We start from the raw sequence: 52,214 nt of genomic DNA on the forward strand, positions 1-52,214 counted from the left end.
AAGTAGTGAGAATAGTTGGAAAAGTGGGAATGGTTTTAATTAGTACAAAGTTCATTGAAATCTTGAAAAATACCAACAATGTATTAAACAAAAGTGGAATATTTTAAGGTTTATTTAATTTATCGTTTATAGAAAAGTCATAGTATAGCATGTCGAAAAGTCATAGAATAGGTATGTCCAAAAAACGGCCAGCCCCGACTGGGAATTGAACCTGGGTCAGAGTCTGCAGTGACAACTTGCTAGTTGCCTGTTGGAGCAGTGCTAACCAACAACAAAATCATTCTATAGAATGTCAAAAAAAGTGATAAAAGTGATGTGTTGAAACAGTGATTAAAAAAAGCCATAGTATAGTATGTCGAAAACAGTAATAAAAAAGCCATAGTATAATTCGTCGCAAAAAGTGATGAAAAAGCCATAGTACAGTAAGTCGAAAAAAAAAGATAAAAAAGTCATAATATAGTATGTTGAAAAAAGCCACAGTATAATATGTCGAAAAAAGTGATTAAAAAAAAGTCACAGTATAGTAGGTTGAAAATGTGATAGAAAAGGATAGTATGTCAAAAAAGTTAAATTATTAGAGCCATAGTATAAAATGTCGAAAAAGTCATAGTATAGCATGCCGAAAAAAAAGTGATGATGAATAAGCCATAGTATAGTATTTTAAAAAAAAGTTATGAAAAAGCCATAGTATTGTATGTAGAAAAAGCTATAGTATAGTATGTCGAAAAAAGTGATAAAAAAAGCCATAATATAGTGTGTCGAAAAAGTCATAGTATAGTATGTTGAAAAAGTCACAGTATAGTATGTCGAAAGAAAGTGATAAAAAGTCATTGTATAGTATGTCGAAAGAAAGTGATAAAAAGCAATATATAGTATAGCATGTCAACACATTATTAAGGGGCTGAGAAGCAATAAAATAGTATGTTGAAAACAGTGAAAAAAGCCATATTAAAATATGTCCAAAAAGTGAAAAAAAAAAAGCCATAGTATAGTATGTCAAAAAAAAGTGATAAAAATGCCACAGTATGGTATGTGGAAAAAATCACAGTATAGTATGTCGAAAAAAGTGAAAAAAAAAAGCCATAGTATAGTATGTCAAAAAAAAGTGATAAAAATGCCACAGTATGGTATGTGGAAAAAATCACAGTATAGTATGTCGAAAAAAGTGAGGATGAAAAAGCCATAGTATAGTATGTCGAAAAAGCCATAGTATAGTATTTCAAAAAAAGTGATAAAAAAGCCATAGCATAGTATGTCGAAAAAAAGTGATAAAAAAGCCACAGTATAGTATGTCGAAATAGTCATAGTATAGTATGTTGAAAAAGTCGAAAGAAAGTGATAGAAAAAGCCATAGTATAGCATGTCGAAAAAAGTGATAAAAAAGCCATAGTATAGTATGTCGAAAGAGTCATGGTATAGTATGTGGAAAAAAAGAGATAGAAAGTCATAGTAAAGTTTTTTGAAAAAAATTATTAAAAATCCATAGTATAGTATGTCAAAAAAAATGATTAAAAAGCCATAGTATAGTATGTCGAAACAGCCATAGTATAGTATTTCAAAAAAAGAGATGAAAAAGTCACAGTATAGTATGTCTAAAGAAAGTGATAAAAAGCCATAGTAAAGTATGTTGAAGAAAGTGATATAAAAATCCATAGTATAGTATGTCGGAAAAGCCATAGTATAGTATGTCGAAGAAAAGTGATAAAAAGCAATAGTATAGTATGTCGAAAAAGTCATATTATAGTATGTCGAAAAAGTCACTGTATAATATGTCAAAAAAAGTCATAGTGTAGTATGTCGAAAAAGTCATAGTATAGTATTTCAAAAAAAGTGATAAGAAAACCATAGTTTCGTATGTCAAAAAAAGTTATAAAAAAGCCATAGTATAATATGTTGAAAAAGTCATAGCATAGTATGTCGAAAAAAGTGATGAAAAAGCCATTGCATAGTATGTCGAAAAAATGCATAAAAAAGTCATAGCATAGTATGTCGAAAGAAGTGATTAAAAAGCCATAGTATAGTATGTCGAAAAAGTCATAGTATAGTATGTTGAAAAAGTTGAAAGAAAGTGATAGAAAAAGCCATTTTATAGCATGTCGAAAAAGCCAGAGTATAGTATGTCGATAAAATTGATTTTAAAAAAAGCCACAGTATAGTATGTCGACAAAAGTGATAAAACAGCCTTAGTACAGTATGTCAAAAAACAGTGTTAAAAAAGCCATAGTATAGTATGTCGGAAAAAGTGATAGAAAAAGCCGTAGTATAGTATGTCGAAAATGCCATAGTATAGTATTTCAAAAAAAGTGATAAGAAAACCATAGTTTCGTATGTCAAAAAAAGTTATAAAAAAGCCATAGTATAATATGTTGAAAAAGCCATTGCATAGTATGTCGAAAAAATGCATAAAAAAGCCATAGTATAGTATGTCGAAAGGAGTGATTAAAAAGCCATAGTACAGTATGTCAAAAAAGTCTATAGAAAGTGATAGAAAAAGCCATATTATAGTATGTCGAAAAAGCCATAGTATAGCATGTCGAAAAAGTCATGGTATAGTATGTCAAAAGAAAGTGATAAAAAGCCATAGTATAGTATGTTACAAAAAGAGATTAAAAAGTCATAGTAAAGTATGTCGAAAAAAGTTATAAAAAAGCCATAGTATAGTATGTCGAAAAAGCCATAGTATAGTATTTCAAAAAAAGTGATGAAAAAGCCATTGTTTAGTATGTCGAAAAAATGCATGAAAAGCCATAGTATAGTATGTCGAAAAAATGCATAAAAAGCCATAGTATAGTATGTCGAAAATACCATAGTATAGTATGTTGAAAAAAGCCATAGTATTGTATGTCGATAAAATTTATTTAAAAAAAAGCCACAGTATAGTATATCGACAAAAGTGATACAACAGCCTTAGTACAGTATGTCAAAAAACGGTGTTAAAAAAGCCATAGTATAGTATGTCGGAAAAAGTGATAGAAAAAGCCACTGTATAATATGTTGAAAAAGTCATAGTATAGTATGTGGAAAAAAGCGATGAAAAAGCCATTGCATAGTATGCCGAAAAAATGCATAAAAAAGCCATAGTATAGTATGTCGAAAGAAGTGATTAAAAAGCCATAGTATAGTATGTAAAAAAAAAAACATAGTATAGTATGTAAAAAAAGTAATAAAAAAGCCAGTTTAGTATGTCAAAAAAATGATGAAAGCCATAGTATTGCATGTCGAAAAAGTCATAGTATAGTATGTCGAAAAAGTTGAAAGAAAGTGATAGAAAAAGCCATAGCATTGCATGTCGAAAAAAGTAATAAAAAAGCCATAGTATAGTATGTCGAAAAAGTCATGGTATAGTATGTCGAAAGAAAGAGATAAAAAGTCATAGTAAAGTATGTTGAAAAAAATGATTCAAAAGCCATATTATAGTATGTCGAAAAAGCCATAGTATAGTATTTCAAAAAAAGTGATGAAAAAGCCATTGTTTAGTATGTCGAAAAAATGCATAAAAAGCCATAGTATAGTATGTCGAAAAAAGCCATAGTATAGTATGTCGACAAAAGTGATAAAACAGCCTTAGTACAGTATGTCAAAAAACGGTGTTAAAAAAGCCATAGTATAGTATGTCGGAAAAAGTGATAGAAAAAGCCATAGTATAGTATGTCAAAAATGCCATAGTATAGTATGTCAAAAAAAGTGATAAAAAAGCCATAGTATAGTATGTCAAAAATGCCATAGTATAGTATGTCAAAAAAAGTGATAGAAAAAGCCATAGTATAGTATGTCAAAAAAAGTTATAAAAAAGCCATAGTATAATATGTCGAAAAAGTCATAGGATAGTATTTCAAAAGAAGTGATAAAAAAAACGCCATATTATAGTATGTCGAAAAAAAGTGATAAAAAACCATATTATAGTATGTCGAAAAAGTCATAGCATAGTATGTCGAGAAAAGTGATGAAAAAGCCATTGCATAGTATGTCGAAAAAATGCATAAAAAAGCCATAGTATAGTATGTCGAAAGAAGTGATTAAAAAGCCATAGTATAGTATGTCGAAAGAAGTGATTAAAAAGCCATAGTATAGTGTGTCAAAAAAATTGATTAAAAAAAAAGCCACAGTATAGTATGTCGACAAAAGTGATAAAACAGCCTTAGTACAGTATGTCAAAAACCAGTGTTAAAAAAGCCATAGTATAGTATGTCGAAAAAAGTGATAAAAAGCCATAGTACAGTATGTCGAAAAAGCCATAGTATAGTATTTCAAAAAAAGTGATAAAAAAGCCATAGTATAGTATGTCGAAAAAGTCACAGTATAGTATGTCGAAAAAGTCGAAAGAAAGTGATAGAAAAAGCCATATTATAGTATGTTGAAAAAGCCATAGTATAGCATGTCGAAAAAGTCATGGTATAGTATGTCGAAAGAAAGTGATAAAAAGCCATAGTATAGTATGTTAAAAAAAAAGAGATTAAAAAGCCATAGTATAGTATGTCGAAAAAGCCATAGTATAGTATTTCAAAAAAAGTGAGGAAAAAGACATTGTTTAGTATGTCGAAAAAATGCATAAAAAGCCATAGTATAGTATGTCGAAAAAATGCATAAAAAGCCATAGTATAGTATGTCGAAAATACCATAGTATAGTATGTTGAAAAAAGCCATAGAATTGTATGTCGATAAAATTTATTTAAATAAAAGCCATAGTACAGTATGTCGACAAAAGTGATAAAACAGCCTTAGTACAGTATGTCAAAAAACGGTGTTAAAAAAGCCATAGTATAGTATGTCGGAAAAAGTGATAAAAAGCCATAGTATAGTATTTCAATAAAGTGATAAAAAGCCATAGTATAGTATGTCGAAAAAAGTGATAAAAAGCCATAGTATAGTGTGTCGAAAAAAGTGATAAAAATGCCACAGTATGGTATGTGGAAAAAATCACAGTATAGTATGTCGAAAAAAAGTGATAAAAAAAGCCATAGTATAGTATGTCGAAAAAAGTGATAAAAAAGCATAGCATAGTATGTCGAAAAAGTCACAGTATAGTATGTTGGAAGAAAGTGATAAAAAGCCATAGTATAGTATGTCGATAAAAAGTGATAGTAAAGTATGTCGAAAAAAGTGATAAAAAAAAAGCCATATTATAGTATGTCAAAAAAAAGGGATAAAAAGCCATAGTATAGTATGTCAAAAAAGCCATAGTATAGTATTTTTTTAAAAAAAGTGATAAGAAAGCCATAGTTTAGTATGTCAAAAAAAGTTATAAAAAAGCCATAGTATAGTATGTCGAAAAAGTCATATTATTGTATGTTGAAAAAGCCATAGTATAGTATGTCGAAAACAGTGATAAAAAGCCATTGCATAGTATTTCGACACTTCAATGTGAGGTTGAGCAGCCAAGGATTGAACAACTAATCTAGTGGTTATGAGACAACAATTTTACTTCGCAGCCACAAGCAACCAATATAATATAAAACAAAAAAAAATCATAGTATACTAGTATGTCGAAGAAAAATGATAAAAAAGTCTATAAAAGTATAGTGTGTCAAAAAACGTGATAAAAAGACATAGTATAGTATGTTGAAAAAAGTAATGTTATAATATGTTGAAAAAAGTGAAAAAAACAATAGTATAGTATGTCGAAAAAAAGTGATAAAAAAGCCATAATATAGTATGTCGAAAAAAGTCATAGTATAGTATGTCGAAAAAGTCACAGTATAGTATGTCGAAGGAAAGTGATAAAAAGCCATAATATAGTATTTTGAAAAAAAGTGATAAAAAAGCCATAGTATAGTATGTCGAAAAAAGTGATAAAAAAGCCATAGTATAGTATGTCGAAAAAAGTCATGTTATAGTATGTCAAAAAAGTGATATAAAAGCCATTGTATATGTTAGAATAATTACATTATCAAAGGATAGACAGAACCACTGAAGTTATAATAAAGTTTAGTTTACTTGCAAGTAGAATCAGTTTACAGGACTCACAGGACAAGTACAGAAAGTGACTAACATAAGCCTCAAATAGTAGCTTATTTATGTGTGAAATACAATCATAACATAATTTGATGTCGTCAATTGTTTATCTTGTCAGTTTAGATGTTGTCTCCTCTATCTGGTCAGACTCGATGGTGTCCCCTTTATCTGGTTAGAGAGAAGCATGTTCTGTCCTCGAGCCCCAGTCAAGAGAGCCAATGACTCCATGTTATCTTGTGGGAACAAGTAGTGTTATGTTTTCTTACTATGCAAATAGTTTTATTTAACAGACAGAGAAGAATGGTAATCACTATAATATTATTCTATGCGAACAGTTTAATAAATAACAAGAGAGAAAATATGTATCATAATTTCCCTAACAGTATAGTATGTCAAAAAAAGTCATTGTATATTATGTCGAAAAAAGTGATAAAAAAGCCATAGTATAGTAGGTCGAAAAAAGTGATAAAAAAGCCATACTATAGTATGTCAAAAAAGTCATATTATATAGTATGTTGAAAAAGTGATAAAAAGCCATAGTATAGTATGTCATAAAAAAAGTCATAGTATAGTATGTCATACAAGTCATAGTATAGTATGTCATAAAAAAGTCATAGTGTAGTATGTCATAAAAAGTCATAGTATATAGTATGTAAAAAAAAAAGTCATATTATATAGTATGTTGAAAAAGTGATAAAAAGTCATAGTATAGTATGTCATAAAATGTCATAGTATATTATGTCATATTAAAAGTCATAGTATAGTATAGGATAAAAAATTCATAGTATAGTATGTCATAAAAAGTCATATGTCATATAAAGTCATAGCATAGCATGTGATAAAAAAAAGGTATAGTATGTCATATAAAAAGTTATAGTATAGTATGTCTTAAAAAAGTCATAGTATAGTATTTCTATAAGTCATGGTATAGTATCATACAAAGTCAGGGTATAGTATGTCATAAAAAGGCATAGTATAGCATGCCATATAAAAAAAATCATAATATACCATTAAAAAGTCATACAAAGTCAAATTATAAAATGTCATTAAAAGTCATAGTATAGTATGTCATAAAAAGTTGTATGTCATATAAAAAGTCATAGCATAGTATGTGATAAAAAAGGTATAGTATGTCATATAAAAAGTCATAGTATAGTATTTCTATAAGTCATGGTATAGTATCATACAAAGTCAGGGTATAGTATGTCATAAAAAGCCATAGTATAGCATGCCATATAAAAAATCCTAAATATACCATTAAAAAGTCATACAAAGTCAAATTATAAAATGTCATTAAAAGTCATAGTACAGTATGTCATAAAAAGTCATAGTATAGTATGTCACATAAAAAGTCATCGTATACCATTAAAAGTCATAGTATAGTACGTCATATAAAAATGCATAGTATAGTATGTCATAAAAAGTCATAGTATAGTATGTCATAAAAGGTTATAGTATAGCATGTCACAAAAAATTGTATGTCATATAAAAAGTCATAGTATAGTATGTCTTAAAACAGTCATTGTATAGTATCTATATATAGTATATTTCTATATGTCATGGTATAGTGTCATACAAAGTCAGGGTATAGTATGTCATAAAAAGTCATAGTATATAGTATGTCATAGTACAGTATATACATAGTATAGTATGTCATAAAAAGTCAGTGTATAGTATGTCATATGTAGTCATAGTATACCATTAATAGTCATAGTATAGTATGTCATAAAAATATCATAGTATAGTATTTCATATGAAGTCATAGTATACCATTAAAAATCATAGTATAGTATGTCATAAAATGTCATAGTATGTCATGTTAAAAGTCATAGTATTGAATAGGATAACAAATTCCTAGTATAGTATGTCATAAAAAGTCATAGTATAGCATGTCATAAAAAGTTGTATGTCATATAAAAAGTCATAGTATAGTATGTCTTAAAGACATAGTATAGCATGTCATAAAAAGTCATAGTATAGCATGCCATATAAAAAGTCATAATATACCATTAAAAAGTCAAACAAAGTCAAATTATAAAATGTCATAAAAAGTCATAGTATGTCATAAAAAAGTCATAGTATAGTATGTCACATAAAAAGTCATAGTATACCATTAAAAGTCATAGTATAGTATGTGATAAAAAGTAATGGTATAGTTTGTCATATAAAAATGTATAATATAGTATGTCATAAAAAGTCATAGTGTAGTATGTCATAAAAATGTCATAGTATAGTATGTCATAAAGTCATAGTATAGTATGTCATAAAGTCATAGTATAGTATGTCAGTCATAGTATAGCATGTCATAAAAAAGTCATAGTATAGTATGTCATAAAGTCATAGTATAGTATGTCACATAAAAAGTCATAGTATACCATTAAGTCATAGTATAGTATGTGATAAAAAGTAATAGTATGTCATATAAAAATTCATATAGTATGTCATGAAGTCATAGTATACCATTAAGTCATATTATAGTATGTCATAAAAAGTCATAGTATAGTATGTCATATGAAGTCATAGTATACCATTAAAAGTCATAGCATAGCATGTCATAAAAACTCATAGTATGTCATAAAAGGTCATAGTATAGTATGTCATATGAAGATTCATAGTATAGTATGTCATATAAAAATTCATAGTTTAGTGTGTCATTAAAAGTCATAGTATAGTATGCCATAAAGTAAAATAAGTCATCACAAATTCATCACGTCATAATATAGTTAGGTAGTAGGGACCTTCGCATAACATTCAAGCTTCAGTCGGTCAGTGAGCGTAGAAACAGTTGTCCTTTTCAGAGGATGTCAAAAACAAGGATTTCATAAATAAACGACACAGAATCCTATGACGTGCCTATATGATTAAAGGATAACATACTTTAGCATACAACCTCTTTGAACACATATACATATTTAAAACAAGCTACAAACATTTATATCTCAGAAAACATGTTAATTGGCCTTGTCACTATATTGATTTATTAACTTGTAATACTTTTTAATACCCAGAAGACACCTTGAATGCATTGTCACTCTGCCACAGCCATTAATATAAACATACACTTGCAATAGAAAAAAAATTAAGAAACTGCATTTATTGTCACAGCATACATAGAATTTATTAGATGATAATAGAAGTACTAATTCAGGATCTCATACTTAAAACATACAGAATTGAAGATAATGATAAATAGGATTGGAAAATCTGGCCATCTTGATAAAATGGCCATTAATACATTTAGCTAGAGATAATGAGCAGGAATGCAAGAGAGAGTAAAGTCACAAAAATAACATCTAAAACTGATCAAAGTTGTTCTTCATCACATAAAGAAATACAACTTTGAGAGTAAAAAACAAAATTATCACTTGTCAAAACTAAGAAACCACATTAAAACTGACAATGCCAGCCAACACTCAACAAGGTAGCTTCCTTCAGCGACATCCAACAAATGACTCATTGTATTTCTCAAATGGCAGCTGGCTGCTAATGGAATTCCTTGATTTCTGCACAGACCTCCTGCCAGACTTCTGCTTGAAAATAGGAGAGCGGAGGAACTGCAAGTCTGTGAATTTGTCTCCACGCCGAAGTTTCCTGTCAAGATGGCAATGTAGTTGTTAAGCATTCATACAGTTAAATGTGAACATATCTTAAACTATTTACAGTAAGGGCAGCATCAATATGTGAACTTACGCATTAAGCGTGGGTTCTGTGTAGTCTACCGCCATAGTGCACCGCCGCTTGCGAGCAGGAACAGGGGTGGAGCATCGGGCATCAGAGGGCCGTAAGCCACCACAGGAGAACTTGCGACAGGCTGCAGGGGACAGATTGGTCACATCACAAAGACTCAAGCCCCGCCCTGCTGTCCTTACACCACGCCTACCTGTAGAAACGTGAAGGAAGATGTGATCCAAAAGCGAGAAAAAGAAACTGTGAAACTGAATGTGCGCACACCAGTGAGCAGATAAAAGACAGAGTGCAAGGAAGCCAACGCAATGAAAATGTGATCTGGCCAAGCCTCCCAAGTGCCTACTAATATTGTGACGAAGCTCTTGTCTTTTAGCAGTCAAACTGTGAGATTTTACACAATCGACAATCAGGTTTGAGCAATGACAATTAAACGTACGTTTTTTGCACGTCTTGACCCTCTGGGTTGTTTGCTGGGGTAAAAGAGGAGGAGCTTCTCCAGAGGAATCCAAATTGGACAGGACGTTGTCTATTCTCATCATCTCCACTTCAACCAGAGGGCTGACAGCCAGCAAACAATTCTTCTCAATAACCCCTCTGTGAGGCTCTGAAAAACCAGGGCAAAAACAAACAAACACGTAACCATCTTAAATTCACAAATTACCATCAGCAAAAACAGACATTCAAGTGCAAAAATGAGCCGTGCAACAATCCACCCTGACATCTTTGCTATAGGTCACAGAATTAGACAGTAAGGTCATCGGGAGACAAGAGGATAACACCAAGCCAGATGTCTATTAAGTATAGTCTATTGTGATTACATGGCTTGGTTGAATAAATGATTCTGTTAAATGATCCTACTGCTGATCAGCAGATCCCAAAGGGAGAGAGAGAGGGTAGAGCGCTAACAACTCTAATAACAACAGTGCAAACAGAGCATTAGTTAGCTGGTTAGCTTACACTCACCAGGGTGACCTGGCTTTCGTCGGAGAGCGGAGGGGTCTTGAATCAGCCCGAAGGCTCGCGGTATATTATCCCTTACATATCACACTGCCTGAAGGCAAGCACTTCATTTTATCACCTCATGTCATATCATCTTTAGAATAATGGTTAGTAATTAATATTTTCATGATGTATTATTGAGCATTCATCCAGTGTTCAAGGAAGGACACTGCTTAATGGACAATGATTTATAAAAGCAATGAACCAAGTTCTTAATAAAGGGAAACGTGTTGTTGTTTATTACTACTGCCTAAATATGCAGACATGATGCAAACACCCTATGAGTGCAAATCAGAACTATGTTTTTTCAGTCTCCCCACTGGCATTAGAATCTGAGCACTATCACACTGCTAGGACAATCCCGGCGCAAAATGAACCTAGGGGTTAATAACTTATGTGTACCGAGTTGATCGTTCTCTGGGATATGTTTTCATGCTAATCGAATGTGTCTCTAGCTTGAAACAAGCTACTGCAAACCGGTGATTAGCTGCTGAAAACATATCCCAGAGAACGATCGACTCGGTACACATGTTATTAACCCCTAGGTTCATTTTGCGCCGGAATTGTCCTTTAAGAGACACAAAGTTGACGTGTTCCTAACTATTTACTCACCTGCCGGGTCAGGACTGTTAGAGAAGCTTGTGTCAGGGGAGTGATAAGCTTCTTCCTTTTCAGGCTCTACAGCCATAGGACTTGACTCCTCATCTCTAAAGACTACAAAAAAACACAAAACAAGGATTACATTGTTTAATTATAACCATCTTAACTCCAATAAACCACAAATTAAACATGAAGTTGAAGTTGTGAACAACAAACCTAAAAGCTTACCGGAAATCTCCTGTTCTGGAGGGATGTTTTCTTTCTGTTTGATGACTTTAGGAGGCTGGCCTCTACGAGTGGTGACCACTTTTGTCTTGTCAGGGGAAGTCTGTCTCCGTCTGCCCTTCTGAGGGACATAAAGGCTGTCCTCCGATTCAGAAGATGGTGATGACGAGCTGGATTCATTCTCTTTGGAAACCACAGGTGAAGCTCTAGTTTGGGGAGTCTCTTTGCTGATGGGCGTGGATGGCTGATTGTCCTCTGCCTTTGCCCTGAACGGTGTGACGTGAACCGCCCCTTCACAGTCAAAGTCAAACGTATCATTAAATCCCAGTGAGGTGTTGAGCTTATTCCCCTGTGACGGAGGTGCCGTTTTGGCCCGTGTGGCTGACCGGTCCCGACTCTTGGAGCGAGCTCTGGGTTTTGGATTTTCCCAAGGTTTCTTTAATGGGGCACGGTCAGGTTTGCGGCCTCTCTCCGCTTTGCGTGCAGCAGGTTCTGGTTTGGTGCGGGGCTGCTGCTGGGTTTTTTTCCTGCTGGGCCGCTGTTGGTTGTTGTTGTTGGTGGTGGTTTTGGGTGGGACAGGTTCAGGAGTAGAATGCTGAAACTCCTCAATGTCAACGGGGTCCGCTAAATCTGGTTCTGCTCCTTGCTGTGGCTGATTCATATTTTCACCGTTACTGCGGATAGGACTTGCTATCAAAGTACCCAAGCCTGCGATCTGGTCCCCCTCACTCGACGACCTCTTTTCTTGCACACGCTCAGACCTCCTCCTGCTTCTTCTATCTGCATGGCGACGCCTCACACCCACTGTAGAGGGCAGGGCAATCTGCCTGCCAGGTTGTGCATTTTTTTCAGAGGGCTGAGGGTCTGTGAAGAAAAGCACAAAATCTAAATTATCATTACAACAGTTTAGTTGTTTGGATACATACAATAGTTTATTAAAACAGTCACCTAGGGGAGCTGAAGAACAGCCTGTATTTAAATTGTTTCTGCGGATCTACAAATAACACTCTTGGCAGAATGTTTAACAATTACTTCAATTAAAAATCACTCAGCTGTCAATGAGTTAACTATTATAGCTAATCCTTAATATTAGTAGTATGTATGTATGTATGTATGTATGTATGTATGTATGTATGTATGTATGTATGTGTGTGTGTGTGTGTGTGTGTGTGTGTGTGTGTGTGTGTGTGTGTGTGTGTGTGTGTGTGTGTGTGTGTGTGTGTGTGTGTGTGTGTGTGTGTGTGTGTGTGTGTGTGTACCTGTACAATTTGGTGAGGCTTTGTACACAATGGGCTTATCAAGGTCCTGGCTGGTCCGCTTTCCCCTGTAAATTGAAAGGTAATAGATCTTGATAATCCTGATCCTCAGATAAAAATGTAAAAGTTCATGCAATGAGTTATGACATTTTGGTTTTTTTTTACCTGGCTGAATCCACACAGGGTTTGGGTTCAACAAGGATGTTCGCAGGTTTATTCTAAATCAACACAGAGAGAAAAGAAAAAAATCTGTACAATGGCACGCAGTACTTAAAAATAATGCACGTTAGCCAGGATTGGTAATCAACAAACAAAGGACAGACCACAGACCTCTGAAGCACTCACTGCCAGAGCTTCCTGCTCTTTGAGCTTCCTCTTGAGCAGAAGTAGGTGAAGAAACAGGGCCTGTTGCTCCCTTTTCAGCTGCAGGATCACTGCATTGGACTGTCTCACTTTTTCCTTTTCAGCTTGCAGGGCTACAGCCAGCACCTTGTTGTTCAGCTGGACACCCTTCAAGATGGTTTGATGGCTAGAGTTAGCCACTGGGAGAAAATACGGGATAGAGCTGTTTTTAAGGCAAAATTTCATCTGCATCTATTCATGTCACGGTTATGGCAATTACAAGCACTTACGTTAGTAGTCTACATAATTGTGGGAAAAGTCCTAAACGTACATTAAAACTGTGATTGTTGACGTACAAGATAAGCCTTCATTTCCTTACCGCTGCTTTTGTTTATCATTCTGGACCGTCCTCTGCTGGGAGCTGAAGCGCTAGCCAGCCGTTTGTTCCTCTTTTCCTTCATCCTCTCCTTGATGTCCTCCAGACTCTGCTGGAAGGACTTCTTCTGAGCCCGTTCTTTCACCATGGCTCGGGATCTATGATTAGTTTAAAGTTTCTTTTTACATTATCCAACTTATCAACAACGTAGCCTACTGATGAATCATAGCAAAACAAATGACTAAGCTAACGTGCTAACTAGGTTAGCATGCTATTTAAGTCAATCCAACAAGCTAACTTCAGTTGCTGCAGTCTGACGTCATATTTGAAAACAACGTAAACTTTAACTTACTTGCACGTGTATATCGCTAAGCTATTTGGTGGGTAAATTATCGCTTCAACAAAATACTTTAAAGTTAGGCTGCAATACAATCAATTTATCACATCATGTCCGAATCCGACTATCCGCAAGTTGACGTTCGAATTTTGAGCCACGACTGTTGATTGGTAGGAGTCTGATACGTCACTTCCTTCAAGTGAAATTACCGTTCGCTAGATGGCGCTAATGTATAGCAAAACATAAAGTGCATTTCCTTGCTGAGGAGATGTAACTGATTTGGTATTGATTATTCGTCTGCATAGTCTGACGCTTTGAGACTTAACAGACCACACAACGCACCAAATATATTATTATAATTCTTGTCATTTCAATCAGCATCTTTTCACCTTTTTCCGTCTGTTTGTCTGTGGGAGGCAAACAAAGCAAAGTGGAGAACATGTAGTACCACTGGAAAAATTGAGGTTTAGTAAATTTCTTTAAAAATGGAAATTAGATTAGATTACTACTCATCAAGGGTCAGGCTCATTCAGCACATAAAAAAATATTAATTTGGTATTTATAATTGACTGCTGAAGATAAGAGCTTTAGCCGTGCCCTGTTAAGTGTTCTGCTGCATGTGGATAGAGCTGATAATTGTGCTAATCTAAAAGCAGTGACATGCAGTGTTTGAATTATAGCCATAGCCTTTTCCTTGGGGTTTTTCTGAAACCCTTGTGGCTCTTTCAAAATAAGATTACACAGTAGTTCAGAGAGCAAGTCAATTATTAGATGAATGCAAATTTTAACACTATGATCCAGTGGTTTTTTTTAGGGCCTACATACACACATGCCTTCATGCATACACACAACTTGCTTCAAGCCACCCTGATTCCATTACTCCCCCATCTCAGGTTTTGCTCAATGAATGTTCTGTAAATATTGGATTACACTGAATACCTCGTCATGATCTCACTTACTTTTCCAACTTAAAGTCAAACAGGCGTGTCTTACTTGGCAGGGTGCAGGGCACTGCAGTTAATGTAACATCCATTTGGACCTTCTGTCAGTGAGGATCCAAGAAAGTGTCCATGACAGCCAACTGAATGGCATATTGAGGCTACAGGAGGGGTTTGGTAAAGTGTGGGTGTTGTCAGTGTCACCCACTGAAAACAAATGACTTCAGCAGGGCGCCTCAGCTGTGAAACAGGCCTGTACTTTCAGGCGATTCAAGGATACAGACAGTTCTTGATATAGCTGATTTTCCTCACAAATATTTGACCCTTTGTATGTTCTCAATATAATTTCCCCCCCATATTGCATATGTAAGGTTATGTAGCAGTTAAGCTTTATTATAAACTAAATGAATACAATTTATTACAGTTAAAAATCCCTAAACTGCAGCTAACATCATACATTTTTTAGTAACACTTTTAGGATGGTTTAGGGGCTTGAGTAAGTGTTAGGTATGAGTGCTTTGTTTTCTTAGTGGGCCATACAGACCTGTAATGACTCACTGTTTTAATAAAAAGATCACTTCTGTTTACCTAAAAGGTGTATTATTCTTGCTAAAAGCAAGTACATGTTACAGCTGTTGCCTCACAGAAGGGACATAATAAGTGGTGTGTGTTTTGTGTGTGAGGGTGTATTTGTGAGTCTTTCTGTATTAAAAAGATAAAAGAGAGAGACGGAGAAGTAGGTAGAGGAAAATATAAAGACAGACAGATAGACAGCCAGAGGGACTCCACAGGTTTTAGCTCAGCATGCTTTAAAGGACAAATCCATCACACAGTCATTTAATGCCGCTCCATGACTATCCACGTGTCAGCCGCTGGAGAGAAACATTTTATCACAGGTACAGCAAGAGGACAGAATAAGAGGGACTGATTAAAATTAAAACGGAGAGAGCGATGTGGCTGCCAGAGAAATTAGGGCGCACGTAGATACAAAGAACAGATGAGCATCAACACAGATGAATACATTGCCTTTTTTAGTAGTAACAGTAGCTAGTACAAGTCTATTTATCTACTGATGTGATGCACTCATATCATTATTAAGAGATAACAAACTCATCTCTGTCCAGTCTCATCTCTAGCTCACCCATCACTGTCCACACGGTCTGACTGGCCAATGAAAAGATCATCTGCTTTTCTACCAGATGAAAAGTATTAGCTCTAATCTGTGCACTCGCCTCAGCTGCGGCCAAGAATACACAGCCCTACTTTTTAATATGGAAAATGTGAGTATGGTGCCATACTCACAATTTATGGTAATATAAGCATAACACAGGTTGTGTAATCAACCCCAAAAGCAACCTGTAACACAGAAACAACTCAGGAAATCAGATTATGACTTGTTTTTTGGATCTTACGTTTTTTTTTGTTTATAGAAGTTACATACTTTAAAATGTGCGACATTATACTACTAACAAACCAACACAATTAATACATAAATCATTATCAATAAAAATTATAATAATATATATATATATATATGAAATATATTTATTATATATATATATATATATATATATATATATATAATAAATATATTTCATAAATGTACCATTTTAACCAGTATGGTGAGCTTATTCTTCCATATATCCTGTAAGCTTTAATTGAAACTTATATTTTAAATTGTGGTGGTTACTTATGATTTTAATCTAGCTCCATAGAAACATGTTTGTATTACCTGTATAACCTCGGCAAGCACAATACTAGTTCTAGTCTGGTTGACAATCAGTATTAGATTAAAGAGTCTGTTGTCCAAAAAATAAATGTCCTCTCAAACACTATTACACAATTAATAATCTAATTAACAATATTTATTTTTTTATATCTGGTCCACTGGTGCATTTATCACTAGGGGTGTTGAAATTAATCATTGCATGCGATGCATCGCGATGCGGACCTAGACGATTCTGCATCGATGCAGGGACAGACCATAATCCATTATTGCCTACTGATGTTACTTGTTGATGTTCCGGTCGCTGCTTTGTTTGTTTATGCCTTTTGTCTGATGTCAGACTCCATTCAGACGCTACATTCAGGAAGTGTCTTTTTTAATAATTATTTTAATTTATTTACAATAAAATATATCTGACTGCTTGAATTTGTTGATGAAAACCATGTGTAGCAATATATAATAATATTGAGGAGGTGACGCATCGTTATATCGAATCGTTGACAGGATAATCATAATCGAATCGTGAGAATTTGAATTTGTTTATTTTGCACAATAAAATCCAGACAACAGTAACACAAGAAAATAAAATAATATACATAAAGATTGTGCAGGTGAGCTTAAAAACACCTAGGGGCTTATAGAAGGAATCTCACCTAAGGAAGAGAAGAAAAACTATATAATGAGTAATTACAATTACAAGAGTCCTAAACAAACAACAACAAATTGAACACAAGTAAGCACTGGATTTAAGTGAAGATTTACACCCATAGTAATCACTATGACTGGAACATCCCACAATGTATTTCAGTATTGCAGAGGAACTCTAACATGACAATTTTCCCCTCTAAGTGTGTGAGCAATGTCAGACTGCATCACTAACAAACTAAACTGGAGAAGCACTCCTTTACCACCACATCCTTTTGAAAGCAGCATCACTGAACCCCAGACACAATCAACTCCCTGTGGGGTGCAGCTTGGTCATTATGCCTTACAGCCTGCTCTTAAACACCCTGCTGAGCCATTTACTACACAGCCTACATCCCCTCCATTTACTGATCTGTTGCTCCATGCCATACCACTGTACTGCCTCCGTAGGACCAGAAAGCCTCACAGGGACTAAACAAATCCTGCGTGATGCTGCAAGAGCAACGGTTGATATTTAGGAGAGAACTTGAATTGACAGCCGTGATTGTGTCTAAAATTGCTCTGGACAACTGTTGAAGCGTGTTGACCCCACACAGATGGTGCTTGTGCCACAGCTCCCCTCTGCCCACTCATGTTTTGTCTACCCACTAGAGCCGGAGAATCACGGCTCCCAAGGGCAGCTTTTACAGGTTTTTTGGTGTAGGAGTGCCAACCTAAGCTGTTTCTCTCATTTCCAGTCTTGCTTGTGACGACCTAAGCTAAGCTAAGCTAAGCTAACCAGCTGCTGGCTCCAGTTTACCATACAGACAGACGTGAGAGTGGGCTCCCAGATAGCTCAGTTGGTAGAGCAGGGGCCCATATATAGAGGTTAACTCCTTGACGCGGCGGGCCTGGGTTCGACTCCGACCTGCGGTCCTTTGCTGCGTGTCATTCCCCCTCTCTCTCCCCTTTCATGTTTTCATCTGTCCTGTCAAAAATAAAGGCCAAAAATGCCCAACAAATAATCTTAAAAAAAGAAAGAAAAGACACACGTGAGAGTGGCATCAATCTTCTCATCTAACTCTCGGCAAGAAAGCGAAAAGGTGTATTTCCCAAAATGTTGAACTATTCTTTTAATAATTTCCTATAATTTGCGCAGTTGATTTAATAAACTACACAACAGTCATTTTAATGCAGACTTTACTTTGTAAAGAAAGTATTGGGTTGAGAATACAGATTGCAGTTGTGTTTTCAGCTTTATTTTCCAGTTGTTTCATAAACCTTTGTTTTTCCAACCCTCATTTCTGTTGGTCGTAGTCTCATTGCACTTATCCATGACCACCTCTGTTTTATTACATTATTGTTAGACAAAATGCTGTAACCTCGCGCCAAGAGTTTATTATAGATTTATTTCTATGTGAACTGCCCTCACATGGCATGCAAAGGTCTGCTTTGTACCTTTGTACTCTCTCCAGGTAGAAGAAAATGAAAAAATTCTCTGGATGCCAAGTCAGGCTTCTGTGTTGCTGACATATGTTTTTGTGTGCATGTGCGTGTGTTTGCCACGAATTCGCTAGAGGGTTTGAGAGATAGAAAGGCGGCGGATAGAGTAGCCGTGAACGTATTGTGAGATAACGAAAGAAAGATGACAAAAAGTGAAGGAGTGAAAGCTGGCGAGAGAATGAGCCAGGGAGTTAAGGGGCCAGAGTAGGTCTGGATTCTGACAGCCTGTGGAAAACTGAGCATCCTACACACAGATGTTCACAATCATCACCCCAGACAATTAATAATAATGATAATGACTGCTGTGACAACTGGGAGAATCAAGAGGCCCTGATTGATTGGAAGATAATTTTCTGAATTGGCTTGTAGAATCATTTACTTTGGAGCAGCTGTGGGAGGCAGAAGCAAAAAATATCTACAGTAAGTAATTAATCCAGTTTGGTGTCAGTTGGCTGATGAAAGACAACAAAAGACAAGAAGATAGTCTGAGAGGTCACAGAAAGTTGAAAAAGCAGGGATCACACAGCCCTCTGACCTGATGGAGTTAAGACTTCAACCTCTGAGAAAGGTTAAAATAACCATCTTTCACAGAACATCAGCATGGAATCTCAGCTGTGATCACACAAATGTAGTCAGTTAAAATTGTTTTCAGTTGTTTCATTTTCACATACGTCAAAAAACAAGACAATAGTATCTATATCTACAGTAAACCATCACAGTACACACTCTCTCTATACCTCTAGGCTTCCGAAATTAACTTCCTTTAACATAAGCTTACCAATAAGAGCAGCACATTGCTTGAGGCTGCAGGGTAGTAAACATCAGAAAGACAGACAATAAAGTCAGACAGAACATTCCTGTCTTGATTTATCTCAGAGAATGAAGTAGGAGGTGATGCAGATGGGGGGCAAGGTTTATCTGTACTCTTAAGTAATTCATTGTTGGAAAAAAGTATTTTTCATTTTGTTTTTTAGGGAAGTACCTGAGTACAGACCAAGACAAGATTGTTTTTGCTTGCTGGTAAGTAGCAAAGGAGGGTAAAATGGGCTTAGGTCTGTGTCTGAATGCAGAGTTATGGGTTTGGCCAGAGGTGATGCATGTCTACAGTTCTGGCAGTGTCTGGGTGAACACGTACGCAAAGAGCTGAAAAGACTAGCATTGATTGTTTGTTACAGCATATAAGTCTCATCTAATAGGCTACGTCTGTTGGAACAAAGATGTATCACTATATGAACACCATATAACATGAACTATAACAACTTATTAATTGAATAAAATGCATGATGTGGAGCATTGGATTGATATAAAGAATTTTCTGGAATCAAACATGAGTATCCACAGCTATTGTTTATTAGAAAATAATAAACATCCTTCATCAAGCATGCTCTGATTGGCATCCATACTCATATGCATATCTGCACACACAAACACACACAGTTATAGTCATCATAGAAGTTTACCATCATGCATCTTTCTTATGTCTATGAATTAAACTGTCCATTGTAAGAGAGATTTTCTTGATTGTAATATAGATTATCAGCATCTATAAAACTTGTTTGAAGGGGGGAATGAAGCAGTAGTGCAGCAAAAGTCTAGTAGTCCAAAAAAAGTTGGACCTCTATGATGGCTATATCTGCGCATGCACTCGCACACATTCACACACACACACACACACACACACACACACACACACACACACACACACACACACACACACACACACACGCTCTTGTTTTAGCTCATTTGCTGCTTTGTGCTTCCTCCATCCCATTCTACTTTATGGTTTTGGCCACAGCAAATAATCTTCAGTCCTGGTCCATGACACCCCAAGAGCACTGTAAGCCCTGTCTTATATCACATCTTGTTCAGGTCTCAGGTCTGCCTTTAGCTGCAGTTCACAGCTGATTGAGACCTCGACGGGGTGAGTAAGGGGAAAATAGAACCGATGTGTGTGTTGAACAGATGGGTCCAGGGGCCGGATGCAGTAGCGCCTGGGGGATGGGCTGACTCTGAAACAGGGCAGGGCTCGAGGCAGGGCGGAGAGGGAAGGGGGGCATTGTTGCCATGGCAGCAGCAGCGGCAGCAACGGAAAGTTGACGCTGTAGAAGACAGGAGGCCATAGGTTTGGTCAGCTCTTGGTTTTTCCGTAGAGCAAGACCAATCTGAGGAGGAAAAAGCCAGACAAACAAACTGCAATCAAGATAATTCTTTTTCTCTCAAAAGGACATTGAGCAGTTTAAGTAGGAAACCAGAGAAGGACAAGGAGATAACGTCTCAGCTACTTGGCAAATAAGAGTACAAGCTGCCTAATTTACTGCCAAACAATCTTATCATGAATCTGTCTCCTTTTAACGTAATCTGCCTTTTTGTCCCTCTCACAATTTTTTAGGATTACATCATTTTCATTTCAGACATAAGATTTTTCAACCCATATCTCTGATGATTTGTCTCATTGGAAGGGAGTGGAGCTTCCTGGAAGAGGCAACTCACGTAGACGCGTACACAAACACAATGATAAGGGATGAAAGTAAATTAAGCAACAGCAGAGTACTCACTGCTTGGAAACTCTGATGGCGCTGGGTGGGAGTGTAAGGGCTGAACTTAGGCTTGGCTGGTTTACCTGCTGCTCTATCCTTGTGTCTCCTACTGCTGATGTGCTGGAGTGGAGGAGAGAAACAGACAGATAAACACCAGAGAGACGCAGGCAGCAGCATAAAGATGGAGCAGACAAAGCAAGAAGGCATCAGTCGCCTTTGTTTGGAAATTTGGATAATCAGAGAAGAGGAAATCAAAGTTCCTATTTCGACGATTCAGGCAACATGTCGATATTTTGTTGGCTCTGACTTTGAGATTTAAAATATTCATGAGGGGGCAGGTTTGGAAATTTTTTTGATGTGATTGACAAGAACAAACAGATGGCTACGGCCACACAATCAGCAGTGAACTGCTAAATATTCATGAGCACCTGGCCAAAGTTAACTTTTAAACAGTCAGACCAAGACTGTGCATTCATATCACGAACAAAGATGCCAACATCATATTCAGATGCTGGCTCAAACATAATAGGCTCAGTAGCTTTGTTTTCTTTTTGTTTATTTAGCCTTTATTTAATTGGATGTCCCTTGAGATCAAAATCTCTTTCCCGAGGGAGACCTGCATGCCGATACAGGAGTTTTTTTTTTTTATCATAGATAGATAGATAGAAATGAAACACAACAAACAGGAAATACAATCATCAAATACACAAGGTAGAGACTAAATCCAGCTCAAATAAAGCAGTTGCCTTTCTTAGTTACATGGACTTCTAGCATGGCTTTAATTCTTTCCCAGGGGACTAGATCATTTAGATCATTAGATCCTTTAGTGCTATGCAGACTATTCCAAGTCCAGGAGCAAAGTAGGAGAAGGCTTTATCCACAGCTCAGTGCCTTGGAACCTGGTCAGGAAGTCAAGCCACCTGGTTTGTCCTCATTATCTTCAGTGAACTCACCTGCAGCGACAGGTGTGAAATGTTCACACTGTGATTTGGAATAAAATATGCACAGTCCTGAAATTGACTTTCTGTAATGCATGACGGATAAAGTGATGATGAATCTGTTGGTGCCTTTGAGCGGCTCAACTGAGTGAGTGGCGAATCTGTGTGACAGCTGACCTTTTCATAGCTTTCATTCAGAAGAGAAACTAACCAGTAAGAAGTGTGATTAGCCAGTTTCTTGTGTCACGTACACGGTGTTCACTCTGCTCGAGCGACATAGCAACTATGGTCAGTTAGTGTTCTTTATTGTGTCATGCACATTTGCACTACACACAAAAAGATGAAAAGAAACTAAGTACATTTACTCAAGTATTGTTCTTACTGTAAGTACAATTTTGAGGCACTTGTATATTTATTTTAGTACTTCCATGTTATGCTACTTTATATTTCTACTCCTCTACAATTCAGATAAGAGGCAAATCTTGTACTTTTTTGTACTCCATTATTTATCTGACAGTTACAGTTGCTAGTCACTGTTTAGATTTTGCATTAAAAGACATGTCCATGGCTTGCACACCTGGTAGCACACGTGCCCATATACAGAGGCTCAGTCCTCGACGCAGTGGCCGTGGGTTCGATTCCGACCTGCAGCTCTCTCCCCTTTCATGTCTAAGCTGTCCTGTCACAAATAAAGGCCTAAAATACTTAATGCTGAATTATTAAATTTTAATTATTTTTTTAATTTAAAGATTAAACCAGTGGTTCCCAATCTTTTGGGCTTCTGACCTCTTACAAAAAGCAGTGTGTACTTGGGGCCTTTTGTCATGTTTCAGATGTCTATGTGGAATTTTCAGTTCCACCAAAGAGTGAGTTCCCCTCTAAACTTTTCAGATGGTTTCATTTAAATAACTGTTCGAAGCCCAAAGAGATAAAATGATCCAGTCAGCAAAGGTTAGAGGAAAGTCCCAAAAAATAAATACAAATTTGTGTAGCAGAACTTTGTTTTTTCTTCTTTCCTCTCCAATTAATCATTTCCTAACCTCTCAGATTTATCTTGTGACCCTTTGGACAGGGCCGGACCCACAGGTCAAAAACCACTGGACAAATGACAGTAAAGTAGTTAAAGTAGCTCCACCTCAACCAGCTTCATCAGTAAAATGCTACTTACACAAACAAGTAATTTCATATATATATATCAGTCAAAGTGGACAATTTTCTACAGAGTGAGCACTTTTTGCTGATTATAATGAGTTAAGTATGATTGACCTTTGCTTATAATGAAGTATTTAAAACTATTTGATTGGTACTTTTACTTAGTGAAGGATTTGAGTACTTTTTCCACCACTAAAAAATAATGTTGCAGTGAAACGATTTTCAGACAAGAACACAACATTGCAATGCCAACAAATATTTGTGTCTTCTGTCCTAAACTCAACCAATACAATCTGCCATGAATAAGATGCCCTGCCTATAACACAGAATAACAAAAATGATGGGCATTTTTATTAATAAATGTGGCCCTTAAATCATATAATGAGCTTTAAAACATGAAATGGACTTTGTATTCAATTTCACTTAAATTACATGACAAACAAAGCCTTTTCTCTTCAGAAAGACCATTAAAGTCACAAGTCTGTTCAAAGCGGGATCATCTCCATGATCCCATAGCTCCACTGCTGCCTAAACTTAGCTCTGTAATGCCTCTAAGTGTTAATCAGTATAACAACAACCACCATTCTGAACTTTGTTACCGACCAGACATTTCCAGCAACTGACCTGTTTGAGCTGGGTCTCAGAGTTGACGTGCACATCACAGATCTCACAGTGGAAAGTTTTGTTCTGGAGTCCAGTTGACGACTCAGGTGCCGCGACCAACTTGGCCTTGATCCCCGTCCTTGGGAAGGACTTGATGGCTCCACCACCACTCCTTGCCTCCAGCATTGTCTTGTGCTTAGTGCCTGAGCAGATATAAAGTCAAGTCAATCGAGCCTCAAACATATAGCACAAGCGGGCTATGCTTGACTTCAGCAGCGCCTACAGTCTCTCACCAATGTTGTGGGCCTGCAGCTGGGAGGCAGAGTTCACAGCGACCTTACAGAGGGAGCAGTAGAGAAGACGTATAGCTTTCTCTTCTTCTGTTTCCTCTTCTGGAGCCACGTCCACCTCTTCGTCTCTTTGTGTCTCTTTCTCTGGTGTCTTCAGGCCAGGCGACAGGGAGGGGTCAGAGGGTGCATTCACAGTTTTAGTGGGGCCGCTGCTCGATGGTGCCGCCTCTAAGGTAAGGTTTGGGGCTGAGGGATCTGAAATAAATGCAGAAAGAAACAGAAAGATATTAATATGACAGAAAAAAAACAGAAAGAGAATAGAAAGCAAGCAAGAGAGAGGGAGACAGAGAAAGTCAGATGAGACTAACGTAAACATTTTCCCACAAATTACTGCTTAAAATAAGAAGCACCAATTTCATGACATGCTCAGAGATAAAAACAATTTAAAAAAAAAAAAAAAAAACTCACCAGGCTGCAGGTGATTAGGAGCTCTATCAACCTCTCTAATCGCACTAAAAATCAATGATTTCCCCAAGGATCTGCCTCCCAGCACTTCAACCCATAGTTTTGTATCGAGATGATTTGGCTCTATTATCTTTTGTAAGACCGACTTGTAGAGGTTCCCTGGAGGAGCGCGTGCTGATATAAGGATTCACTCTTTGCTAATAACAGTGATTAGCTCTGCCTGGCTGAGTGGGTTTCTGTTTGTTACCATTGACTCCCCACTCTTAGAGTAGGCATAGGCTGTTTGCTGAAGTAATCTTCAGAGAGCTCTCCCGACTAAGTCCAAACTGGAAATGATCACTCATTCTCTCACTCTTCAAACACACTCTCACATTGGCGATGTCAAGTACAATTCTTCAATCTTTTTTTTTGCTTTTTTAGCTTGCAGCCAAATGTATTATTTTCATTCCCTAAAGCCCACACATGCAAAAGTAGCACATCAGGACTGGCACACACATATACAGACGTGGGAAAAACAGTTGATGCTTTGACACACCACCGCACTTATATTGACACATTTCTAAACACACACACACACACACACACACACACACACTGTATAATTACCCACCAATGGATCATGTTCAAAGCATTTTTAATGTGTTTTTGATCTCAGGAGGCCACTTAAGAGGTCAGTAAATGTAGATATGAAGGAGTAGTGAAGGATAATGCTCAACCTTTAATCTCTTCACTGTGAAACCCAAAGCAGCAGGGGGTTTATCACATCAAAGAGTTAAAGTCGTTACTGGGAAAAGAAGGTCTGAGCCGTACATTCATATATCTAAGGCTGTCATACATTTGATGTCTACACGCACATACGCACACACACACACACACACACACACACACACACACACACACACACACACACACAGGGGAAGCATGCGTGCCTGCAGAGACACACACCTCCTGATGTTGTGTTAGAGCTGGAGGGCTGTGAGCAGGGTGACGGGAGGATTTGCGATGTGGTTTCCTTGGCGACCAGTTCAGAGGTCCTGATCTGTGAATCAGGGGCGTCCATTGCTTTCAGCCTTTTCGCGTGTTTGGTGCCACTGTAGTGGGAAGAAGCCTGCACCTGTGTACACAACAACAAACAAGGTATGGTCCAAGGTATGGTAAAAATAAGGTATAAACTAATTACACAATTATTTAGTTATGTGAACCTGACAATGTTTTTTTTTGTTTTTTTTTTTCATTTTAAGCAACAACACATGACTTTAGTGAATGTAGCTCCAAAACAAAGTTTGACAAATGTTTTACTCTAGAGTAACAACGGTCCATCACGTTTGTAATGTAATAGGAGTGGTGACATTGCATTGCAGTTCAGCACAAAATAGTGCTTGTTTATGAATCATTTTGTAATAAGCACAATAAATAATGAATGCTTTACAAAGGTCAAATATTAAGAGGTGTGCACATTTCACCCAGTTATGAAACGGGGCAGGTCTAACCTAAGTGCAGGCCTCCAACAACGTTCAACTGTCATGTAAGGGTGTGTGTGAGAAATAAAATTACCCTGAAAGAAAAACAATTCAAAGTGTGCATTTCCCACATGACAACGCCCACCTCAGAGTTGAACCTCAGTCGACAGACTCCGCAGGAACTTTGCTTCCTCTTCAGCGGCGAGGTTAGCCCGATGCCTGGGCCAATCAGAGCTTTATGGATGTGATCCATCTGCAACAAAGGAGAGGCATAACTTTAAGGCAATGACTGGTTAGGGTTGTGAAAGGCAAGACTAGGTAGTGAAAGTGAACACCTTAGGTGTTAATGACACGTCCTCTGCAAGCTAATGTTCCCCTTTCCAGATAACAGATTCATAATATCTCAGGTTAGAGTTGGGGGTTGTAAGAAGGAGCTGAATGGGGGAGTAGCTTGTCTGGCACCCAGTCATGCATGAACACAACAGAGTGTAAATAACGTGCCCTACACTGACTAACCCCAACAGGATTAAAGTGACTTAAAAACATGCAATCCGTGGCCGGGTTGGTTCAGTGGTAGAGCAGGCGCACATGTACTGAGAGGTTTATGCCTCGACGCAGAGGTCCAGGGTTCGAATCCAACCTGTGACGATTTCCTGCATGTCTTCCCCCTCTCGCTCTCCTTTCTCACCTAGTTGTTCTGTCAAAAAATGAAAGGTGGAAAAGCCCAAAAGATAATCTTTTAAAAAAAAAAACATTAACCCATTAGTGGGTTAATGGTGGCAGTCAAAGGCTTGTAGTTTGCTCCATCATGCAGAACAGAGGCTGTGATCAGCTTGGATCTCGTTTGGATTTGTTTGTTGGTTAGTTGGTTTGATTGTCTGTTTGTCAGCAGGATTACGGCAAAACTAGTGGCCCCATTTTCATGAAACTGGTGGAAGGGTGTAGCATGGGCCAAGGAAGAACCCATTACATTTTTAGAGCTAATGCGAATCACAGGGAGGAAACACAAACTATGTTTCACTTTCATTAACAATGCGAGATAGGTATTTGTAGGCGGAGGTCTGCACTCTCCGAGTGCCCTTCTAGTTCCAATAGTGACATGTTTTATGGCAGAATTTTTTTTACATATTCACATAAACCTGTCAAACCACTCTTGCAGCATCACACACCCTTTTTTCTATGGCTAGATTAACGGCTTCCATCTCAATTTTCTATCAAGCTTGCAAGTTTGCTCGCTGGTTAAAGCTTTCTGCTCTTCCATTGGTCAGAACCACTTCATCTTAGCTCACTAATTGGCTAACCTTCTTAAACAAAATGCAGCATCAATGGACAGCGGAGAAGTCGGTAATGCATAAAAACATGTAACTATGCAGGTCTAGTGTGATCACCCGGAATCCAACCTGACCACCACAGCCTCCGCTCTCCATGATGGAGAAAAATATAAACATTTTACAGTCACCTTTCAAACCTACAGGGGGTGAGTGTGTCATCCTGAGAGCCGAGCCTCACCCAGTGATTTTCCAAGAAGACTCAGATCCTGCTGATGGTCTTTCCACACAAACAGTTAGAAATGAAGGCGGGGTTTAGAAACATTCCTCGCGATAAAGTTTTTATCATGTGTTGTGCTGTGTTGTCCTGTAACATGAACATGAACACTATACCAGTATCTGACCACACAGTACTGTGCACCTCTGGACATTACCTACCGGTAGGTTTAATGAGCACATATACTCAGCACAATAAAACCCAACCGGCCTTTGTAAAGCAAAACAAACCCATTACCTGTAATGAAATGTAGGAAGCCATCTAACCAGCCACAACCAGGGAGGCTTTATGGAAATCTGAATAGAGGTGATGCGAAAATGTATATGTTGTTGTGGGCCAGCCAACTAGTGCTGCTGTGAGAGCGTAGTTTTACGTTTCTCTGAATGAGACTAAACATTTTAACATCAGTAAAAGCCTGTCTTCCTCCCTCCTCAGGCCCCAAGGCTCCTGTATTACCATCTGACCTGCCTTCACACATTCCTCACTTCACCCCTCCATCTGCTCCCCTCTGAACTCTCTGCCTCTTCCTTTTGTCTCCGTCTGATCAAAGTCACCTTCCTGCCTCCCACTGGACTCTCTTCCCCTTCACTCCCACCCCGCACTCGGGTGGACTAGCACCTGTGGCAAAGTCATTTTGCCCTTCTTACTCTTTGCCTCTTCTTTCTTTCTTCTGTACACACACACACACACACACAACACATGCTGAATTCAATCTAATAGAATACCCTCCTTGCTTATTCTGGCATTAAAAGCAATAAAAGCTGTAAATTCAGTGGTCAATACAGTAAATAAAAACATCCAGCACATAGCTTCAGTATCAATCAGTACATTCTCCCTCATTTCCTTATACAGGGTGGTGGCGTGTCAGACATGCTCTCCTCCATGGCGTGAGTTATAGCTGAAACATATGGCCAAGTGAAGTAAAGCAGACTTTTACCTGGAGCGCAGTCAAGAGCCTCAACATTTATAATGATGAATGTTCCTGGATTTACATTGTGTACAGGCGTGACAGCTATGTGTGAGTGCATGACGTCAAGCACCTCAAAAAAAGAGTGGCTTATGATGAATGAGCTGCTGTTTTGGTTCTTTGTCATTTAAATTAGTATTTGCTTGGAAACAAGAGCACGTTTTTGTTTCCATTTCTGTTAAACTACAAGCCAAACTAGCCAGTGAAGTCCCATTTTGGATCCCTGGCTCAAGACAAACATCCACACACGCAACCCTGTAACCACGACAACCCACATGTGGGCACCAAACAAACTGCACACAGCATCTACATTCACAAGAAAACACAGGCTTATACACACACACACACACACACACACACACACACACATAAAAACCTACATTCCAGGAGAAAAGGCAGACAGCTCGAGTTCAGCTGTTTGCCCACTTACTTAACACCCACAGGTTCAAATCTCAAGAGGGAGACGATTCCCTTTACAATATGCTGAGCGATCCAGTTTGCATAAAAAATATACTGGAGACAAAACTTAATTTTGCATATTAAGTTCTACCATAGGTTTCTGTTAATATTTAAATCAAAATTAAGCAACTAAGGAACATGTTATCCTGACCTCAAAAGTGTAATAAATCTAATGAACACGGTGGAGCTGAAACGATTAGCAGATAAATCAATTGACACAAAATTAATTAGAAAGTATTTTATTGCAGTCATGTATTTTAAGCAAAAATGATTTGCTTAATCCAGTGCTTTTCCTTGTTCTATATGATAGTTAACTGAATATTTTGGGTTTGGATTGTTTGTGAGATAAAAGAAGACTTTGAATAAGTTACACTGGGCTGTGGGAAATCATAAATATTACAATACAATTAATTAATAATAAAAAATAATCGTTGCAGCCCTAAAGTCTATGGAGGTGGCAGAACGGGGCCCTCGATGTGCATGTTGCACTTTATGCCAACCATGTAGCCAATGCTCCTTTTCTAACTGCATTGTGTTGAAAGCCATAAATCTCCAAAATTACACCCAACCAATACCAAGCACTGTAAAGGTCAGGAATTTTTTTGCAGGGCTGACAATATTCCTGAAACTGCAGAGTGTTGGAAATGGAAGAAAATTGAAGAAAGGACAGTTATAAAAAGGTGAAAGGGGATGTGATTCAGCAGGGAGAGGGCCATGTGAGATTTTCTGAAGACATTTTTCAACCTATGGTAAGTTATAAGGGAGACAGCTTCATGAGGAAGACAACGTAAAAAAAAAATTGTGGTAAAGGAGGAAGAGAAAAAAGAAAGAGAAGGAGAGCGGAGGGTCGGTGTGGAAAGCGATGGAGAGGCGAGGACTTGAAAACTCTGAAAGCAAGAAAGTGCATAAGAGGGTGAGGGGTGGGGAGGATGGCAGAAGGAGACAAAGTGGAAAATACAAGAGAATATAGCTGAAGTGAAGAGGGTGATGGAGCAAGAGCAACGCAGGAAAGTGTAAGGGATGGGTGAGAAGGCTGGAGAGAAGAGGAGAGAGAGATGGAGGGGAGGGGGCTAAGAACTTAGGTTTAGAATGGCTTTTTGTCAAAGAGGGAGACACACGCACACACACAGAGAATAGATTTACGACACTGCGCACTAGCAGTCCAGCAAATGCTAAAAATCATCTCTTTCTTTTAAACCCTCAATTTGTCTCTCTACATATATCTTCTTAACATCTGAGAGCAAATCATGGTTTAAAGGCCAAGACCAAAGTAAAGAGAAGGGAGGTACAAAAAGAAAATTGTCAATTTTGCTTCAGAGTGGGTATTTGGCCAGACTCAGTGATGGGCTTATTAATCATCTCAACTTCATCTCAAGTTTAGGTTTTGTAATAGGTTTGGTATTAATGAACGTGTGAGGACAAAAAAACACATCATGTTTTCTTGGCTTTGTGTGCTCGAAACAAATAGAGGTGTTAGAAACTGTTTTGTACTGTCAGTAAATATGTTGCAGCTATGTAGTCAAGCTACATTACTTAAGAATAATTTCATGATGATTTGTACATCATACAGCCAGGAGTATATCGAGACATACAGCACGATCCCCCTGTAAATCAGACATCAGCCCTGCCAGAAACATCAACTCTCTTTGGGGCTTGGACTCGGCCAACTTAGTTTCTATCCACCTTCACCCTTCACAAACACCGGGGCAGCTAGCTCTAAGAAAAACTGTGTGAGGAATATCAAGGAATCAGCTCCACCCCCCAGGTTGTGTGGAAATGTCGCAGCTCTCTGCATCAGAGGTGATATATTAGGAAAGGTGTAGGCAGCTCGCTCATGCATCTGTGTATTGAAAAAATAACTCCACGCACGCAGACTGTTCCATGAAATAAACTCCTCCACATCGGCATGATAAAGTGAACAATTTGGGTTTAGATTTTTTTTAAAGGCACAGTTGGTGAGCGTGGTTGCTGCAACAACTACGATGATTGACAGTACTCACGTCTGTGAATCCAGGCAGCAGGTGGAAGGGGACGCGGGGCTTCGGGTCTGGGGAGGGCTGGGTCCTGCCCAGCGTCGGGCGGGCCAGCGGCAGCAGAGCACTGTGACACACACTACCTAGGGAGGAGACAGGAAGATAGATGAGGTGATGAAAAAAAAAAGTGTGTGATCTGAGTGGACCTCTGTCTTATTTCAGTTTCACTCATCCACATTGGCAGTTATTGAAATAGGATAAAGGGTCACTCAGATCAAACATCACTTTATCTTAAATGAATATGAAACATCCACTCATCCGCACTGGCAGTGAAGTAAAGTACATACATTTAGTCAATGTACTAATGCACAATTCTGAGGTACTTGTACTTGAGTAGTTCCATTGTGTTCTACTTGTGTCCTATCTCTACTTCCCTACATATGAGAGATTAAGCAGATTAAGATTTTACATACAAAACATAGATTTTTTTTATGTAATATGATACATTGTTATATTGAACAAGTAAAAAATGCTTACACATTAATCCATCAGTAACAATACAATAATAATATTATATATATCAATATAACACTCTGATAGCCGTTCTACATTCTGTGAGCTTTATTTAAATATAGGATCTTCAGGCTGTGTCAGGTCTTCTCGTGAGGCTAAATGTGCTTTTACACACAAACACAGACACACACAGACACACAGACACACACACACACACTCAGTGAGTCACTCACTTGGGGGTTACTAAAGGTTAATCAAATAATCTACACAGCTACAGCTAAAAAACAAAACCCATCATTATATCAATATTAAATTCACACACACACACACACACACACACACACACACACACACACACACACAGTGTTATGTGACAAGCGTTTTGTTTGTGTTGCTGAGTCCTGATTATGGCAGCTTGTTTTCTGGTGTTAGCATGTCCTCTGAGCTTGATTACAGTTTGATTCGGGACCAGCCCACATGTGTAATCATCATAATCAAAATCTCAACACACCCATCCGCTCTGCCATTAGTCTGATTGTCTGATTAACAAGCGCAAATTATGTATGTAGGTGTGTGTGTGTGTGTGTGTGTGTGTGTGTGTGTGTGTGTGTGTGTGTGTGTGTGTGTGTGTGTGTGTGTGTGTGTGTGTGTGTGTGGGTGCACGTCACGTTGTAGTATCTGCTATGGTAGTATGTGTCTGGTCTGACTTGAGTATTTGCTTTAGCATGCGCGCGGGGACGTATTTTAAGTAGGATGCCCTAGATCAAGGCATGCGCGTACAGTCTATGCATGCGGGCGATAGGCCTATCTTACATGCACGCAGATATTAGAGTAAAGTTTATAATGTGATCAACATGATCGAGGGTATTTAAAGCTGCAACAAGCTTGGCCCAAACTGAAAAGTTGAAAAGTAAAAAAAACGTAAACACACAGGCTTAACACATATGGGCCATTACCACTTAGGGGTTTTATCAAACATTTTATTTATGATGCGTCATGTTTTAGATATGATGTCCTTCCTACCAGTCTTATCTGTCTGTCCTTAGAATTAGCAGCTGTCAGTAGCCTACTTTGTCTGCACAGATGTTTTTATTTTTTACCTCCACAAGTCGATGGTGGGTTAGTTACTGCTCGTGTGCAAGAGGATCCGAGCTCTAGTCTTTCCATATATTTTCGTTGAACAGCGGCGCAGATCGCAGTCAGGTGCGCCTTGTTTAGTGTGTGTGTGTGTGTGTGTGTGTGTGTGTGTGTGTGTGTGTGTGTGTGTGTGTGTGTGTGTGTGTGTGTGTGTGTGTGTTTTAGAGGCTGTGACAATCATTGACATTCGCACGCACTACTTTGACCCAATTTTTCCATGTTTCTCGGACAGTTTGGGAATCATGTGGAGAGTTTTCGTCAAAGAAAATGTATTTTTGTCTGGGACCTTCACAGTTTTACATATAAGAGCAGATTTTGAGTTCCCCTTTTCACATGTTGACGATGGACATCGTGTTTTCTGTGCGCGATTTATTTGTCATCCCAATGATCCATACAATGAAATTAACTATCACCATAGTGTCATGTGGCCTATAAAAGTAAAGTAGAATTAGAAATTTGGTCTAGTTTTTTTGGATGGTGGGTTTTTTGGGCAGCGGACCGAGAGAAACATAGTTACGCTTGGCACCAAGATTGCAATGCGCCGCTGTATTGCCATCGTCACACCCTCTGCCTCACCTCTCCTCACAACAGAAACTGTTGACATTATTTTTTTTTTATCACGGATTATTTGAAAAGGTAAAATAAAATGTCCACTGTTTTCCGCTTTGGCCAGCAGGAGGCGCTGCCGCCCCACCTCCGCACGCTAATGTAAGAAATGACTTTATGAGTTTAAGAAACAGGATGGATGAGGTGACACGCATCTGAAATGTTACTTCTCTAGCCTACGAATGCGATTCATCGGCATTAAATATAGATTCCAGAACTTGCATGCAATAATCAAAAAGCAATAGTTTACAGGCTAATCCTGTAAGAAATGTAGGCTATATAGCATTCCGCAGTATAGGCATGCATATATAGTGATTCATATAGGCCTAAGGTAATTTGTCTCTGTTTTGTGAGCTTTTAGCCTATATTGTATGTTACCTCTCATATGTTGTTGACGAATATATGCTGCTATGCTGATGATTATTGGAGAGCCAATAAAAAGGCTTGAAACTAAAACAAACCTAGAGACCATAACGTTGGCCTTTAAGTCTATGAGATGTATTGAAGAATCTGCACTAACACTGCCTCTATCCCACTGTGCAGGTGACTGACTTCACAAAGCTCACATCCATCTCATCATATCAACAAGTGACTCCGCTGCGTTATTAACAACAACAAAAAACTCTTTTGAGATTAAAACCCATCGTTTACGTACCAAAATACATGGCGGCACCAAGTGATATCCGTTTGTTCAGTGTAAGAAAAAGTATCTTTCATCTCCAGGCAAAGATGAAGCTTTGCGTCTGCTCCTCCACAGTCTGTCTCCCCTCTCTATCTCTCTCCTGCGGCGCCGATGCTGCTCCTTCCCATCTGGATTCCCTCCTCCTCCTCCTCCTCCTCCTCCTCCTAACTACCCGCCCTCTCCTCCTCCTCCTCTTCCTCTTCCTCATCTCTTCACGATTCGTGTACAAGTCTGCTCCTATCCAGCCTTCATCTCCCAGAAATCTGTTTTTAATTCCGCACACAGACGGAAATGATCTTAATGAGTGTACAGTACCACCCTGGATTGGTGCAACCCTGAATGCCAACATACACAGAGCAAGAAGCACGTTTGGGTTTGATACAGTGTGCAACTCAATATAATACCACCGAAAGAGGGCATCTCATCTTTCACATGGAAACTTATTTAATTTTTCAGGCAATATCAAAAAAACAAACCTGCATGCTTGAAAGAATGAGGGGAAATCCTTCCCCTCCAGGACACAGGGTGACTCCTGTCTGCAAACTTCCCTTCGGAGCCCTGTGTTCTTCTTATGCTTAAATTGTTTCCCATCCTCACTTTCCTCCAGGGCCCATGGTATTTTTAGATGCATCCCGGAGCTTTCACTGCGTAGAGAGGGAACTACACACGACACATAACAGCACAGTCCGGCTAAAAACATCACAGGCTGTCACACTTTTATGCAGGCTTATGCATATATGCATGCACTCACTCACACTAGAAAGGATTCTAGTATGTTGATATCGGTCTTTATGTGTTGCACACACACTCACACACATCCATAGAGAGTGAAGATGTACTGTATCTCGGCAGAGACCTGGGTTAAAAAATGTTAAGCCCTTAACACCCCCACCCCACCCCCCTCCTATGTTAGGAAAGTGTACAACAACATGTGTTTTCCCACAATCTACCACTCCAGGGAGATTTAGCTCTGGATGGTTGTCAATTCAACAACTACTTTCCTGAAAGTGCACACACACTGCCTCTGTGTGCTGTTGTACTTGACCTATGAAGTATTTGAATTAGGGATGCACATAAAATGGGAAATATTTCTGAAAGTGCAGCCCTCAATACAAGGACCCTCACAACAAAACATAAAGTAAAATGAATCGCCTGTTATACAGAAAGGCCCGACTCGGTCATAGTCATTCAATTAAACTATTCAGTGGAACAAAATAGTGTGTGAAGTTGAAGATAGTGTGAAGTGCATCTGTACAAATAACCATGGTATCTTCATGCTCCTGGCTACAATGTCATCTGGACTGCACCTCCATCTACGAGCCACATGGAACAAAAGCTAAAGAGGAGAAAAATACACACATGGAAATATCTACGCTTAAACTCAATTTAACGCCCCTTTTTTCACTTGCTGTATTGCCAGACGTTTTGTGTTCCTCTGAGAGCACAGCACATTTTAGGGTCTGGGTGGTATTATTGCCTTTTTCCTTCATCCCTTGGAAGCAGCAGGTGAAAGGTTTCTCTCAGAGTCACACGTTTGGAAGCTTAGGGTTTAATATTCCAGTTTAGTGGGTGAAACTGTTGGACCGGCTATCAGAATTTCTGGGTCAGCGGATTTTTGGTCAATGCAGCTTCATGAAACCAAGCAAAAGTCCAGTGCTATAACTGTGGATAAAATATTTATTATTCGCTAATGTGACTGAAGGAGTTGGCATTCACTGACTAAAACATGATCTGCCTCCTACTCTCCAGATGTCATCACTTAAATGCACACTCAGCGGAAAGCTCACCTGTCACATTAGAGATAATATGTTAATGACAATCCTATTTTACACAGTTTCTGGTCTCAGGTTTTAGCTGAAAGCAGTGCTCAAATAATAGTTCCCTGCATCACTTTACACCTGCAGCCGTTTAGCATCACAGACTCACAAACACTGAGGCTGTCATGGCAACTGAGGTATGTAATATTATGTTAAGTGAACCAATGCCGAGGCTCTTGGCTCTATTTGTTGCTGGCAACCTGTTTAATTGTACGCTGGAAAGGAATCTTGTGACCCCAGCTGGGCCTTGAATACGGACGCCAACCACAACAGGCTCTGTTATGAAATTAGAGGGTCTTAAAGAAGTTCATTGACTGGAGTAGCCTATATGGAGAGGTGATAAAGCTAAACGCAAGAGGGCACACAAATGTACACACATGCAGTTACGCAAACTGTTTTTAATCTCATAACAAGCTGAGCTGAGACTAAAGTCTTCGAGCAGGAGTGATGAACACAGTCTTAACATTTCCTCTTCAGTCACCTCAAGGCAACACCTCTCTCTCTCTCTCTCTCTCTCTCTCTCTCTCTCTCTCTCTCTCTCTCTCTCTCTCTCTCTCTCTCTCTCTCTCTCTCTCTTCCGCATTTTGGGGAGTGTGAATACAGCCACCCATCAGCTCACCTCTCCCTTTGATTGGTCACCATAACAACATCACCATGGTAATCTGCGTGTATTGACTTTGCTTCTATTTATGTGATGATGTCAGCCGACGGGGAAATCTACAAAATTGTGTTTCCTTCTGACATGCGGTGACAGATGCAGGATGATGGAGGAATGTAGGCTGTCACACACTCTTATGTTTGGACTTTGGTTTTGCGTGCACATATTTAGGCATGCATGTGCACACATACACACATGGCACATCACTCAATCTGACACAATGGTAACAAATCATAAATCTGGCTGTCAATGGCAGGGGTATGTTCAAGACCTCTGTATTTGAACATAATCTTATTATATAGGGATATAATATATCATTGCTGCCCGATGAATACCCTGTATCTCCAAATTTGGTTAGGATTGTGGGTTGAAAAAATATCCTACAATAAATGAACTACTTAAAAACCATTATATTAGCAGAAAATGAATGCAAACAATGCTATGTTTCTCAGTTCATGAAAGGTTGACATTATGGAGGTACATTTTCTTCACAGGATAGCAATGATGTGCAAAAGTACTCCTCTGCATGTGTGTGTGCGTGCATGTGTGGGTGCGTGTGTCGGGAAAATTCTGCGGCTGAGATAAATTCACAAAGAGAGAAACAGATAAATAGAAGACAAGAGAGTACGGATGTTTTTGAGATCTTGTGTATGTAAATGGACGTTTGTCGGTCTCATGTCAGTCTCTGGTAATCACACATGTAAACAAAGAAACACAGGAAGCAGAAATAAACAGCAGGAAAACAGCTCTGTAAAGCCTGACACCTGACTCGGAAAAAAGTCAAGAGTCTGTGAAATCAAGAATCGGAGAGGGGGAGAAACAGCAAGGGGTCAAAGGTCATAAGAACACAAAGTTCACAATAATACCTATACAGATGTGATGTTACAACTATAAATTCTAGGAGGACAAGATTAGGAGGACAAGATTCACCAGTTCTAAAGGTAGCGGTCCAGTGAATGGGAGATAAACAGCTCCGTGGTGGGGGTCAAAGTTGCCAAACTCATCACTTTAGCATACTGTATATGAGTACTGGTTTCAGAGAAACTGTTTTACAAGCTACACATGTCAAGTAGCATGTGGGTAATAGCTACCACATGTATGTGCTAAATCTAAGTTATTCCAACCACTAAAAGAGCTTAATGACAAGGTCAGAAAGTGGCCTACACACAGATCCAGGAGGAATTTGCGAGAATCTGTAAAGTGGTAAAAGAAAATCTAACTATCCTCATCCTAAAAAAGAAGAGCTTGTAATAAATATTTTAATTTTGCAATGCAACTGATGTATGTGTTGGAAACATAACCCTTACCTCTAGGCTCAGGACAGAGAGAGATTTACAGATATCATGAGCAGGCTTTCAACCTGTGCAGCCTGCTCAGCCTGCGTGGATTATTACACCAGATGCTTTTACTCAGCCCATAAAAATACCCTCATTCACAGAAAATAATTAAACATTTACTGCCTGGTGCAGGGCCTTCCCTATCATATTTTAGAAGAGAAACTTAATAAAAGCATTTGTGGTTATTTCACACACACACACACACACACACACACACAGTAAAGGCTCCTTATGCACATCTGTGAGCCAGAGATAGAGCACTATCTGTCCAGAACGTCATTAACTACCACTGCTGTAGATTTATATTCTCTCAGTCACGCCATATGAGCTTGTCCAATTACATCCATAGTCTGGAGATCATCTGCATACACACACAACATAAAACCATAATATCTGTAAATGAATTCCCTTCTTCATGGGCACACTGTTTAGCTGTTCAAGAGGGCATCAGAGGTTGCTACCATGGCGACAACACTGCTGCACCACATGAGCTTAATATCATGATTATTAATGAAATGAACAGTGGGATTAGATGATGGCATGAGTCGTACTGGAGTTAATAAGGAAATTAGCGAGTGAACAAATGCATAGCACAACACAGTAGTGATGCTTTAAATATAACTCACAACAACAGCACTGCCATCTACAGGCTGAGGAGAGACAGAACACCTTCAACTCATATGTTAGCAGCGTGACCCCTTAATATGAAGCAATATCTACCAGCAACCCCCAACAGAGTCCATATGCACGAGATGTGAGACATTTAATCAAAGAGTGATTTTTTTTCTTCTTAGACTGTTTCATCTGAATAATTTCTGTAGGGCTAAAGAGGTAAAACTGTACTATATTTCACAAGAACAAAGAAAAGAAAATTGTACATATAATTGTGTAGCAGACTATTTTCTACATCAGTTATCATTCCTTGACCTTTGTGGGGGTCCTGATCGCCAGGTTGAGAAACACTGCTGTATACCGCCTGACTCTATATGACAGATATTTTCTTCATTGGTGGAAAGCAACTACGTAAGTACTGTACTTAAGTACAGTTTTGAGGTAATTGTACACTACGTTATATTTAAACTTTAGTACAATTCAGAGGAACACATTGTACTTTTTACTCCACAATATTTATTTGACATCTCTCGTTGCTGGTCCAGATTTTAGATTAAAACATATGATTAACAAATCAACTATTATGCATTTTCATAGATGAAACTACCCAACACCATATAAATTTGTTAAAGTTTGCCTCATCTCGACCAGCTCCAACATTAAATGCTGCTTACATGCTAATGCATAGATAATAAGTAGTTATTATCTACGCTATTAACTAGTTACATACTGTTACATATACAATAGTGTAACAGCGACATTCTACATGAGTATTGATACTTTGACTATATTTTGCTGATAAAACTTTTACTTACGTAAAGATTTGCTGGACTTTTACTGGTAACAGAGTAGTTTTACATTGGGAAATAACTATTTTTATTTGAGTAAAGATTTTGAGTTCTTCTTCCACCACTTTCTTTATCTCACATCAACCCTCTCTCCTATTCCCTCATCTAGTTTAGATAATGTGTCTAATGCAGATAATAAATGAATGTCTTTGTGGAGTAATTACATGCAGGCAAAATAACAAATACTTTATTCCAAGTGAATCCCAGTGCATTTCTTTATACAAGCAATACAACTTTGCAGCGCCTCTTTAAAGACATTTGCAAATACAAATTGCAGAGCTATCTGTAGTAAAATGCGCTCATTAGCCACCACAGGAAGAAGTATAGTGTATAAAATATAGACTCTCAATATTTGCATATCTTAATCTACTGTTTTTTAGTTATTTACTGTACATATTATGTGTGTGTGTGTGTGTGTATATATATATATATATAAATATATATATATATATATATATACACACACACACACAAAATCAAACGTTTGGGGTCACTTAGAAATTTCCATTCCACTCCATTACAGACAGCATACCAGCTGAGATCAGTTGCATTGTTTTTTTTAATCAAGGCAGCAGTTTTCAGATTACATTATGTGTTTACATAATTTCAAAAGGGTTCTCGACTGTTGTAGAAAGAAGTGGCTGATCTTTAATGCAATATCTACATTGCCCATTATCAGCAACCATTCATCCAATGCTCCAAAGGCACATTCTGTTTACTAATCTGATATCATTGTAAAAGGCTAACTGAGAAAACATTAGAGAACCCTTTTGCAATTATGTAAGCACATAATGTAATCTGAAAACTGCTGCCCTGGTTAAAAAAAACAATGCAACTGATCTCAGCTGGTATTCTGTCTATAATGGAGTGGAATGGAAATTTCTAAGTGACCCCAAACTTTTGACCGGTAGTGTATATATATATAGTTTTGTACACTGACTGCTCAAGTGTCAAGCAGGTACCTCGCTCTTCAAATTGCATGTCAATCATGCGTAAGCTTCAACGAGTCAAGCGTTCAACATGGGTAGAGCAGATCTTTACAGGGCAGCAGTCAGTTAGGAGCTCTTGCAGCAGTTTCTGCGCCCCTCCTGTGCATCGCTGGTGGGGTTGGACAGGGTTACAGCACAGATGGAGCCACGGGTCACCTCTCTGCTGGCCACCTTCTTATGGATTGCTGGAAATAATAAAACAAAGATGCCAGGTTTGCATCAATAAGTAATTTTTAAGGGGATGTACTGATGACACACTGACTGAACGTACCTTTGAGGACTTCATTGAAAGCATTTTCGACATTGGTGGAGTCCAACGCTGATGTCTCCATGAACATGAGACCTCTCTTCTCTGGGTTGGTCCGGGTGGGGTGAAAGCAAGGAAAGCAAAGATCCCAGTAAACAAAAAACTAACATTTTCAATGAGCAAAATGTACAATACTGAGCTTAAAATACTATTTCCATTGTCACAATAAACCCAGTAAGATAACCGGTTCTTAACCAACCTGCAAAGTCCTTGGCCTCCTCTGTAGGCACGGTCCTAAGGGTATCCAGGTCTCTTTTGTTTCCCACCAACATGACCACGATGTGAGGGTCAGCATGGTCGAACAACTCTTTCAACCATCGATCTACGCTCTCATAGGTCAGGTGTTTGCTAATGTCGTAGACCAACAGTGCTCCAACTGCTCCCCTGTAATACCTGAGTCCACCAGGTGAGAGAGACCAAACATATAGGAGTTGGATCTTATTATTACATATATACAGTATATATTATCACAAAAATCAACTAACTAGTAAAAAAAATTGCAACTTTAGCCCCCAGACTAAGATTCTTTATGAGTGTAAGAAACAGTCAGTAAACATACCTGTGTGTGTGTGTGTGTGTGTCTGTGTGTGTACCCACGCTGAGGTGATAGCCCTGTAGCGCTCCAGCCCTGCTGTGTCCCAGATTTGAGCTTTGATGGCGTAGTTGTCCAGCTGAACAGTCCGCGTGCTGAACTCGACGCCAATGGTGGTGCGACTGTCATGATTGAACTCATTCTTGGTAAAGCGAGACAGAAGGTTGCTCTTTCCTACGCCAGACTCCCCTATCAAAACCACTAAACAAGCACAAACAGGAGAAGATGAAATGCATTAATTATAAATGCTTTACATTAAAAACACAGAAGTACATTACATAAGTATTAATTGGTCAAAACTACTTTCTGTGATGAATCAGATATTCCAGAACATGTATAGGCTTGCTGTCACTGTGACATCACAAACATGGCACTCTGTGATTGACTTTACTTTGAAATAAATTAATCGGAAAATCATGTGGTTTAAATAATCATACAAAGCACATTAGTCTCTAAGTAAAGCGGGAGATGTAAGATAATGTTTCTTTAATAGGTCAAAGGTCAAATGGTTTAAAGCCAAACGGACAGAAAGCCTTCACCTCCTCCTTTTACTTCCTTCCCTCTTCCCACGGAAGTGAAGCAGGCATGCTTTCACGACGACTGAAGTAACAAACACTATTTATGTTTTATCTCTTTTTACACAATCACAGCTTAAGTAAACATGACTCACCTTTGAAGACGAAATTATATGATTCATCAGACCCCATGCCGCATTTAGTGGCAAAGCCTTTCCGGTAAGATATTTGTTCCCAAAGTAGAAAAGAGTTACAAAGACAGAAAGAAAAACAAATACAGCCTTACTCTTGTTTCTCTCTCCCCAGTGTGGAGAGAGAGACACAGTGTAAAGGCAAAAACAGAGGAGAAAAAGAGAACAGGTTCAGCTGCTTCCAACCGCTTTCTTCTTTATCCGTGGATAGAGTAGCTGCTGTTTGAGGACAGAAGGACAGGCAGGCAAGAGTCCTGTGGCCTGCCGATCCCTCATCAGCTGACACCCGAGGAAGGGCTGGGAGAGGAGGAGAGCAGGTGGAACAGGTAGAACCACCGGCAGGTACAGACTCCACCCATCCATTTGTATGATAATAAACATAACCCAACAAGTGGATCAGTGTACTAGAACACAACACCATTTTGCCCTTGTCTGAAGCCTACCGGGATGTGGGTAGAGATTTGATTTGGCCTGCAGTACTAACTTAATAACAGACTAACAGACTGTCTGATTTTGAATGTACATGTAATAATTAAGGAATGCAGCCTAAAACCATTAATACTAATATAAAATAGTGAAAACCAGCAAATTTAGAGTTGAGGGTTACATATCAGTTTTTTCTGACATTTTTGGGAAATATGAGAAATATCTGTAACATGAAGTGTTATCCATACGTACCAAACAAACTGGGCCTAACGTACCTTTCAATAAGACCATTTGTTCCCCCCAAAACTGATTATTTACATTACAATAAGCAACATTTTCTTATTAAACAACAAACAGAAGCAGATCATAATTACTTTATATGAACTTCAAGACCATAAAATTTGAATGAATGGAAAGCTACAGGCGTCATCTTACACCATCACAAGGCTATAATCACCTGACACAGGGCATAGACTGTTTTTGACCATGTTTTATTCTTTTTTAGTACAGTACTGTTAAAAGTTAGTTTCAACATGTTCAATTGTGAGATGGATTTTCTTTTTCAGCTGAGGTCAACAGACAAAGCAAAGCTATAGAAGCAGTTGCCAAGGTTACCACAACTACAATGCTGAGATTTTCAAAAGAAAAAGAAAAAATAACAACCTAGAACTTGATTTTAGAAATGTATGGTGCCACCATACCATAACTGTTTGTAAAGCTTTTACATTATTTATTCATTTATTTTTTTTCTCACTTGATTTCCATGTTTATTTAATTATCTCTAGGTACTAACTGCACCTCAAAAAAAAAAAAAAAATAATAATAAAAAAGAAGAATCAGATTAAAATGAAAGAAAAGCTTGTTTGTTTCATTCATATTCATTCTAACAGCTTCCTCTGCTTTGGAGCTGCTACAATGTGATATTTGATTATGGTTACCGTCCTGGATGATGCTGTGTGGAATTTATTGGAGGTTTCTAATGAACCCACTGAATGGGGGGTGTCTTTGCCGACAATGCTCTTATAGGGCAGGGAAGGACAGAAGGCACAGCAGTGGTGCCTCAGAAGAAAAAAAGACACTGAGCACCCATGAGTGGGCACTTTCATCTGGAATGACAAATTACAAGTTTAGGGAAGTGTGGAGGGCGTCATTTTCTTAAGCACTTGCAATAAATAGTTAAAGTCGTTGGGCAAAAACAGCTATTTATGTAGAATCTCGAGTATGGTTGAAAAGGGAGGAATGGGGTTGAACGCCTGTATGGACAAGATATCTTCCTGTTCTTGTTCAGGAGGACTGTCTGTATACCAGTAAATGTTCATGTATTGATTTGCTAGTTAAATGCTAACAAACTGCCTTACAATGGCCATGTGTGAAACAGAGCCAACAGCCAATCACATCACATGGATTTATTCTGTATTATGTAAATGTTTGTCTGCAACACTTGACTCCAGTTTTATGTGAAGAAAACAACAAATGAAGAAATGGTTGGGAGTCCCTTTTCAGGAGAGGTTTTCGCTTCTTTTCTCTGCACCAGAACGCCCCTCAAGGTGAGAGTGGTTCAGTCCGGCTCTACAGCAGCACTCTGGGACAGAGATCTGGTTGGATGACGCCAAAAAGGTATGGGGACTAGGGAATGATCTGAGAACAGATGTAGAATGAGGGTCTTACAGATCCTGCCCAAGTTTCTTCTGCAAAGTTTGGGACAATACACTTAAATTTCTCTTGATTCTCTGTAGATGCTGGGTGTATTTATGAGTTAGGTATGTATGCACGTGTCTGTGTGTCAGTATGTACTGTATGTCTTTACGAGGGCTGTGAGCCCAGCAGTCTCTCGATGGCGGCATTGATGTCTCCTCCAGTAGCGATGAGGGCCTGCAGGTTGGCCTCGCGGTTGATGAAGCCCATGGCGCTCAGCTGATCCAGCTGGGACTGGAACCTCACCTCTGGGGTCTGGGTCTACAGGGGAAGGGAAATTAATGGAACTTAAAAAACAAAACAAAAAAAAACATACAGGTGTGAAAGATGTAACATCAGTGCATGCGCTTATGTGTGTACCGTTGCACTTCCTCCTCCACCTCCTCCAGCAAACATCTGGAGCATCTGTTGCATCAGCTGCTGCTGGGCGGCGTTTGTTCCTGCACTGCTGGGTGAGGAGGCCGGGTTCTCTGTGGACATGCCCCCACCTGTGGGTATGCCAGGAATTCCACCAGCGATTCCACCAGCGATTCCACCAGCGATTCCACCAGGCATTCCACCAGGCATTCCACCAGGCATTCCACCAGGCATTCCACCAGGCATTCCACCGGGAATTCCACCAGGAACTCCCCCAGTCATTAAACTAGGGAAAAAGGAAAAACAGAAGAGTTAGAAGAAAAAAAAATACAAAAAAGCAATACGTGTATATCTGTCTGTGAGAGCATACCTGGGCATTAGGCCTGGTGCTTCTGTCTGCAGTGTCTGTAGACCCTGTTGGATCTGCATTAGAGCTTGCATGGCCCGTGGATTGGTCATCACTGAGAGGGCTTCTGGGTTCTGCATCTGCAACCAAACAGAGAGTGAAGCAATGAATTAACCAACCAACCGATTAGCAGTCCATTTACTGTACCCTAACTTTGTGAAAAGACAACACCTAAAGTCTGTTTTATGCTTCTGCGTCAACTCCACGCCGTAGCTACGCCGTCGGTCCTGCGCCGTCGTGACCCTTGCGGAGTTCTGCGTCGGGGTTGCTTTGCATCACGGTGCATTTCACCGCCATAACGCTATGGGGTGTCGCCTGGGTCTGTGTCGCTCACCACCGAAACGGTACTCAGAATGGCAAACCCCATAGACTGTCGTGCTAAAATATTTATCTTATTTGTTTGGCCTTTTCTTGCTTAGATTTTGTAAACGTATCGAGAAATAGACACAGTAAAGAGATTAACAATCCAGGACTGAATTATCGGACTGAAATGTGTGTGGTACCTGCTGCAGAAAGATGGGCAACTGAGATCTGAACTGTTCCTGCAGCTGTGGGTTTCCAGCAAACAAGGGGTTATTCATCAAAACCTGGTAGAGAGAAAAAGAAAGACAGTGAAAGTTATGTGTCATTCCTAGGGTTGGGTACCAAAACACAGTGCCAATAGGGCACCAGTCCCGATGTAAACGGTAGTAACGAGACCGAATAAGAACGAAAATGTCGATGCCTGACTTTTTTTTTCAGAAGCATTGTTGCACGGGACGCTACGTTACCGTTAGCTAGTAGCTGGATTAAACACAATAGTTAAAATGCTGACAGCTTACGTTAAGCGGTGTAAAGTGTGACTGTATTTCCCTGTAGAGGATTCCAACACCGGGACATAACAGTCTGCAACTGCCGTCGGAAAAACAACACAGACGGTGCGTTAACTTGAAACTCGCCAGCCTTGTGGTGCATTCAAAGTTATTGTAAAATACCCTTTTCCCATCTGGTGCTTGTTTTTGTCGTTTACCAGCAATTTACTGGTGAAATGAGTCATTGTTATTGTTATTACATTATTAATCAATCATTTAATTTAGACCATATGGCCTTAGCAATAAACAAGCCGTTCTTTAATGTCGCCAACTGTCGTTTTGTGCTCCATTTTTTTATATTTTATATTATATACATTATGAATATATTATATATATTTCGGTTCAGGCACCGGCACCGTTTTAAAAGTATCGTTTTAGTACCGGTATCAGAAAAACCCAAACGATACCCAACCCTAGTCATTCCACATCTGGCAATGCTGCATACTAGAGTATGCTTTAGCACCTTGGCAAAGGTTTCAAACAAAATGTTGAATAACAGAAATAAAAGTTCTTGAGTCTCCCCCATCTTTCATGTCACTGTTTGTGAAGGCCGCAACACTCCACTGTAAGGTTTTTCTGGTTTGCCGTACATTCAGCCTCGTTTGTTAGAACCAACTTAAGTCAGAGCTGTGTTGTTTGTTCTTTCTTACAACTTGCTGCAAATGCAATTGAGCTTAACATAACGCCCTCTGTTGAGTATGCACTAAATAGCTGGGCTTATTGGCCTAATGCACAACAGGCCTACCTAGATCCTGCTATTTACAAGTCATTACAAACGGCAGACTTAATCAATCGATTCCATATGTGGTACACAATCTGAACAACAAAAAGTGAATCTAAACAACCAGGATTTGTACTGTAATATGACTATATCTGTGTGGTTGGTGTGTATGTACAGTACATTTGTTTGTGTGCACACATCTTTCTGTTTTATACCTGGGAGGCCAACTCAGGGTTTTGAGACAGTGACTGCATCATACTGCGCATGTAGGGAGCGGACAGCATGTTCTGCATCAACTGAGGGTTTTCCGAGATCTGCTGCAGTAAACTCTGCATGCCCGGGCTGTTGAACATCCCTGCAACACACAGAAAAGAATGGAGTTTATGTATGTACATGTGTATACCTGCTAAGTAAATAAATTACTTAGCATGCAGGTGTATTGAGAATCATAGCCTGCTCTGTCTTACCATTGCCCAGACTGGCAGGATTGATGCCCAGAGGGTTGGACACACTGGGGTTGGTGCCCCCAGTGGTGCTCGTGCTTCCTGTGGTGGCCCCTCCACTCTCAGAGGGGTTAGAAGAATTTGGTGGCCCCCATGGATTAGGCAGGGGCTCCCGGTTCTCTGTCCGTGATGGCTGGGCACCAGACTCAGAATTCCCACCTAGAGCTGAGAATGGGTTGCTACCAAACTACAGGGAAAGAGATTGGACACATTTGAAAATACATCGAAAAACATTGAAACATAGTTACACTGGCAAGAAAAACTAGACAAATGTGTGAAAACAAACGCTAAGAAGGATTAACAAAGCGCAAACAAAAAGTATTCAATCAGTAAACATCCCTCCCAGATACCTGTTCCCTGGCAGCGCTGAACATGGGTTCCTGGATGTCTGTGTACATCCTCCGCAAGGCATTGTAACCTCCTGGGATGCTCTCCAAGTTGCTCAGAGCCCGGTCCTGGTTCCGCATCATTTCCTGCATCATGGCCGGGTTCCTAGCAAGCTCCATGGTCTGGGAGGTGAGATAAATGGAGAGAGGAGGCAAGTCAATAAAATGTCATTCTAAATAGAAGAAGTCAAAAAACTGTACTGCAGTCATACTTGTGCTAACTATCTAAGTGTGATTCTGCTCTCCATTTCAATTACCTGTCTCATGAGCTCAGGGTTGTTAAGCATGTGGGAGATCTCAGGGTTGCGTTCCATCAGCTGTTGCATCTGAGGGTTGGCCATGATCATCTGTCTCATCAGGTCTGGGTTGGACATCATGTTCTGCACCAACGGGTTCTCCATGATCTGAGAAAGCATCTCTGGGTTGGACATGAGCTGTCTCTGCATCTGCTGTTGCAGCTCCATGAAGTTAGCTGAGCCCATGCCCATTCCAGCTAGGCCGGCCAGGTCACCGAAGCCAGCTGAGGGAGACCAGATGGGTGAACGATGGTTACACACATTATCTTTGTGGGGCTAAACTAATAATGGGTGTCTGAATGTAAATAGTTACACACAGGTGGACTCACTCAGTATGTTGGGCGTCTGTGTGGGTGGTGCAGCAGTGCCAGTAGAGCCTGCTGTGGACGAGGGGTTGGTACTTGGACTAGAGGTGGAGGTATTGCCTGCTTGAGTGGAGGTTGAGCTAGAGGCCGATGTGCTACCGCCATCTCCAGCCCTACAGAGATCATTTGTAGATGTGTGAGAAATTCAGTGTTTATGTAAGCTGAAAGTGTGCCTGGACACTTAGCTAGATTGAGATCCATTGTCACAGAGGGGCATTTGTTTCCACAGTCAGTAGACATAGCAACATATAGATACACACATAGCCACATACACATAAAGTCAGTTAAAAATAAATGCAACAACAATTGCTGTTCACTGAATTCCACACCAAGATTGTATTGCAAGGCAAATTCATCTTTATTACAGGCCTGCTACAAAATGATCTGTTGAACCAACATGCTTTTATAATAATGTAGCCTTACTTGTGTGCTGTCTTTATGACCAGGTGAACCGTCAGGCCATCCTTGATGCCATGTTGGCTGAGGCTGTCGCCATCCTTCAAGATCTTCCCTGCAAAAATCAGAACCAACTGGTCCTGTTTGGCTTTGAACCGCCTCGAGATTTCTTCTTTAAACTAAAAGACAGCAATGAAGAGAGATTAGATCGAAAATGGAACAAGGAGGAGAAGGAGGTGAGAAGGAAACAGGAAATGAAAAGGATAATATCAAGAATAATAAGATGGTAACACCTCAGTAATGCTGCTTGAATCAGTTACTGTTCTGTGGCAACATTTAGGCCTTACAATTTTTAATAAAGTCCTCTGTACTTATTCTATTAGTAGTGGTCTAAACACTCCAAATCCAGCAAATAATGGTTACTCTTTTACTATTATGAAAAGCGTAATTCACACAGAAAATGAGCTGTGCTCTTGTTACATCTTTTATTTTCATTGAAAATAAGAGGATTATATTAACACTGCACTTCAATCAGCTACATGTTGTGCCGATACAGCACACAGGCACATTTTAATTTATAGGATATAAATGTTGATAGCTGAAACAAATGAGACAGAGTCACCAACCAACATAAGATCAAAAGTATAATTTCTTTCAAAAAGTTACTAAATCAAAAGCGGATGAATCTCACATAGATGTTCTTATTTGTTTTAGTTGACGCTGCTGATTTAAAAAAATAAATAATTTAAATAGCAGTTTGCTTTTATTATTGTTGTGTGAGCACCCCTGGAAGACTAGCAACCACTTTGTGGTAGAAGACGAGGATCCATGAAAAAAATAGAGAACAAAGAATGCTGTTATTCACATCAGTTCTTAGTTTTGACTATTTCACACCACTGTAACGTTATGTGAAAATGTATGTCTCAAAGAATGCAAAATGTTCTCATTATGTATTTCAAGTATAAAGCTACGTGTAGATAAGGACGACAACACACACTTGCAAGTGAAAGATCTAAGTCCAGTGTTTTACCATGAAACACACGTGAATATACTATAAACATGCAACACACACAACCAAAGAGAAATGGCTACTTAGACCACACTGTACTGATAATAGCTTGACTAGTGTGTGGCTACATGATTGAATTATGGTTTCACTGCAACACGTCGCCAAGCCGCCAGCAGCTCTGAGAGTATCTCTTATTCCCTGGAAAGCTGAATGACTCAGTGGCAGCAGTGAGAATGTTCTAGATTATTAGCAAGCTTTAGCATCGTCAAAACTGTTGAGCTGGAATGGGAAATGAAAGCGATTCATCATATCCTTCATCCACAACCACTTTCGTGGTTTAGCTATATCAGGCCATTATTGCTTGAGCGCAAACCCGTCAGCTGACACTTGTTTGGCTTCTGCTAGCTAACGTTGGCTTAGCTCGCAAGCTGAGTAGGCTAACGTTACCTAGCTATCTGTTACCGTTAGCTGGCTAGCCGGTTAGCCATTTCAAAAATTAACGTGGTTGTATCTCTTTACTGGATGTCAACAACGTTGATAACGCCGAACAATTGTTGACCCAAGCAGTACTACTTTCCCTACACACAACCTCTTTGATTCCATACACTATAAGTTAGCCGGTAAGAGTGACGATAAATGCTAACACGGCTAACTACTAACGTTAGCTTCGTGGCTGAAGTTGTGGGCAGGGGCATGACGTTAGAGCACAAGCCAGCTCCCCTCCTGCGAGATCATCGACCAACCTGAGTGACAGAAGCATCTTCTGCGATGGCGATTTCTTCTTTGTCTTTAGGGGTTTTTACTGTGACCTTAATAATAGTTCCCTCCGATGCTTCAGGTGTATTATTGTTGTTATTACCAGGATCTGCGGCGCCTTGGTCAGCCATCTTTACTCCGCCGATGGAACAGCTCGGGTCTGGCTGGCGTCAGCTTCCGGGTCATAAGAGGTCAAACCTCTTTCCAGAACAGGACCGTAGGCTGAACCTCTTAATACATCCATAGGCTGAACAGGACGAGTCTCAGGAGTTCCCACGTCGGCCTGGTTTCCGCACATCCATGGGTTTCCCCTGAATTCTCTGTTGTTGATAAAGGTTTATGTGATGTTTGAAGAAGCTGCATGTTAGATCATGTCTCTAAAAGCGGTAGTTAGGAGTCAGGAAACTTTTCTGAGCATGTAGTTATTCTACTAAACATGAATGAAATGTGCGGATTTGCTGCTTCACCCTATTTTAAATATTTACTTAATCAAAATTTAGACAAATGTAGACAGATTAATAAATAATAACAAATAATCAGTTATTATAAATAATAAGTTGCAAACTCAAAGTGAAGTGGTTAAGTCAAGTGAAGTCCACTTTATTTATATAGCCCAACATCACAAAATTACCTCAAGGGGCTTTATAATCTGTACAGCATTATCGATTATCGATTCAGTGAATAAACTCCCCACCAAAAAAATTTAACAGGGGAAAAATGTAAGAGACCTCAGGAAGTGCTGTGCCTTTACCATTTATTTTTTTGGGTCTAAAAATACAATGAAACAAATTAATTAAAAATATTACATGCTCCAGCAGTCAAGAATCAGAGCATATGTTCAAATTAAGTTTTGCTTACATTTGAGTTTAAAGTTGCATCAAGCATACTGTCATGCTTAATTAACCAGTTCAACATCCAATTTACCCAGCTCCAAGTCTGAAAACAAACTAAAGTGCGTATGATTAATTGCCGGTGTTGCTCTGTTATTTCCACACTCACAGCTGTTTCTGAATCTGAGGTGACAAATTGTCCTCTTTTTACATTGTTATGGTCATCATCACATCAGCAATTGTTCTGTGGTAAGTATTACATCATTCTGCATCTGTCGACTGTATGCTTATAGTGACTGTCAGCCTTATTACCAGTTTTGACCAACAAATGAATTGTGGTAACACAGTGTTGTAACCACAGATGGGAATGACTTTTTTTGTTATAGATGGCTGGGCCCTGTGGGTTGTGTCTCTTTAGTTATGAATACATCTGAAGATGCCTGCAGGATCCCTAATGGTCAGGCTCCTTCCTCAGGGTTTAGGGGAACCTGTGTAAGGGATCAACCCTACCTCAGAGTATTGGTGGAGCCAAAAGCCAGTCTTATATCAGACACTTTAAACAATAATACAGTGAGAATTTGGAAATAATAATGTTAATCCAGCCTGTCTGACTGATGCTGACGTGGTCAAGAGTCATTCGGTGAGACCCCCACTCCTCTGTTGCCCTGGGCTCAGACCAGAGGTGCAAGCAACAGTTTATCATGGACACATGCTTAGCCTGACATTGTGCTCTCTTACATTTTTTCCCTTGATCATTTTTGAACCATATTTATACAGAGAGGATTGGCTGAAAACAGGGCCTTCCTAAAAAACACATGCATTCAGTCTGACCTGAAAGCTGCCCAGTTCCCAAAGTCTAATCTGTATGCCAAAGGTAGTTCCACTGGAGTAGTTGGGCCTTAAACCTTAAGGCCCGTCGATGGGAGTCACTTATCTAACCTTATGGCCACCAGGCCCTACAGTATCTGCCCTTTCTTATTTTATATTTTTTCACAGACTGAGAGACTGAAACATGCCCTCACTTATGTTCATGCACATACCCAAACACATTCAAACTGAAAATCCAACAATCTCTTATATTACTCATAATCCCTGATCTCTGTTGTTACAACAATGCATGTTAAAACAATTACCACAGATTTAAACTGTGGTAATTGTTTTGAATTCTTGGACACTACAAAGTATGTCATGTTTTGTATGTTAATCTTTTGAATACAAGATTTGTAAAGTTCACTTTTTGTAATTGTTTTTGTGAGTCATTAGTTGCTGAAAAAGTTCATTTTCTAAATATTCATCTCAAGTCCTGCAGTCCGTAAGGTCTCAGGATATAAAAACATATATTTTATTTGATCTCAGTTAAGACAATCCTATAGTAGAGGTAGAGAGACACTGCATGTATAGAGCGCTCGCTCTATATGTGTCCCTCCATACGCCACAGTGTGTCAGCACTGAAAGAAAA

The 52,214-nt window shown here is 38.9% G+C and overlaps 4 protein-coding genes and 1 long non-coding RNA gene across 7 annotated transcripts; 1 reads left to right on the top strand and 4 right to left on the bottom strand.

Moving 5' to 3' along the window:
• Positions 1 to 9,026: 9,026 nt before the first annotated feature.
• sgo1 (shugoshin 1) lies at positions 9,027 to 14,026 on the bottom strand. Its single transcript, XM_031323025.2, has 10 exons — positions 13,790 to 14,026; positions 13,441 to 13,595; positions 13,050 to 13,261; positions 12,885 to 12,937; positions 12,723 to 12,787; positions 11,467 to 12,327; positions 11,251 to 11,352; positions 10,076 to 10,243; positions 9,643 to 9,832; positions 9,027 to 9,543 (listed from the first exon to the last, which is right to left on the bottom strand). The coding sequence occupies exons 2-10, from the start codon at positions 13,583 to 13,585 to the stop codon at positions 9,384 to 9,386; spliced, it is 1,956 nt and encodes a 651-aa protein (XP_031178885.1). The 5' UTR covers positions 13,586 to 13,595; positions 13,790 to 14,026; the 3' UTR covers positions 9,027 to 9,383.
• Positions 14,027 to 20,250: 6,224 nt separating this feature from the next.
• On the bottom strand, positions 20,251 to 34,039 carry LOC116066863 (zinc finger protein 385D-like). Of its 2 annotated transcripts, none has more exons than XM_031323028.2 (8): positions 33,866 to 34,039; positions 30,982 to 31,093; positions 26,156 to 26,263; positions 25,496 to 25,664; positions 24,089 to 24,340; positions 23,817 to 23,998; positions 21,121 to 21,222; positions 20,251 to 20,727 (listed from the first exon to the last, which is right to left on the bottom strand). In XM_031323028.2, the coding sequence occupies exons 1-8, from the start codon at positions 33,925 to 33,927 to the stop codon at positions 20,461 to 20,463; spliced, it is 1,254 nt and encodes a 417-aa protein (XP_031178888.1). In that variant the 5' UTR covers positions 33,928 to 34,039; the 3' UTR covers positions 20,251 to 20,460. The 2 variants fall into 2 exon arrangements, with proteins under 2 accessions (XP_031178888.1, XP_031178889.1); XM_031323029.2 differs by having other exon boundaries at positions 30,982 to 31,097; positions 33,866 to 34,033.
• On the top strand, positions 32,683 to 40,145 carry LOC116066866. The gene is made up of 3 exons (XR_004109071.1): positions 32,683 to 32,710; positions 35,126 to 35,128; positions 40,076 to 40,145. It is a non-coding gene; the product is annotated as an uncharacterized LOC116066866 (long non-coding RNA).
• On the bottom strand, positions 39,345 to 42,031 carry LOC116066865 (ras-related protein Rab-25-like). Of its 2 annotated transcripts, XR_004895367.1 has the most exons (6): positions 41,723 to 42,031; positions 41,058 to 41,253; positions 40,660 to 40,853; positions 40,425 to 40,505; positions 40,081 to 40,338; positions 39,345 to 39,564 (listed from the first exon to the last, which is right to left on the bottom strand). XR_004895367.1 is itself a non-coding variant. In XM_031323030.2 (5 exons), the coding sequence occupies exons 1-5, from the start codon at positions 41,757 to 41,759 to the stop codon at positions 40,220 to 40,222; spliced, it is 627 nt and encodes a 208-aa protein (XP_031178890.1). In that variant the 5' UTR covers positions 41,760 to 42,031; the 3' UTR covers positions 40,009 to 40,219. The 2 variants fall into 2 exon arrangements, 1 of the variants encoding a protein (XP_031178890.1); XM_031323030.2 differs by lacking the exon at positions 39,345 to 39,564 and having other exon boundaries at positions 40,009 to 40,338.
• A 625-nt stretch (positions 42,032 to 42,656) lies between these two features.
• On the bottom strand, positions 42,657 to 50,141 carry LOC116066862 (ubiquilin-4-like). Its single transcript, XM_031323026.2, has 11 exons — positions 49,913 to 50,141; positions 48,188 to 48,339; positions 47,729 to 47,877; positions 47,361 to 47,623; positions 47,068 to 47,226; positions 46,682 to 46,904; positions 46,430 to 46,569; positions 45,146 to 45,229; positions 44,607 to 44,722; positions 44,240 to 44,522; positions 42,657 to 44,140 (listed from the first exon to the last, which is right to left on the bottom strand). Exons 1-11 carry the CDS (start codon positions 50,054 to 50,056, stop codon positions 43,988 to 43,990), a joined length of 1,866 nt encoding a protein of 621 aa, XP_031178886.1. The 5' UTR covers positions 50,057 to 50,141; the 3' UTR covers positions 42,657 to 43,987.
• Positions 50,142 to 52,214: the final 2,073 nt, after the last annotated feature.

The sequence above is a fragment of the Sander lucioperca genome, chromosome 16 (genome assembly GCF_008315115.2).
Source record: "Sander lucioperca isolate FBNREF2018 chromosome 16, SLUC_FBN_1.2, whole genome shotgun sequence".
Taxonomy (NCBI): domain Eukaryota; kingdom Metazoa; phylum Chordata; class Actinopteri; order Perciformes; family Percidae; genus Sander; species Sander lucioperca.

Excerpts from the sequence above, each read along its gene's own strand:
- LOC116066863 (XM_031323028.2), bottom strand. The coding sequence starts at position 33,927 with ATGAAAGATACTTTTTCTTACACTGAACAAACGGATATCACTTGGTGC. Across the intron at positions 26,264-30,981 it reads TGCTGCCTGGATTCACAGAC|ATGGATCACATCCATAAAGC; the intron begins GTGAGTACTGTC and ends CCTTTGTTGCAG. Across the intron at positions 23,999-24,088 it reads GCTGCAGGCCCACAACATTG|GCACTAAGCACAAGACAATG; the intron begins GTGAGAGACTGT and ends ATATCTGCTCAG.
- sgo1 (XM_031323025.2), bottom strand. The coding sequence starts at position 13,585 with ATGGTGAAAGAACGGGCTCAGAAGAAGTCCTTCCAGCAGAGTCTGGAG. Across the intron at positions 12,328-12,722 it reads AGCCTCACCAAATTGTACAG|ACCCTCAGCCCTCTGAAAAA; the intron begins GTACACACACAC and ends TTTTCTTCACAG. Across the intron at positions 9,833-10,075 it reads GGTCAAGACGTGCAAAAAAC|GTAGGCGTGGTGTAAGGACA; the intron begins GTACGTTTAATT and ends ACGTTTCTACAG.
- LOC116066862 (XM_031323026.2), bottom strand. The coding sequence starts at position 50,056 with ATGGCTGACCAAGGCGCCGCAGATCCTGGTAATAACAACAATAATACA. Across the intron at positions 44,723-45,145 it reads TGCCCATCTTTCTGCAGCAG|ATGCAGAACCCAGAAGCCCT; the intron begins GTACCACACACA and ends GTTTGGTTGCAG. Across the intron at positions 44,141-44,239 it reads GTGGAGGAGGAAGTGCAACG|ACCCAGACCCCAGAGGTGAG; the intron begins GTACACACATAA and ends CTTCCCCTGTAG.
- LOC116066865 (XM_031323030.2), bottom strand. The coding sequence starts at position 41,759 with ATGGGGTCTGATGAATCATATAATTTCGTCTTCAAAG. Across the intron at positions 41,254-41,722 it reads ATATAATTTCGTCTTCAAAG|TGGTTTTGATAGGGGAGTCT; the intron begins GTGAGTCATGTT and ends GTGCTTGTTTAG. Across the intron at positions 40,506-40,659 it reads GGAGGCCAAGGACTTTGCAG|AGAAGAGAGGTCTCATGTTC; the intron begins GTTGGTTAAGAA and ends GGACCAACCCAG.